The 70,993-nt window shown below is 42.7% G+C and overlaps 4 protein-coding genes across 5 annotated transcripts in view; 3 read left to right on the top strand and 1 right to left on the bottom strand.

Moving 5' to 3' along the window:
* Positions 1–2,192: 2,192 nt before the first annotated feature.
* kdelr2b (KDEL endoplasmic reticulum protein retention receptor 2b) lies at positions 2,193–16,962 on the top strand. The gene is made up of 5 exons (XM_078558843.1): positions 2,193–2,404; positions 12,342–12,442; positions 12,819–12,977; positions 14,299–14,551; positions 15,978–16,962. The coding sequence occupies exons 1-5, from the start codon at positions 2,314–2,316 to the stop codon at positions 16,010–16,012; spliced, it is 639 nt and encodes a 212-aa protein (XP_078414969.1). The 5' UTR covers positions 2,193–2,313; the 3' UTR covers positions 16,013–16,962.
* A 5,866-nt stretch (positions 16,963–22,828) lies between these two features.
* daglb (diacylglycerol lipase, beta) lies at positions 22,829–49,035 on the top strand. Of its 2 annotated transcripts, XM_078558845.1 has the most exons (16): positions 22,938–23,079; positions 24,718–25,121; positions 25,393–25,544; positions 26,868–27,042; positions 27,340–27,589; positions 29,615–29,740; positions 30,863–30,996; positions 32,901–33,027; positions 34,325–34,408; positions 36,284–36,361; positions 37,452–37,532; positions 39,212–39,339; positions 42,807–42,875; positions 42,973–43,045; positions 46,317–46,570; positions 47,569–49,035. In XM_078558845.1, the coding sequence occupies exons 3-16, from the start codon at positions 25,475–25,477 to the stop codon at positions 47,750–47,752; spliced, it is 1,833 nt and encodes a 610-aa protein (XP_078414971.1). In that variant the 5' UTR covers positions 22,938–23,079; positions 24,718–25,121; positions 25,393–25,474; the 3' UTR covers positions 47,753–49,035. The 2 variants fall into 2 exon arrangements, with proteins under 2 accessions (XP_078414970.1, XP_078414971.1); XM_078558844.1 differs by lacking the exon at positions 24,718–25,121 and having other exon boundaries at positions 22,829–23,079.
* A 6,038-nt stretch (positions 49,036–55,073) lies between these two features.
* Positions 55,074–65,618, bottom strand: rac1a (Rac family small GTPase 1a). Its single transcript, XM_078558846.1, has 6 exons — positions 65,441–65,618; positions 63,272–63,343; positions 62,748–62,865; positions 59,333–59,395; positions 58,465–58,624; positions 55,074–56,922 (listed from the first exon to the last, which is right to left on the bottom strand). Exons 1-6 carry the CDS (start codon positions 65,473–65,475, stop codon positions 56,792–56,794), a joined length of 579 nt encoding a protein of 192 aa, XP_078414972.1. The 5' UTR covers positions 65,476–65,618; the 3' UTR covers positions 55,074–56,791.
* A 4,769-nt stretch (positions 65,619–70,387) lies between these two features.
* Positions 70,388–70,993, top strand: part of smim10l3 (small integral membrane protein 10 like 3) — a 4,740-nt gene continuing 4,134 nt past the window's right edge. The window contains exon 1 of the mRNA XM_078558853.1: positions 70,388–70,608. Coding sequence (XP_078414979.1) covers positions 70,429–70,608 — 180 coding nt within the window. The 5' untranslated portion in view covers positions 70,388–70,428. The remainder of the gene's footprint in view (positions 70,609–70,993) is intronic.

Here is a 70,993-nt window from a genome sequence, read left to right on the forward strand (position 1 = left end):
ACTAGTTCTGGTCTGTCTCACAAGGGGAAAACATCCTTTCAACATCCACCCTGTCAAGTATTTCTGCCTGCCAGACTGCATACATTTCAAATGCACTTGGCCACTAAAGATGATATTTCTTAATAGACCTTTTTGTTTGCAGCATTATTGTCTTTTGTCTTCCAGTTTGTATTTGGCTAAAACAACCTACATTTTGGACCCCAGCTATTTTAAATTACATAAAAAGGTGGAAACTCCCTATTTTGTCAGACACCTACAACTGGATTTAAATTCACCTGCTTATAGGATTGGATTTCCCCACCTCACTGGCCCATACCCCAATTTTAAGTAACCAAGACATAGGATACCCTAAATCTGAGGAATTGTCCCTGACTGCAGTAAGTTATTGAAAACAATCAATGATTCACATATGACTTCCCCATTCCCTTAAGTAAACTAGGATAAATTAAATCCTGTCCTGTGGGATTATTGATCTTAAGTCCTTGGTCCACATCATGTCGTATGTGACTTCTAATTTAATCCAAACCGAGATCCTATAAAACATAATTCTTTTCAGGCATGAAAACAGTTGAAAAATATCTACTTAACTCATTAAGCCATCTTTTCATCCTTGATGATAATCTATTCTGATGTCTCTTTTACTTAATACTAAATACAATTTCCCTCTAGTGGAATTCCCAACACGTTGAGATGGGAAAAAGTAATGAATGGTTTAATACTCTACTTGACTTTAGTAATGAATGGTTTAATACTCTACTTGACTTTAGTAATGAATGGTTTAATTACTCTACTTGACTTTTTTTCACTTGGCTGCCCCTGCCAGACCAGGAAGAGAAAGATATGCCCAATAACAATTGTTCTACTCTCCTTTTCTAATTAGTTTATAAAGCTCCATGTCCTTTTCAGCATGTTGTCCTGGAGGTTTAAAACAGATATTGGGTATCAGCAAGGCTCTTCACCTTGGTTTCCACTGTGTCCTCTTAATGAATTAATTCCTTTCTCTCAATTCACCTTTTCCAAATAGAACAGCAACACCTCACCGTTTACTGCCTAATCTATCCCTCTAAAACAGTTTATAATCTTTTATTTACATTTCTCTTATTATATAGAAGATACAGCAGAGAAACAGGCTCAACACATCCATGCTGACATTTATGCTCCATTTGAGCTTCCTCCTGTCCTTTATCAGCCTAACCCTCTATTCCCTTCTCTAGTATGTGTTTATCTAGCTTCCCCTTAAATGCATCTATAATATTTACCTTTAATACTCCCTGTGCCTGCAAGTTATTCCATGTGGTAGTGTGTTTATATTAATCTCGAGCCATATTCTATGATACCTAAAAGATACAAATTATCAATCATAGCATATATCTCTAATTCCAGTGGTTTGTTCTTAATACCTTTTGTACTTCCTCTTGATGGTTTGTTAGGACTCTTCTTGATACTGGCTCTGTTGCATAAACTACTTTCCCAAGTTACTTAAATTAGTTGAAGTGTTAAATTAAAAACAAGAAACCATTCAATAAGATCATGGCTACCTCAACTCCACCTTCCCATACTACCCCCATATTCCCCGATTCCCTTATGCCCAACTATCTATCATTCTCTGTTTAATAAACATACTCAAGCACAGGGCATTCACAGCTCTCTGAGGTAGAAAATTTCAAAGATTCACAACCCTTTGAGTGAAGAAATCTCTCCTTATCTCAGTCCTTAATGGCCCATCCAATTCCCCAACAACCAGAAGAAAACATTAAATAAGAGTTTAAAGGTTGATCAGGTAAGCTGGGAGGGGGCTCCAGCATGGACCAGTTGGACAGAATGACGTGTTTCTGTGTTGTAATATTCAACGATATCAACCGTATTAATTTTTATTAAGAGGGAGCATAGCGAATTGTGAGGCACCAGTCGGTTCAAGCGCCAGCCTGGTCCTTTAAGGGCGGGCGGGGCGTGTCTTCCTCGGGAGGGGGGAGGGGGTAAGGAGGGGGCGCGGTTTTTCAGAGGGCGGGATGCGAAAGGGGCGTGGCTTTGTCGGGAGCAGGGTGAGGAAGGGCGTGCCTTTCTCAGAGGGCAGGTGAAGAGTGTCGTGATTTTGTCAGGGAGGGCGGGGGGTGAGGAGCTGGAGGCGATGATGTTGACACGTATCCCATGATGCGGCGCGCTGCTGGCCACGTCCCCGGGCCACGTCGCTGCCGCCGCCATTTTGAGGGGGACGGCCGCCGGAAGGAGGAGCTTTTCCAGCTCAGCTGTCGGACGGGCTTGGGTTCGGATTCTTTCTCTGTCTCTCGCATTCACTCTTTTGGCTCACCCACCATGAATATCTTTCGGCTGGCCGGCGATTTCTCGCATTTAGTGGCCGTCATTATCTTGCTGCTGAAGATATGGAAGACCCGGTCGTGCGCTGGTAGGTTGCGGACTTGGACTTTCTGTTGCTATGGGGAGTAGGGGAAGAAGAGGGTCGCAAGGCCCCAGGAGTAGAGGGTGAGGGAGTTCTTTTGTTTTTTTAATTAAATAGAATGTCATTTTAGTATTCACCTCTACTAGTCGCTGTGCTAACAAGTTACTCTGCGTTAATGAGTTTTTATTAATTTGAAACTATATTTTTGTGATATCGATAAGATCCGAATGATCAATCACAGCATATATCTCTAATTCAAGCGGTTTGTTCTGAATACTTCTTGATATGTAGAAAGAGTGTGGGTGATGTGGCCCGGGGTGGGTGGTCTTGTGTGGTGCCCGGTGTCACCCCCCCCCCCCCCCCCCCCCCCACCCTCTTAGGTGATGCTGAAGGCCGGTACCGTTACTCCTCTTCCCCCTACCCACCCACCCATTCTGCTACCGCAAAGAGCCGGGAGAAGCAGCTCAACTGCTCATGGAGTCCGATTACCTGACAGAGGTCAAGGACCCCACCCCCAGTCACTCATTCACACTCTGCCACATTGCTGCCGCTCCATTTTTGCAGCAGGCGCCATCAGTTTTTATATAAACTACTGAGAGTGAATTATTGAAACTGTTTTATTTGGCGAGGTGCAATTGCTTTGCAAAGAGGGTTCATTAGAAGTTAGCTTCTCTGCAAGTTTGCATTTCCGTCCTGCTTTCGTGGCGCGCTTGGAAATTGCAGCTCCGGTTTGTGTTTAAATAAGGACTGTCAGCGTTCAACGATTGCTTGAAATGCTTTCAATCCTCGGTGTTTTATTTCTGCTCTCTCTCCATTTTGTGACTATTAGTTTGCTGTCCTGCTCTGACGTGGCAAACGTTTGTAGGTGTGGTGAGGGAGGGAGCTGCTTTCTCGGTCTTCCACTTTGCAAGGAAAAGATGTGTGCACATCCTATGAGAGATTTTTAACTTTGTGCATGTGGCTAAGTGTTTAGCACGGCAAGCCTTTAGGTTGATGTGGGCATTCTGCGATGGAAGCTACGCGGCATTTTGTAAATCCTAGTCTTTGTTGCTTTCCCTTCTTTGATACTCGTAACGCATGCGTATAAATTGTATCCGATTCGCTAATATTCAGGATGCTTAGGTTTAAAAAATGTGGAGACTTTTTCAATGGTTGAGTTTTCTGCTGCACCACTCAACTGGCTGAATTGATGAACTGAAGAGTTTGGTTTCTGGCTCTGCAAGTGAATATGAGAACAGCTGGAGTTTAATTAGGAAAACTACAACTGCCAACATAATAAGCTTCTCACTGCTTATGCAGCTGGGACAACCTGACCAATTGGAGTACTGTAATGGTTTGCAGGATTATCTGCGGCTAAGTGGATAAAACCTCTTCTCAGTGACGGGTTATCCCTCCATGTTCCATCAATGAGGCGGACTGTCTGACACCATTGTTTATACATTAGATATCAGACTTTACCTGGCTCAGCTATGATTGCTGAGTGTACTACAGAGAATTACACATAAGAAATAGGAACAGGGGTAGACCATTTGGACCCTTGAGCCTGCTCCACCATTCAATAAGATCATGGCTGACCTTGTTTCGAATTCCACGTTCCTATCTATTCCTGATAACCTTTGATTCCCTTGCCTAACAAGAATCTATCTACCTCTATCTTAAAAATATTCAATGACCCCACCTCCTCCACCCTCTGATGTAGAGTTCCAAAGTCGCACAACCCGTAGACGCGAGGAGAAATCTTTTTCTCTGTCCTAAAAGGGTGGCCCCTAATTTTAAAACAGTGCCCCCTTGACTGGACTCACCCATAAGAGGAAACATCCTTTCCGCGTCCACTTTGTCAGGACCATTCATGATCTTGTATAGTTCAATCAAATCACCCCTCGCTGTTCTAAACTCCAGTGGAAACCAGCCCAGTCTGTCCAACCTTTCCTCAAGACAACCATAATTGATTCTATTCTAATTTTCCATTGATGGACAAATCACATTGGCCACCTGAGCCCTGAAGAACCCCTGGCTATATTCTCTGCTTTTCCTTGCATCCTCCTGAAGGCTTGGGAGTTGCATATGACTTCAGGGATTGCAGATTGAACTGTTTTTTTGCCAGTTCGAGCTTAAATAAAAACTGCTTGCCTCTAGATCCGTGAATGTTTTTACGTAACATAGTTTCATAAATTCTCCATTGGTTGTGATGTTGAATCAGCTTTCAGTAAGGTGAAAAGAACTTTTGTAGAGCAGTCTGTATTGGGTCACTGGTCTCCCACCTATCTTTACATCGATCTTGAAGCTGGAGTGCCTGTCCTAGATAAAATCCCAAGATTCTGACTTATCTACTATCTCTGTGAGGTATTAGGATGAAAGTAATTTAGTTTTTTTGAATTTGTACAATGTACACAACCTGATATAAAGGATGCATTTGGACAAAAATCAGCCTGCTCCTTTTTGATTGTATTGTAGATCTCCATTGCACCTTATAACCATCCTATGGCAATCTAAAGAACTTGAATTACATTGTTTTCTTATCACTTCCCAAAGCTGTTTTCTGTGAGAAGCAGATACGTTTGTGCAGATAAAGGTTAAGGGTTGCAACTCTGATCTGGCAGCCACTGTCTGCTTCAAACTCAGTGAAGTGCTTTTTATTTTACCCGAAAATTTGATTTTTTTTTTTGTTTTGGTATGTAGAGACATTAAAGGTATTAAATATTTGCAGTTCTGGAATGTTGGTGTCCACCTAAAAGGTGCCAGATTGTCACCTGACTACAAACATTTTTAGCATCAGTGGCCTTTATGGAACAAAGCTTTGTACAAGAGAGTTCTCAACTGAAGTACCTCAAGTTCTGCAAGCAAGACGTTTGCTTGGGAAAGAATGTCCCGTCTACCTGAATAAGAAAGTTATGGCTCTCCTTGCAGTGGCTTATGTATTTAAAGCTAAAAATTGGCTGTGAAATTTTAAAGTAGCTGCCACATCCTAGACATAATTTAGAGAAACGGTTAGGTTTAGTTGCAATCATGTATCTCCAGTTTTAAATTCATGTGTTCTGTTTACAAATTGTATACCCATACATTTCAGTTGACTCAAAGCACTAATTTGTTTTCTGACAGGAAACACAAAGGGGATATTGCTTTATAGGTTAATGCCCCTAATCCAAGGACTACTGAGTCAGAGTGATATTGTTGATTATCATGGCCAGTTTGAACTACAGACTCGTTCAATACACCCTGAAATTCAACACCATTTGATGCGACTCTCCCAGATGCTGGACCTTGTACTTATTCCTCAGAGTTGTCACTAACCTACTCCTTGTGTCTCATTTTAAACATGCCAATATTGAGTTGATGAGGGGGAGCCAGTGGATATGGTTTATTTGGACTTTCAGAAGGCTTTTGACAAAGTCCCACATAAGAGATTAGCATGTAAAATTAAAGCATATGGGATTGGGGGTAGTGTATTGAGATGGATAGAAAACTGGTTGGCGGACAGGAAACAAAGAGTTTCCGAATGGCAGGCAGTAACTAGTGGGGTACCGCAGGGATCGGTGCTGGAACCCCAGCTATTAACAATATATATTAATGAATCAGATGAAGGAGCTAAATGTAATATCTCCAAATTTGCAGATGACACAAAGCTGAATGGGAGGGTGAGCTATGGGGAGGATGCAGAGATGCTTCAGGGTGATTTGGACAAGCAAATGCATGGCAGATGCAATATAATGTGGATAAATGTGAGGTTATCCACTTTGGTAGCAAAAACAGGAAGGGAGAATATTATCTGAATGGCTATAAATTGAGAGAGCGGAATGTGCCGCGAGACCTGGGTGTCCTCGTACACCAGTCACTGAAGCATGCAGGTGCAGCAGGCGGTAAAGAAGGCAAATGGTATGTTGGCCTTCATAACAAGAGGATTCGAGTGCAGGAGCAGGGATGTCTTGCTGCAGTTATACAGGGCCTTGGTGCGACCACACTTGGAATATTGTGTGCAGTTTTGGTCTCCTTATCTGAGGAAGGATGTTCTTGCTATAGAGGGAGTGCAGCGAAGGTTTACCAGACTGATTCCTGGGATGGTGGGACTGACATACGAGGAGAGTTTGAGTTGGTTAGGATTATATTATCTGGAGTTCAGAAGAATGAGGGGGGATCTCATAGAAACATATAAAATTCTAACAGGATTAGACAGGGTAGATGCAGGAAGGATGTTCCCGATGGTGGGGGAGTCCAGAACCAGGGGTTACAGTCTGAGGATACGGGGTAGAACATTTAGGACTGAGATGAGGAGAAATTTCTTCACCCAGAGAGTGGTGAGCCTGTGGAATTCACTACCACAGAAAATAGTTGAGGCCAAAACATTGTATGTTTTCAAGAAGGAGTTGATATAGCTCTTGGGGGCGAAAGGGATCAAAGTGTATGGGGAGAAAGCGGGAGCAGGCTATTGAGTTGGATGATCAGCCATGGTAATGAATGGTGGAGCAGGCTCAAAGGGCCGAATGGTCTTCTCCTCCTATTTTCTATGTTTCTATATTGTGTTCTTTGCTCACACACCACCAGTAGTTAATAACCATGTGGATTTTACAATTGGCAAATGTGATGTGATTCCACTACTGTAAACTACTCAGGAAATCAGGATTAGTCTGTTTGGGTCTGTAACAGAGTTGGTACAACATGTGCAACTGTTTTATTAAAAGATTTACGTTGCCTGCACTTATTTAATTTTAACGATTTGACTTCTGCCCTTGTCAAACTGTCCTGCAGCTTCTTTATAAATCCTTGCTCCAGTGCTGTTTCCTTTATATCTGGTGATGCAGTTTGTGTTAAACATACAATTGGAAGGTTCATTGTCAAATTCCACGTAGGCTCTTTGAGAAGAGGGTGGGGTAGCTTCCTGCTATGCAAATTTAAACAGGTTTAGATGACTGGTATCAGAACAATGAAGATAGGGGATTTAACTCCAAGGTCTAATATGGCGTTGAGATTTCTAAGGAAATTGTTTAAGTGCCATCTTTAGCATTGCTGTAGAGCATTTCTTGACCCAATTGTACAACCATCAACACCTGGTTTCAGGCTCAAAATGCAGATCTGAGATGGTAATCTAACATTGTTTTTTTCATATGGATTTCAAAAGGCAAAGTTCAACAGGGGTGGGATGGGGGGGAAATATTGTTCCTCAATTGGTTATCTATATCTTTGACAGTTATCCAAGCTGATTTATGTGCATGCATTGTTAAAGTGTATCATCAGTAATGTGATTTGTCCTGTATTTCATACTGACAATATAACAGGAATTTGTTCATCAAATTTTTGTGAAGTGGTTGAGTAGCTGCAACTACTTTCCAGGAAGCACTTTTCGTGTCAATAGGATTAGAGAAAATTATGGGTGTACTTTGTTACTTTGGACTGCTGTTTGTGTTGTCTGACCTCTGACAACTCTGCAGAATGTTGAGAATTTACAGTGCCCTGAACTGCTTGTGAACCACCTTTTAACAAGCATTTCTAGTCCTTGCCATAACTGTTTACCGATAATCATTAAGCTATCTACAATTTCTATTGCAGTGGCAGCACTCTTAGCTGAGTTGGAAAGTTGTGGGTTCAAGCCCCATTTCAGGGACCTGAGCGCACTTTCTAGGTTAACATTAAAAGGAGTGTTGAAGGAATGCTGAACTGTTGGATATGCCATCTTTCCGATTGGATGTTAACATCGAGGGCCTATCTGCCCTCATGGGTAGATATAAAAGATCCTATTTTAATGAGCTGGGAGTTTTCCAGTGTCCTGGCCAATATTTGGCCTCAACCAGCATCAATACAACTGCACCTCAAAAATTATCATGTCGCAGCTGAAATGCTTTGGGGTGACCAGAAGGAGAAATGCGTCATAAAAATGCTTTTTCTCCCTCCTTTCTTTCCTTGGGATTGGTAGGTGTCAGTTCCTGTGATTCCTTAATCTGAGGGTTAGATGTAGCAGCTGATTGAAACAGGGCGGTTAAATGCTGGTTAACGATTCCCTCAAATATTTGTTTGCACCTTTTCTGTCATTGACATCAGTTTCCAGAGGAGGAATAGAATTCATAGAATACATTAATGAAGGGGAGGAAACATTAATAAAAGCTGACTTTCTGTTCAGTGTACAAGTGAGATGGGTGGCTAAGTAATTATACAAAGCAAAGGGTTAACTGCTAGCTTCTGGGACTTCCACTTTGGTGAATCAGTCTACAGTATCCCTGAACAATTTTAAGTTTTTCTGTGTTTTGGTGCCTGCCCATATCATCAAATCTGTACAACACATGCCCTTGTTACATTGCAATGAGAGCGATTTGAAAGGAACAGAAGAAAGGGGTAGAGAAAGAATCACTAAATATCTACAACTGGGGAGTAAGCCACAAAAGGATCCTTGTTAATTAATCGGAATTCCAGTTTTTAAGTATTTAAATCTTGTGCCTGCATTGCAGAATGTGGAACTGAAGCATTGCAGTTTCTGTTTTTTCCACTTTTCCTAAGTAGGTATTTTCAACATATTTAGCATTCCCCCACACCCCCAGTTTTAAAAGACCATTTACCATGGTGCATATTTTTCTATGAAATGGCTTGCAGCTGTTGAAGTGAAGGCAGCCGTATTGTAAATCCTGTGCTAAAGCTACGTATTGTAAAATGTAACTTTATTACGACTGGTTTCGCTATCCATGTCTGGGGTTGGTTATTTTAATGCCATTTTCTACTAAAGTAGTTGAGATGTCTGCTCTAGCTCTGGAAGCTAGCCAGGTGAGCATCTTTCTCTCCTACGTGCATTGAAGCTTAAATACTAAAATACAGCCAGAGAGCTCGTCTAACCCAACATTTACAGGACTGTAATACAGATCCAGGTGATCCCAGATATGATTCCCAAATTGAATGTTTTAATTAATTTGTCCCTCTCCTTTTAAAAGCAGACTAGTTTCAAAATGTCCATAGCAGCTGTTGCACTGCATCAGATTGAACTAAATCCTGGGTGAATCTGAATAAATGTACATTGCAGAAAGGCTTATACTTTGACCCATGATAGTTGTATCTGGATTTATTGAAGGACACAAGTTGTTGTCTTGTGTTTTATTGCTATTGCTTTCAATCATACAGGTTTCCAACTACACGTGATTGCTTGTAAAATACAGATGTTGAGCATTGCATTTCAGTTGAAGAAAGATACAGAGCGCATCATTCTATTAACTGCTTACTAACCTCATTTCGCAAATACCAATGGTTAAAACAAGAGACACAAGGAAGACTAAGAAATAAGTCAAGACACTGAAAGCTATAGTTCAGTAAACGGTGCCAAATTTCACAATACAAATCGGCTCTCTGCAGAGACAGCCCTAGTTTGGAAGGGCAAACATGCATTAATGATAGCACAAGTTGTTTTAAATAATAGAAGTTAAGTGACGCTTGCTTAAACAGCATTCAAAATTATTAGAACTTGTAGTAGAAGCAAACATACAGCCTGAAAAATCAGTAACAATACCTGTCACCTATCCAAAAAGTAAACTGTCAAAATAAAATCTGCTGCGAGCATGTTCACTAGCTCCCAGATGGATTTAAACATTCAAGATGGATTTAAACATTCAAAACCAACCTAAATTTGATATATACTGTTGACCCTGACAGGCCAGTTATGTTTTGAAGTGAATGGGCAATGCAGATCACTCCTGTAGCATGATTGTACTGGTCAAAAGCACGTTCTTGTAGCATGGCAGTTATGAAAGCAGTTTTATTGGCTAAAGCCTGAAAAATAATTTGCTAAATTATTGAGTACCTCAGATGATCATTAAATGAAAATAATTGAGTGAGTCTCTACATACTACTGCTGTGGTGAGACCTGAGTTCTGAGTATGTGTACATGTTAATTCCCTGATTTGGGGTGAGGAGAGAGAAATATTCCAGTTTGCGTTTCCACATTCCCTTCAGTTTGCAATGCTTTTTGTTTCTACCAAATAAATTTGGAAGTCCAATTACTGTAAACTGAAGTTGTAAGCCCTGTGGGGTTGTTAAGCAATGCAAACATCATTGAGGTGATGCTAGCAGTGCCAGGTAGCACTATTGTATTTGTAACTTGATGGGTTTGCACAGCCAGCTAATGATTATAGTTTCACAGTGGTTTAGTTTGAATGAAAGCCATTGGGAACATTCTAGTTCAGTTTCAATATAAATCTGATCAAATCAGAAACTTTATGCAAAAGTGTTCTTCTGATTGGTGTAAATAGACAAAGTAAATATAAAATAGAGAAATATACTTATTAAAAATAAAACTTGAAATGCTTGTGAGAACATGATTAGGCCAGTGAGCAAATGCTCCTGACTCTAGTAGTTAAAGCTTTGAGTTTGGTTAACCTGGGAGTATTTTTTCATTGGTCTACATTATGTTCAAATTAGTTATTTTTCACTGTCCTTTTCATTGTACTCTATCTCAAAATCTCTTGTACTCTGAACTGCATTCTGTTACAGAATGGCAAACTCTGGACATACACACAAATCAAAGTCTGTAATCTCTGCTCCTGGTTTAAAACAAACAAGTCAAATCAATGCCTTTTCCATGCAGTAAGCAGACTTTGATTTTTGTGCACACCTGGACTGTTCCCAGGCTGCTACCAATCTCCCTGTAGCTGGCTGCAGAGAGACCACAATCACCCACTGATACATAGCGAAGTGGTGTTTCAACCTACTTGGCACTTGACATCAGTGTTGCATGACAGTCCACCTTTGACATTTTAATGTTTTGGATAACCCCATGACCAATCTAAAAATGGAATGCCTTCCCAAACACTTCTCCCTTTGGGGAGAAAAAGGCCACTGTTCTTAAACAAAAATGCAAAAAAAAAAGAATTTTTTTCTCCTCTCCAGAAGAGGCTAGGAATGTTTCCATAGACCAAACAGATGAAATTCAGTGTAAAGAAATGCAGTGATTCACAGGAGCAAAAATCAGTAAGGGACTATTACATAAAATAACAAGAAAATGTGAATGGAAAATGAAAGGGACCTTGCTTCAATTTATTAGCAGTTGGATCAATCGCAATAATGCTCGGCAGTAAGCAAAGCAAATTGGATGTTGGGATGTATTAAAATGTCAATATTGAGCTGAAAGAGTGGGCTAATTTTGCCACTGAGTGAGTGCACTTGGGAATGCTATATACAGTTCTGATTGCCTGGATACAGGAAGTATGTTGCAGCAGTGAAAGGTTATGGGGAGTAAGCAGAATGATTGAGAAAATGGAGGGATTGGATTCTGGTTTATGTAAATTAGCATCTTTTCACTGAAAAGAGCAGATTGCAAGGTGATGGATTATTTTTAAGAATTCTAAAGTGGCGAGATTGTGTAGATCATAAGCTGTTTAATTTTGCTCAGCACAGTGGAACCAGGCCTGCTCTTGAATGGGAGTAAGTTCAAAACTAATCTGCAGAAACAATATTTCAGTAGATGTGTGGAACTGGCTCCCTAGGAAGACAGTGGGAACAGATATCTATTTAATTGAATGAAATACTTTGACCAAAATTACTATTTTGGGATACAACATTAGTTAATTTGAAGCATAATATAGTGATGTGTAACATGTTTGGGAGGGACAGGTAACATTGTACCTTGAGCTAAAGCTCTCCATTCATGTCGGAGTCTGTTATAAACTAATTAATAGAGATTGATTATCATGTTAGAAGGTGACCTATATGGACTTTAGTTTGTCTTCTAGCAATTTCTATGTTCCCAATATTTAGTGTATCATAGGATATTTTGGACAGCGTGTCACAAGGTTAACTGTCAAGTTGATTCAGTAGGAATCTCCATTTATACCAAATTGTGATTGAGAAAGCAATCCTTAAAGAGTATTTAATCATCTAAATTATCTAAAAAATCTAATATTTGTCAAGAGGAAAAATCAGAATTACCATTTGAAACTGAGTGCATTTTTGCATAACATGATTTTTTTTTCTTCCTTAGGTATCTCTGGGAAGAGTCAGATTCTGTTTGCATTGGTCTTTGTCACACGATACCTGGATCTGTTCACGATTTTCATTTCTCTCTACAACAGTTCCATGAAGGTGAGTTTAAGGCAGTGGAGCAAATGCTGTTTCAAATATTTATTTCCAACTGCACAATACTTAAAATTATCTCTCTGCAATATTGACAATTGGAGCTCTTTACGTAGATTAACATCATACTTCTCTTCCCATTTCTGGCCACCACAACCCCAGAAAGTATGTTGTGTATACTGTACATTTCCTAATTTGGGCATTTGAACATGCCACGTGCAATTTCAATCTTATTTGTGCTTGTTATACACTCTTAATTCCCATTCAAATTTTGATGCCTAATATATTGATGCCTAACACATACTTTCATCACTTAAATTTGTTTGTTGACCAGGATTTTTGTATATATTGTTAGCATTGAGCCTTGGTTTTATTTTTTCCACAGATTATCTACATTTCTTGTGCCGTTGCCACGGTGTACTTGATCTACTTTAAGTTTAAGGCCACCTATGATGGAAATCATGACACGTTCCGTGCGGAATTTCTGGTTGTCCCTGTAGGTGGATTGTCTTTCCTTGTCAATCATGACTTCTCTCCAATGGAGGTAAATCCTTTTTAACTTGAATTCAGGTTAAAATACTTATGTTTTTCATCCAAAATCAATTGAAATAAGGTGTTTGAAATTTTCTCTTTACTGTCTTCTGTTTCAACTGTCTGCACATATCTGTCCCAACTGAGGACATGGATTGGAAGAATCTGTTAGGGGATTCTATAGCAGTGACCTCAAGATGTACAACAGCAGCTTAAAGAAACAGTTTTTTGTTTCTCATCCTCATTAGTAAACTCTGAGCCTCTGTTTGGCATATCCCTATGGTGGTAGCCCATAGTGTGATGTAGAGGAACTAGCATTGTTCCTTTTTTAAAAAAAAGTTCCCCACTGTCCGCCTTTCTTGAGGGGCCACCTAATAGCTGATTTAAGACTGCTGATTTAAATCTGTTGGTGTACTGTCCTAATGCTTAATCAGCAAGTGGTGTGGGTGCAAACTGCGAGAAGGAAGGGACAGTAAAGAACCTTTTGGGAATGAATCCAATCGTAATCTCCCAGTCTTGTCTGTGACTTCAGTCCTGCACCAACACGATTGACTGTTAACTGCCCTATTATTGGCCTAGCAAGTAACTCAGTTGCAAAAAGTAAGACCACCACCAGCTTTACAAGGGTAACTAGGGATGGGCAGTTAATGCCAGCCTTGCAGCGACACCAGCCTGAAGGACCAAGTTGGGCCTTTAAAGTCTACCTTTTGTTGCCAGCTCACAATGAGCAATTCCACAGCTTATGGGATTTTAACTGACCTCTGGCCTGCATGGGGATTGGGTGAAAGAGACTTGTTGCAGATGCTACAGGAGTTTCTGTGCATTGCAGAATGGAACATTTAGAACAGAACTCTTTTTTTTTGAATTAACTTAGTGTTGTATTCTTTGTTTTTTAATGCTGGAATTTTACTCTCATGGGATTCAGACTTTGCTAGCAAAACCAGAATTTATTGCCCACCCCTAATTGCCCTTGAAGATGGTGGTGAGCTGCCACCTTGAACTGTTGTAGCCCAGGTGGGTTGGTACATGCACTGTACTGTTAGTGAGGGAGTTCCAGCAATAGACCCAACAATTGTATTTCAAAGTCATGATGGTGTGTGACTTGGAGGGGAACTTGCAGGTAGTGGTGTTACCAGGCATTTGCTGCCCTTGTCCAAGATGGGAGAAGTCGCAGGTTTGGGAGATACTGTGGACGGAGCCTTGAGTTGCAATGCGAGGTTGGAATGAGTCAAAGCAGTTGGATGACAAAGGTGTAAAAAGTTGGGTTTGAGGGCAGGGTGGATGTTGTAGCCTGAATAAAGTTTTTAAAGAAAACATTTCAAACGCTCTTCCAGATCCTGTGGACATTCTCGATTTACTTGGAGTCAGTTGCAATTCTCCCCCAGCTCTTCATGATCAGCAAGACAGGTGAAGCAGAAACCATCACGACTCATTACCTCTTCTTTCTTGGCTTGTATCGTGGCCTGTACCTTATCAACTGGATCTGGCGCTATTACTTTGAGGGTTTCTTTGACCTCATTGCTATTGTGGCCGGCTTGGTTCAGACTATTCTCTACTGTGACTTTTTCTATTTGTATGTCACAAAAGGTGAGGAATCAAAGATTTGCATTTTACTTTTGCATTAGATACTGTGAAGAAACTTTTAAATGTTTTAAAGAAAATTACTTGAGAACTCCAGTGATGTACTTGTGTGAAAGGGTGATGGCAAAAGCGTGGCAAAGTTTTTTTGACATACATTGTGTTTTATAACTTTTTATCCACTGTCCTTGAGCTATTCAAACTGCCAGACATGCCTCTTAATAATCTATTCACTATTATCTCCCAAAGGCAGTCTTTAGTCATCAAGGATTACAAGGGATGAGCATTGTATAAATCATATACTTTTTTAAAAATTGTGCCAGGTAATGGTTTACAAATTTGATGCGTGAAATCACCCTTAACATGTGGATTTTGCAATTATGCAGAACCATAATAACCAGAAAGCAGTGACAAATTGCAGACAAATGGGTGTGTAGGGTAGTATGTGAGAAGCAGAATAACATATACTCTTGTATAATTTTATTTATTCTTAGAGTTTAGGGGCAGGGGTTTTAAAAAGTTTCCTTAATGTTGCATGTTGTGACAGGAATATGCTGGTCCTGGGCGAGTGAAATGTACAAGCCCAAATTTCATCAGAAGCTAGTTCAAGTCCTACTGCAGGATTTGAGCAGTTAACCTGGGCTGACATTCCAGTGCAGCAATGAAGAAGTCTTGCCTGGTCAGAGGTTGCATCGTTCAGATGAGATGTTAACCAGGGACTGGCTTGGTGATGGTTCAGGCTGATGTTAGAGGACCCATAGCACTATTCAAAAGGGGAAGTTCTCATACCCCTGGTCACTATTCCTCCCTCAGTCAACACTATCAAAACGCAATCAATTAGCTGTGTCGTTGTGTGATTTATAGTTGTTGCATTTGATTAAGAAGGAGTACAGTAGCATACTGCATCAGGTCATAAAGTGTACATATTGCTGAATTAATAATTTAGAGACCTAGTTCATTTCCTACCACATTAGCTGGGAATTAAAATTCAATTAATTAAATAAATCTGGAAAAAAGGCGAGTAACAGTAATAACTACGAGATTGGTGTAAAAACCCCTCTGGTTTGTAAATGTCCCTGTAAGGAAGGAAATCTGCCATGCTTGCCTGATCTGGACTATATGACTCCAGATATGCAGTAATGTGGTTGACTGCTAACTGCCCTCTGAAATGGCCTAGCAAGCCACTCAGTTCTTGCCTCAAAAACACCTATAAAGTGCAATAAATGTGGCCTTGCCACAGTGGACCCCCCAACAGCCTGTGAATGAATAAATGAAGCTAGTCCACATTGAAGTGATTCAGGTAAAGTGATTTTGCACATTTGAGGTGTCACACAAGTGTAAGGGGTTTTTTTAAAAAAAAAATGCCCATAAAGTTCTTGTGAATGTTATGTTGGGTCTTCTGACTTTTTTCTGTCTCCAAATTTTGTTTCTTTAGTTCTCAAAGGAAAGAAGCTGAGTTTACCAGCTTAAGTGCCAAAGATCACCTGAACTTCTGTCGTTGGTCGCATCCAGACAGAGGAAGCATTACCACACAACAGAAAACTTACCAAGAGCGTAAGATGCCTGAGACAGAGAGCAAGGGGACACACTTAAGAATTGCATTTAAACTTGTCAACAGCTGTTCTGTAGTCTGATGGACCACAAATATCAGTTTTCTGTTTTATGCATCTTGCCTTTTTTATTACAGTGTAAAAATATATTTTCTACAAAGGAATATATACTGAAAGGATGAATTACTTGGCAGTGGTTTTAAGAGAAAAAACTTGGAAGCTTAGATTGGAAATGCTGAATGTGTTTCTCTTTAGCTGTTTACAAGGATTAAGTGCAAATTGTTTAAATAAAATCTGAAAATTACTGACCAGTTTAATTACTTAAAACACAGTATCTGACGCGCAAAGTTGGTCTGTAGTTTTTCAACCACTTGCTCTATTTATTTGAATTTGCCAAATTTTTTGAACATAATTCATTCTTTCCTCCAACACCCCCATTAAAACACTAGAATTGTCTTGAGGCTGATGTGATGAAATATGCCTTGTTGTCTGGCTGACGAGGTTTCCTTTATTCAATCAGTGGTTAAACCACCTTCAGATGGAATGCATGTATTCTGTCCTTTGGCATATGTTCTTGTGAACATAGAACATGAAGAATAAAGATCACAGAAACCTTACTAGGTGTGCATATTACTGACTGAAAAGTGATTTGGACTGTGTAACGTTAGATATTCAAGGGACCATATGACTTTGAGCTTAATTTTGGGATTTTTTTTTTTATTGAACAAATCACTTTTAGAATCGTTGGCCTGGGCTACCACTCTTAATTCTTTGGAAACATTAGGAGGTTTATCTTGTGTTTTTTTTTTACACTAAGCTGTTGCATGATATCTTGTGATACTGCCCCAAATAAACATTTTATGGAAAATGCTTCTGTTTATTGTGTTCCAGCCTGTCACTGTACACTTTTAATTTTAATGTTTCGATAGCAAGGTGCTACTGGATAATATTTGGTTTGAATAAGCAGTGGTTTTCAACTCAACCCTGTGTACGTGGGGAGGCTGCAAGTATTGGGGAGTCCCTTTAAATATTGGGTGAGTGGTCCTGATTTTGTACCCACTCCTACCCTCAACTGTTATCTACCCAAAGGAAAGCATTGCAGAATAGTGTGAGCATATTCTATTATATTAATAAACCGATATAACACTGAAATCTAATGATCTTAGATCTGTAATATCCAGAGACCCCAATTTCAAAACATGAACTTGACCATTTTTATCATTTGACTATATTCTTGCTCCTGGAAAAGCCAATTAATTTTCTTGTCCTATTTCCTTGTGCCCATTTTAGGATTTGTTATGCAGTGTTCATTTTGGCGTTTGACTAATCTAGGCCAGTTACTTTTCTAGTACAACCTGCGATTGGAGAAAACAAGGTCATATATATTGGTGTTCTCATGTACAATGCACTGCTAGTTTTCTGTCTGTACATCAGATTTGGGGAGATTGTTTGTTTTGTCAGATCATGTGCCAGGTGTCAGATGTGAAAAGACAGCAGCTTGTATAAATAATAGTGCCTTTAAAGTAATAAAATACAATGTTTCAGAGGCATTATAAAACAGTGACACCAAACCATAGGATATGGGGAGCAGTTGACCAAAAGTGTGGTCAGAGGTAGGTTTCAAGAAATGCATTAAAGGAGGAAAGTGAGGTCGCAAGGTGAAAAGCTGTCGGAAAGGACGCTGAAGGCACGATCACCAATGGTGGATCAATTCAAATCGGGGATGATGAATAGGCTGGAATTGGAGGAGCACAGATCTTGGAAGGTTGGGGAAGTTAGAAATAAAGGGCCTGGACATGGAGGGATTTGAAAACAAGGATGACGATTTTAAAATTGATGTGTTGCTTAACAGAGAGTCAATGTAGATCAACAAGTGCAGGGGTGATGGGTGAATGGAATTTGATGCGAGTTAGGACACAGGCAGGTTTTGGATGACCTCAAATTTGAGGGTAAAATGTGAGAAACCTGCAAGGAGTGTGTTAGAATAGTTGAGTCTGGAGGTTTTACTCAGCAAATGTGCTGAGGCAGGGAGAGTTGGGCAGTGTTGTGGAGGTGACAATAGGCGGTCTTTAGTGACACCATGGTTATGTGGTGATAGCTCATCTCTGGGTCAAATATGCCAAGGTTGTGAACAGCCTGGTTCAAACTTAGTAACACAGTAACACCAGCTGATTCAGTTACCTCTTGATGCAAGTAAATCAACTTTACAATTCTTGTATTATCTTGGTGAACTATATCTGATGGGGAATTTTGAATTTGGAAAAGCCCAAAAGGAATAAAACATGGAATATGCTGGTCTGTTCTCCACAAATGTCCCAAAAGATGGAAGCTGCAAGATTTTTCCTGCTCTAGCACATGATTTCTTTGTAAAGTACATACTTTCCTCTAGTCAACAAACTTCATTATCATATGCAAAATCACATGCAAAATAATCTTTTTAATAGATTTATCTAAACAGCTTTATAAATAGTGTTAAGTAACCGCCTAAGTTTTACAAGAATAAAATACTGCAGATGCTGGAAATCTGAAATAAAAACAGAAAATGCTTGGAAATATTCAGCAGGTCTGGCTAAAACAGTTAATGTTCCTGGTTGATGTCTCTTTGTTCTGCCTATTTTCTCGAGAATGTATTTATTTGATGAATGGCGGATTTTTTTGTCAATGGGATAGTTACTAACTCTCAAGCCTTATGATTTCCAAGTATCTTGTATTCATCTCACACAAAATTTAATATCGTTTTCTCAGCCCACAAATGTTTTCAGCCCTCTGGTCCAAAGAGTTGGATGTTCCAGGTTTTGGGGCAATGCTGTACCTGATGTAATGCTTTTGATTATCCAGTAGGGGGCAACGCCTATTGAAGGGAGGTTCAACTATGTGACAGCTCCAGGCTTGGGTTCAAATAGTTTCTGCAATAGTTAGTTTCTCAAGTAGTTAAAAATTTTAACGATAACGGATTTGGGGTTGCGTCTCTGTAATTCAACTCTAGCAGCTTGCACTAATTTTTTTGCAGTGTAAATTATAGATTTGGTCATTGGATACTCGCTCAGGTTGAGGTACAAACAGTACATTTTACTCAAGTATTAATGCTTTCGCTTTTTCCTCCTCCTGGAGGCTTGTAATCTGTCTCCAACGCCTCCACTTTTTTTTCTGCCATAACAACCTGAGGGAATACCTTAAAAGCCACTGCTCTCTAAGAAAACATTATTCAATAGTATTCGGGATGGATGCTCACTCGTTTTGGACACAAATATCAATCTGGAACTCTGAGGGCATATGTGCCTCTCTCAAACTCCTATTTCCCATTTTCAGAAGGCATTCCTAAGACATTGCTGTTTCTGTTCTCTTTCATACCTGCAATTCTAGGAATTTATCATGAATGCTATGCATGCCTAGTGCCTCTCCAATAGGAGGGTGACCAAGGTGAGTCCACTTGCCTTCACTGAACTGATTCAAGGTTTTGTATCTGTAGCAGCACCTGCTGACTTCCTTACAGGCTGTCCGGAGTAGCTGTCTGTAAGTGAGATGGCACGCAGTTTAGATCTCTGTCCAAGGATGTGCTTACAATACTTTTTATTATTTGGTTCTACTGGGCTAACCACAATGTATTACACTACAGCCTTTAACTAATTGCAGAATGATTTACGATGAAGTAACCCACAGTGCAGATTCCGCTTCATCTTGCTCAATAGGTTTTGGTGTAATTTTGCAGCCCCTGATGTGTCCACAGGCTTTAAATATTGCAAAAGGCCATTTGGCCCGACATGTTCTTGCCAGCTCTCAGCAAAAGCAATTCACTTAATTCCATCTCACTGACTTTTCTCCATAGATCTGCAAATGCTTTCTCTTTAGTCTGTTGAAGAATTCGATTGAATCTGCGTCAGCCAAACTGTTAGGCAGGGTGTTCTGGAGCCTAACCACTCAGCTAAGATTTTCCTCATGTTGCCATTGCTTCTTTTGTCAATCACCTTCAAATGATATCCTCTGCTTCTTGATATTTCCACTAATAGAACCATTTTCTCCTCTGTGCAAATCCCTTGTGAGCTACTACAGTCTATGTTGGCCCAGCGACAGTGAAGGAAGGTTGAACTATTTCCATGTCAGGGTGCTGTGTGACTTGGAGGGAGAATTTGGAGCTGGCGGTGTTCCAACACTCACTGTCCAAGCTAATGTGGGGATATGATCAAGGAATATGGGGAAAAATGGCTGGAGGTGGATGATTAGCCATGATCAAATGGGCTTGATGGGCCAAATTTCCTATGTTCTTATGTGTAAAGAACAGCCATTTGGACCAGGTACTGGAAGAGAGCTGTGCAATGGTATTCATAAATGAACACCTTCAACAGAGGAATAAAATAAATAGGAAAGGATTCATTTTGAAACAAGTTTGGTTGAAACTGTACTTGATGGAGTCCATAGCCCAGAACAATACAAAAGCCATAACAACAGGAGCACCTGGTATCAACAGCAATCACACATCCCAGTCAACAAATGAGGTGTCAGCCTTAGTTCAGTGGTAGCACACAGGCCTCACTCCAGACACTTAAAGAAAGAAAGACTTGCAATTATATTTTTTTCATGATCACTGGACATCTCAAAGTGCTTTACAGCCAATGACGTATTTTTGAAGTGTTAGCCACTGTTGTAATGCATGAAATGCAGCAGCCAATTTGCACACAGCAAGCTCCCACAAAGACAATATGATAATAACCAGATAATCTGTTTTTGTGATGTTGATTGAGGGATAAATATTGGCCAAAACGTCAAGCATAATTCCCCTGCTCTTCTCCAAAATAGTGCCATAGCATCTTTTATATCCACACAGACAGATGGAGCTTCAGTTTAAAACGCCTCATCTGAAAGACAATATCTCCAACTGTGCAGAACTCCTTCAGTACTGCACTGGAGTGTGCCTTTGCAGGAGAATATAAAACAAATCACTGTGTTTCCTGTCAACCCAAGATGGCTGCAAAGATGGCCACCAATACCCATCTAGGCATGCACACTTGTCCACACGTGCAGAAAACCATTAATGGGTTTTGCCTTTCCAAACTTGGGTTGTGACAGGGGCTATTTTTAAATTATAAAATACCATTGCAAATTGATGTGGCATGATCTATGAAATGAGTGGAGAACTGGAGTCATACAGATAAGAAATCAGAATATCCCACAGACATTCCCACAGAGATGAGCTTTAGTATAGACTAATGCAAGTCCAGCTTGGAAAACACCTCACAACATTGCACACCTTATACTGAAGGTTTTTTATTAGTCTGTTTCAGTTCTCCAGATGCCTGATGTAATTTTCCAACACCAAAATAAGCAAAAGGGAAAAGGGAAAGAATACAGAAAGAATAAACTATAAACTGAAAATTCTGGATAGAACGAGCAGGTCCTGCAGCATTTGTGCAGAAGCTCGGGTTAACGGGTCACAGCGCTAGAACTGAAAGCTAAATCCTAGATTCTTCACCAAAGATATAATTGCTGTTTTTTTTTTCCTTTAACCTGGCCACTGCCTACTCTGCCACTCCCAATGTTGTCACAGAGTTAACAGTACAGCTGCACATGCACCGAATTGGCAGAAAACTCAGCCAAACAAAATTTATCACTGAGCTACATATGGAAATGTTAGATGAGATTACCAAAATCTTGGCCGAGGAGGTAGATTTTAAGAATTGTCTTAAAGGAGGAAAGTGAGGTAGACAGATGGAGAGCTTGTTGGAAATAATTCCAGAACTTAGGGCCCAGGCAATTGATGGCACAGTTTCCAATGGTGGAGTGATTAAAATCAGGGATATTCAAGAGCCCAGAATAAGATGAGCGCAGGTATCTCAGAGGGCTATGGAGCTGGAGGAGATTACTGAGATAGTGAGGGGCAAAGTCATGGATGGATTCAAAAGCAAGGATGAGAATTTTAAAATTAAGATGTTGCTTGAACAGGAGCCAATGTAGGTCAGTGAGCATAGGGGTGATAGTTGAAAGGAACATGATGCGAGTTAGGACACAAGCAGCAGAGCTTTTTGGTTGACCTCAGGTTTACAGAGGGTAAGCATGTAGGAGACCAGACAGGAGTACTTTGGAGTATTCAAATGTAGAGATAACAAAGGCATGGATGAGGGTTTCAACAGCAAATGAGCTGAGGTGGGGTGAAGTTGATGATATTATGGAAGTGGAAATAGGCAGTCTTAGTGATGACATGGACATGTCATTGAAAGCTCATTTTGGATCAAATAGGACACCAAGGTTGTGAACAGTCTGGCTTAGGCTCAAACAGTTGCCAGGGAGAGGGATGGAGTTGGTAGCCAGGGAACAGCGTTTGGAGCGGAGATTGAAAACAATGGCTTCAGCCTTCCCAATATTTAATTGGCAGAAATTTCTGCCCATCCAGGACTGGATGTCGGATAAGCAGTCTGACAGTTTAAACTGTTTAACGACATGGAGGAATGGGGCGATGTGGTGCTGAGGTGAAGAACTGGATGTGAAAGCTGATGATGTGGCGGAAGGGCAGCAACGTAGGGGGGGGTAGGGGAGAGGAGGGGGAAGAGAAGCCGAGATTCTCTGCTACGATTAAATAGATCCGATTCGTTATTTAAAGAAGAATCCTCCCCAGTATTTTTGCGTTTGCAGTAACATCATTGTTTCAATGTGACGCAGGGAGTGTCATCATTCTAACGGGAGATATGGGGGTCGGACTAAGCGTCGGAAGGCGGAACATTCCAGCGGTGTGTGGTTGTGGGAGGGTGTTTATTGTGGGTGGGCCGGTAAATGGCGGCGCCTCTTCCCTCTTTCTCCCGTCGGGCTCGGGCTCGGCCTTCCGCGGCTCTGCCTGCTACCCGCTGGGCCGCCGTGTGCTGAACCGGACCCTGGAGGAGTCGGGGCGGAGGAAGCCGGACAGATGCCGGGGTTGGTGGCCTTTGGGAGGCGCTGGGCCCTGGGCAGCGATGACCTGGTGTTCCCGGGGGCCTTCGAGCTGATGCTGCGTGTTTTGTGGTGAGTAGAGTCCGGGGCCCCGGGTCCCCGGTCCGGCGGCTCCTTCAGGCGGGTGGGGGGGGGGGAAAGCAGCCCCGGCAATGTCTCGCTCGGAGGTTGAAGGCCATTTCTCATAATGCATTGTGTGATCGTAGTCTCATAGTCTTGAGGAATTCAATGTATCACCATGGACTTTGCTGGCAGATCGTCCCTTTCAGTTTGTGTTGTTATGTGGGCAACATTTATTGCCCATTCTGGGACTGCTAAGGGAGGATAATAGGTTACGTTGATGGACCAGCCTTTGTGGCGATTTGAACTCTCGACCTCCGTGTTGTTAGTCAAGTGACCTGATTGTCCTGTTTCACAGCTAACTAATTGAAGGCCATCATAACTAATAATGCAGAGCACCCTCGCCTTTGAATCAGAGGGTTGTGGGTTCATGTCCCACTCCCGGAAACCAAGAACTGTGATTGTACTCGAAAGAGTTGCAATCTGTGACTGTTGATAACTCGAAAGAGTATAACTAATAATGCATCCAGAGAAACAACAGCAACTTGGACTTATATAACACCTGAATGGTAAAGTGCCCCAGGGTGTTTCACGGGAATGTTATAATGCAAAATTTGCTGCTGAGTCACATAAGATATTTGAACAGATGACCAAAAGCTTGGTCAAAGAGGTAGGTTTTAAGGGGTATTTTAAATGAGGAAGAGGTAAAGCAGTGTAGAGGTTTAGGGAGGGAATTCCACTCCTTAGGGCTGCCAGAGGTGTGTCAATGGAAGCCAGAAGTAAGTGGGTATCCTAAACTACAATTTAGCAATTTCTAATTCAAAAACTCAGCTCTTCATTTCAGAGGTTGCAAGCCTCTATGATCAGCAAAATTGTAATATTTATGGATGCTTATGCTAAAATTCCGTTAAAAATTGGAAACAAGACTTGCGACCAATGTCTTTTTATAAATAATCTTGCCTTTTTCAGAAGGATCTTGGTATAATTGGGTGGCTAGCTTTCCATACCATGTTCCCTTTTTTTTTGCATGAGTTGCATGCATGATTAGCTCATAACTTCCACAACTCATTCAGAGAAGTGACTTACCATCTGGATTTTGCAACATGCAAGCCAGATCTGAAATGCCCTAAAGCTTTTGTGTGTTGACAGCATAGAGAGAAGGACTGGATTATCTGTCCCCTATTTATGGATCCCTGTATCTCGATGTCTTCTTACAGGCTGACAGTGTTGTGAGTGAGTTGAATGTGATTGGCAATAATAAAACGAGTTAATAAAATGACATTTCCTACACCTGAACTTGTATTCAAAGCACACCCTGCATTTCAGAGAACGTGTCTTTTCAATGATATGTTAAAAGATCTCGTGGCACCATTTTGAAGAAGAAGAGGTGGTCTCCCTGGTGTCCTGGTCAATACTTATCCCTTAGACAATGTCACTATAAACCAATTATCACATTTCTATTTGTGGGATCTTGCTTTGTGCAAATTTGCTGCTAAGTTCCCCACATTGCAACATTGACCACGCTTTCCAAAAAAAGTACTTCATCAGGTTTACAGTGCTTTGGGATGACCTAAGGGCATGAAATTTTCAACATCAATGCAGGTCTTTATTTTATATTAAAGGCGATAACTGAGATCCCTGTCTTATTAGATGGTACATAGATCCTGCTTTCATAGAAGAGACGTATCAGGGAATGCGAGAAGTGCCTTTGGGTGTTGAGCCTCCAACAACAGCACTGACATCATATAAAAACAGTTATAATTTGCAAAGCAATAGTGCTTCCACAAAGTCTGAAGATGGGTCAACAAGCAACAATCCAAAGAGGGCGAGAGTAAAGTTTGACACTGAAGATGAACATTAAGGAAAGAACACAAAGCAAAAAAAAAACTCCCAGCAGGAAAAACAAAGATGGGAATCCAAGATAAGGACAGCTTATAAGAAATTGAGGGAAGGAAACTTGAACTTGGAGACGGTGCAGAACAAGGGGGAAGTAATAAGAATTTCAAGATTAAACTGATTTGACCGAAGTGGCTATAGTACAATTACTATAGGAAGTGAGCTGTTTTTGAGCATAAAAACTTTGTAGTGATTTCTGATGATTTATTTTTATTCAGTCCACCCGATAAGTAACTTCTGTGAAAGAATGTCCATGTTGAATTATATGCACTTGATTTTGTATCTTTATTTCCTTGAAATCATCACTTTGTTCCCACCTTGTTGCAATGGGCAGGTTTAAAGCAGACTTAATGACAATGACTAAGAATGTGCCTATTATACAGACATGTTGGAAAGCTGGCTAACCCTATATCCCTCTTTGTTTTGCAGGTGGATTGGAATCCTGGTTTTGTACTTGACTCATAGAGACCAGTTTGATTGTAAAGGAGGGGGGTTTCTCCCAAGCTATCTCATGGTCTTGATTGTTCTTTTGGCTGTGATTATCTTAGCCCTTTCTGTAATCGTTGGTGTCAGTATGCAAGGTGAATATTATTCCTTTTCACAAAATAATTGTGCATTTACTGGTTGTTGCATGAGGCTAAAACTGTAAGATATGAGTTATGTTGTATGCAATAACTTTTGGGTGATGAATTTGTGGAATAAGCTATCATGGAAGGAAATGAAAGGAATGTATAAATGAGTTCAAGGAAATTAGGTCAGGTTCTGCACAGAGGTTTAAGTGACCAGCTGAGAACACAGGAGGTTTGATCAAAAATAAGTGACCTTATCCGCTCCCAAAAATGTTTGCAAGAAATGAGGAGGCAGATTTCCTCCTATGTTTGTGCCTTGGTTGATCAGCAGGGCACCACATTGTCCTGTGTTACTCCACTGTTGATGACATGGTGAGCAAAGGCCCTCCCTGGTATAGTATTAAGAAACATAGACCAAAAGTCTGTGTTGAGTTCGCAGATCTTAACCATGGAGCAACAGAGGCTCTGAAGCATCCCTGCTCTGTGCACCTTGCTGCCACTCCCCCGCCCCAAAATTTTTTCCCTCCTTTTGGTGACTGTACCTTCACTGTTGAGGCCATACCCTCAGGAATCTCCTCTCTCAACTTCTCCACTCCCCCTTTTGAGACCTCCTCAAAACCCACCCACCTCTGACCACCCTTCTGGCTGCTGTTGTATGTCTCACATTACAACAATGACTACACTTCAAAAGTACTTCATTGGCTATGAAGCGCTTTGGGGTGTCTAGAGATTGTGAAAAGTATTTTCTAAATGTAAGTCTTTCTTTATCCTACTTGTATTACGTTCCTGGCCTTGACATCCTTTTTTTAAATATTACATTTTAGGGTGTCTTTAATGTTAAAGACACTATGTAAATGAGGATGGCCGTTATTGGATTGGAGGAGAGTGAAATCTAGCCAGATTTCTTGCTCCTGTTTGCTATGCAGTGGGAGGAAGTTTTCCCAGTGGGCAAGTGTGTGTGGTGGGGTGATTTTTCCATAGTTAATTGAGGAGTTTCAACTTCTTGTTAGCTCTGCATCTGAGTCAGAAGGTTTAGTGTTCAAACTAGGCTGACACTTCCCAATGCAGTATTGAGGGAGTGCTGCACAGTCAGATGTCATCTTTTGGATGAGCCATTACACTAAAGCCCCACCTCCCCTCTTGGGTGGATGTAAAAGATATAAATTAGATGTCTCTATGCTCAGCGAGGAAATTCAAGCTCCAGAATCCTAGACGCAGCTAATCATAACGATACCACTACCAACTTTATCGTCCCATAGGTGCACGACCCCCAGAATGAAAGAAATACAGAAAATTACTGCACTCGTTTCACTCTTGATTTCTCTTTGTTCGCAGGAACTATCACCAATCCAGGCCCAAGACGATGTATCCCAACTCTGATCTATATCCGTACCACTCTTTATTTACCTGAACTGGCCTGGGCTGTCTTGGGTGCTGTCTGGGTCAATGACAAAAGCCAGGGCTGTGCTCCCTCCGTAGTTTACACAATTACTATAGCTGTCATTGCTAGGTAAGAAAGTATTTACAACCTATTAATTGTAACATTTAGCAAATGCTTCAGCCTTGGTTTAACAATTCATCTGAAAGACTACACTGGGAGCATCAGCCTAGATTATGTATTCAAGCCTCTGGATTGAGACTTCAACCCGTGATCTTTTGACACAGGCAAGAGTGATACCCCCTGAGCTATGGCTGAGTGCCAGAAATGTATAGTTTAAGGAATGAGTTTGGAATCTATATAATTTTTTTTAACAAAGATCAAGTTTGAGGGTTTCACACTAATCCTGGAAAAATATCCTTTTCACAGCTGGGTTTTCTTATTCTTCACGATGGTTGCCGTCTTCATTTTCTTCGACCCACTGGGCAGACGCAAACGATCAAGCTTTGAAACAAGTGGGGTGCATAACCTGGAGAGCAGTGACGCAATCCAGGCCACATCTGTGGCAGCGCGGGTATGGGAGCGCAGATTGAAGCTGTTGTGTTGCTGTATTATGAAGGATGCAGATAACCGGGCTGCCTTTACAAACATCGGGGAAGTCTTTAGTGCCTTTTTTATGGTAAGTTTTTTTTTTTAAATCTCATTTTTTAATGCAAAGCTTGTCAAACCTGTACGGTTTAATGCTGCAGACCATTTCACTTAAGCTTGATATTGGGGGGGGGATGGAAAAAAAGTTTAAAAGCCACGGGTGTTCTGGCAAATTGAAGTAATTCATTTGCTAAATACTCAGGTTTGCTGACCACTGCAGTTTATTGATAGCTTTTGATTTTTTTATTAATTAAACTATGCAGAATAACTTGTATTCATCTTCTATTGTTTCTTTTGGACCAGCAAACATTTTTGTCAATTTTTAAAAGCTTCCTGAAACATTTTCTATCAACTGATGGAACTTTAGATTTGCACTGTCAACTTTGTACCTGTAGACGTGTGGTAGAGTTGACCATAATCCCTATTAATGACATTTCAAGAGGGAATTGGACTGTTTTCTGAATGGGTTAGAGATCATATTATACAGAAGCCTTTATGGACCACACTTGGTCCTTGTGATCCCTTGGACTGGTTTTGATCGCCTGAGAGGGTCAGAGAGGAAGATCTGAGACTTTTTTCCCCCTTGTTGACCCTTTTCTTGGCCTCTCCAAGGAGATTACAAGACTATGGGGAGAGTGGTGGTGGGAGGTGGGGCAGCAAGTATTAGTGATGATGCTTTGTGGCGTACGTATGGACATTCAAACATAGGAATTAGGAGCAGGAGTAGACCACTCAGCCCTTTAAACCTGCTCCGCTATTCAATGAGATCACTGATCTGATTATAACCTCAACTCCACATTTCTGCCTATCCCCGATAACCTTTCACCTCCTTGCTTATCAAGAATCTATCTACCTCGGCCTTAAAATATTCAAAGACTCTGCTTCTACTGCCTTTTGATGAAGAGAGTTCCAAAGACACTTGACCCATGGAGAGAAGAAAAATTCTCCTCATCTCGGTCTCAGATGGATGACCACTTATTTTTAACAGTGGCCCCTAGTACTAGATTTCACCTGCAAGAGGAGACATCCTCACCACATTGACCCTGTCAAGGCCCCTAAGGAAAAGGCAGGAAAGTGGAGTTGAGGATTATTGGATCAGCCATGATCTCATTGAATGGTGGAGCGGACTCGATGGGCCGAACGGCCTACTTTTGCTCCTATGCCTTTTGGTCTTTTGTGTTTCAATCAAGACGCCTCTTGTCCTTTTAAACTCCAGCAGATACAAGCCTAGCCTGTCCAACCTTACCTCATAAGACAATCTGCCCAATGCAGATAATAGTTTAGTAAACCTTCTCTGAACTGCTTCCAATGCATTTACATCTTTCCTTAAATAAGGAGACCAATACTGTACACAGTGCTCCAGATGTGGTCTCACCAATGCCCTGAATAACTGAAGCAAAGCATGGGACAGACTTAACGCACCAGCTGGTGTTTTCCTGTCTTTCAACTTTGTATGCCCGTATGAATATTCATGTGGGCCTTACCCAACTAACTCAAAATTCCTGGTGCTGTGTGAGTTGCCCACGTCAAACCCATTTTTTTTTTTTAAATTGTATTTTCTGGGCATGAGTAACACTAGCAGAGCCTAATTTGATAGCAAGCTGTCCTGAGATGGTGTCAGTAGGATAGCAGTTCTAGACTTGTGAGGCAACATTCAGCAGGAGCTATGAGTCATCCATGTAGAATGGCCTAGAACTTTGTGGGAAAACCATCTCCAGGTCATTCTTGATGAGGGCATGCTGACAGAAGTGCTGAGGACAGGTGGTTTTAGCTGGTTTGTGACCTGGAGGATGGAGAGGAACTGGAAGGATTTGGTGTGTTAAAGACCTACTAATACACCAGGTCATTAGAGCTGTTTTTTTAAAAATCCAACATTTGTTTGCCTTGTTTGTTTATTGCTTCCTTGTTTTTATTTTGACATTTAATTTTAATGTTTCATTTCAATTGGGGAGATGCACGAAGGTATTCTGATAAGTGCTCACTTGAAGTTTTAGATCTTCGGGAAAAATATTTCTATTCATATTTTTCTCCTGTTTTTTTTCCCCTCTATGGGCAGGACACAGACCTGGTGCCTGGCGATATTGCTGCAGGACTGACTCTCCTGCACCAGGAGCAGGATAAGAGGGAGCAGAGCAAGGATCTGGAGGAGGTGGCTTGTTCTGCCCCCCAACCACAATCTGTTGTAGGTTCACATTTGAGAATTTTAAATCTCATTAAACTGACAGTGACTTTTCATTTCCCAATAAGGAAACTCAAACTTATTTATCTTTTTTTTTTCCCCACAAATGCTGCAATGGAATTATCAGACACATAAAAAATGTGACTTTTTTTTCCCTTATGTTTAATACATGAGATTACTGATTTCTGCAGTGTCGGAGTGGAAGGAGAAATGGTTCTCTGGATCTCACAAAGGGTTAATCCTGATCACCAGCAGTAGAATAGAACCATATTCACAACACAGAAACAGACCTTTCAGCCAACTGCCCATGTTGCTGTTTATGCTCTACACAAGCCTCCTCCCATTCCTCCAAACCCCACTCTTATCAGCTTGTCCTTTTGGTGATTTCTCCCTCATCTGCTTATCTAACATTCTCTTAAATGCACCCGTGCTATTCAGCTCAACTATTCCTTGTAGTAATATGCTCCACTCTCTAACCACTCATTGTGAAAGTAATATCCCCTTTAAGATATCTTTGATGGGGTGTTGTCCCGAAGCAACACTTCCTTTGCAATTTTGGGAGGGGACGAAGCTCTTTGCTCACTATAGACCAAGCTTTCAAACTTTCATGCTGGCATAATGCTGACAGTACTGTAAGGCACCAACACTTGGACTATGGTTAGGGCCCAATGTTGACAGTCAGTAATTGTGGACATGTATTGCCAATGTTGCCTGCACTGTTTCAATTGTCAGCCATGTAACACACATTTAACCATCCATGCATTAATTGCCAGAAACACTGGCTTACTGACCATTCTGCCACTTTGGACATGGTCGTCAGCAGTGCCCCCACACAAGAGGTGTCTTTGTCATCATGTCTTTGCCAGGCTGAAAGCACCAGTGTAGAAGTAGCTGCAAGAGTCATTGTGCAGAAGCCAGGTTGCTCGTAAACCGCACTCATTAGATACACTGTTGGGTCATTCCCTGTGAGTTTGCTGATCAGCATTACCCAGGACAGAAGCAACTGTTGTGAACTTGTTCCCAAATCCACCACAGCCTCACAGAATTGACCTGAGAGACTAATTTCTGTTCTGTATGTCTTTTTAAGTTGTTTGTGTGTCTTAGCATTATCTATTGTTTTTCCAGGCTGAAGAACTGGATATAGAATTGGAGAATTCTGCTCACTACATGCAGTTTGCTGTTGCAGCCTATGGATGGCCACTGTACATCTTCAGTCACCCACTAAGTGGTATATGCAGGCTGAGCCATAACTGTACGTGGTAAGTCCTGTTTGTTGACAGTACCCCTAACCCCTTTAGTATGGTCATGAGGATGTCGCATGCATCTTGTGTTAAGTATGACTATGATGATGGCAGTAAGTCCAACATGGATGTTATCCCATAGGTTTTCAGACTGGGTACCCCTAGGTTATTACACTTCTGCATTTGTAGATTATTGAATGCATTATTTCCAGTGCTTTCTGCTGATTAAAATTGTTTTCTGCAATAAAAGGACTATTTTTCTTTGGGTGACTGACGTTTTTATACAATCATAGAATGGTTACAGCACTGAAGGAGGCCTTTTGACCTATTGTGTCATGCCAGCCCTCTGCAAGAGCAACTCGGCCAGCCCTACACTTCCAGCTTTTCCTCATAGCCCTGCAAATCTTTTCTCTTCAGATATTTATCCAATTCCCTTTTGAAAGCCATGATTGAATCTGCTTCCACCGCACTCTAAGGCAGTGCATTCCAGATTCTGACCACTCACTAAAAATTGTTTTCCTCATGTCGCCCTTAGGTCCTTTCGTCAATTGCTTTATATCGGTGTCCTCTGGTTCTCGATCCTTCCACCAAATGGGAACAGTTTCTCTCTATCTACTGTGTCCAGACCCCTCATGATTTTGAATGCTTCTATCAAATTTCCCCTCAACTTTCTCCCCTCTAAGGAGAACAACCCCAGTTTCGCCAATCTATCCTTGAAACTGAAATCCCTTATCCCTGGAACCTTCTTGTAAATATTTTCTGCATCCTCCAATTCCTTCACATCCTTCTTAAAGTGTGATGCCCAGAATTGGACGCAATACTCCTGTTGAGGCTGAATCCATTTTCTTAAATAAAGATTCACCATAACTTCTGTGCTTTTGTATTCTATACATCTATTTATGAAGCCCAGGACCCCGTATACCTTACTAACTGCTTTCTCATTCTGCCCTGCCACCTTCAGCATTTTGTGCACCTATAACCCAGGTCCCTCTGCTTCTGCACCCTCTTAGAATTGTAACCTTTAATTCAATAGTCTTTCATGTGGTAGTGTGGGGGCCAATTACAGACCAAAAGTGAGATGTGTAGACAGAGGGCATGGCTGAGGTATGACATGAGAACTTTGCATCTGCCTTCATGACTGAAGAGAATGTTGCCTAAGGCTACCTGAGTGCAAGTCTTTTTTTCAAAACTTCCCCTAGTACCATATGTATCATGAAATACCCATCACTGAATTGTGAATTCAGCCCTGCAGAGGAATCCAGTTAGACCTGATAAGACTGAAACTGTTGAAAAATACTGGATATCAAAAAGCCTAATTGCAAACACTGTAATGTGTGTGTACTGGTGACATCATGGTGGGGAATTAAGGGAAATGGTGTAAGCCAAAATCATATCAGTTGCTAAATTACAAACTCACCCCTCAAGTTTGCAGGACCAAAGAACTTACACACAGGTCACAGCTCCATGTTGAATTCAGTTGTAATTTCAACTTAAAACAAGTTGCTCCTTCTGCTGTGCAATGGCCACTGGACAGAGACTTGGTGCATTAGTCAGATATGGTCACTACCGATGAACATTAGCAACAGAAGGAGGCCAATTAGCCCCTTGAATCTGTTCCGCCTTTCATGATGATTGACCTGTACCTACCTGTCCTTGCCCTATTTCACTAATACCTTTGCTTAACAAAAATCTATCAATATCAGTTTTGAGGTTTTCAGTCAACACCCTCTCTCCCAATTCCACTCAACCTCAACAACTTTTGATGGGGTAAGGACAGAGCGGGAACTGAGAGTTCCAGGTTTCCTTCCCATTTTGTGTGAAGAGTTGTGTCACTATCCATTATCTGGTTGGCAACCCCAAATCCTTTAAAGCTTGTGAAATGAGACCTGCTAGCTTAATGTCAAAATTATTTCTCTCTCCAGTTGCAGAAGCCAATTTCCTGAGCAAGACATGATTGGCGGGGATCACTTGGGCTGCCATTTCAACTCCATTTTGCAAACTACAGGGCTGCAGTACCGTGACTTCATCCATGTCAGTTTCCATAACAAGGTAACAACTGACATGAGTGGGTTAGAAAACGCATCTTGATTCATAGCTCAGCTTGACTCAAAAGAACTGAGGGAGCGCCGCCCTGTCGGAGGGGCAGCGCTGAGGGAGCGCCGCCCTGTCGGAGGGGCAGCGCTGAGGGAGCGCCGCCCTGTCGGAGGGGCCGCGCTGAGGGAGCGCCGCCCTATCGGAGGGGCAGCGCTGAGGGAGCGCCGCCCTGTCGGAGGGGCCACGCTGAGGGAGCGCCGCCCTGTCGGAGGGGCAGCGCTGAGGGAGCGCCGCCCTGTCGGAGGGGCAGCGCTGAGGGAGTGCCGCCCTGTCGGAGGGGCCGTGCTGAGGGAGTGCCGCCCTGTCGGAGGGGCAGCGCTGAGGGAGCGCCGCTCTGTCGGAGGGGCAGCGCTGAGGGAGCGCCGCCCTGTCGGAGGGGCCGCGCTGAGGGAGCGCCGCCCTGTCGGAGGGGCAGCGCTGAGGGAGCGCCGCCCTGTCGGAGGGGCCGTGCTGAGGGAGTGCCGCCCTGTCGGAGGCGTTGTCATTCGGATGAGACTGAGGGCTCCATCCACCTATTTCAGTTGATATTAAATGTCCAATTTTTATTTTGTTAGAAGAGCAAAGGATTTTTCCAGTGTCTTCTGTTGAAAAGCTGATTTATCTGGGAATTTATTTCATTGCTATTTGTGGGAGCTTGCTGTGTACAAATTGGCCATGTTTCCTATGCTGTATTGGTTGACTACACTACCAAAGTAACCTGTTGAATGTAAAACTCAGTGGGACCTTCAGAGGACACGATGGGCACTGCAAAAATGCTAATTTGTTCATCCGTCCTTCGTTGTGGTTTATAAATATCTTTTATTTCTTTGTGAGACCAATCTACTACAAAACAATATTGCCGCTGAGAAACTATTACATTGAATGTTTTTCAAAGGCAGCAGTGTATGCAATTGGCAAATTATCTGTGGGATACTAAGGAAATATTTAACATTTGATTGCCCAACTATCTGATATGTCTTTATTTCAAAAGCGTAAATGTTGAAATATGTAACAGTTTTGTTGCATGTGAAAGAGTGAGATGTCTGTCCACAATGCTGTCAGTCATCCTGTGAGAGAGGTGGGTTGGCGTATTCATTGCCAGTTTTTTCTGTTCTCCATCTTGTAGGGTTATTTAAATCTCTGATTAATCATGTGTTCTGCATATGTTCAGTGTGAAAAACACGGCTCAGTAATTGTGAGCTATTTTCAGAAGCTAATTCTGAAAGATTGTGGGCTGTATTAATTTGCCTTATTTTCTCCCCACTTGGTGCAGATTTATGAAATTCCGTTTTATGTGGCACTGGATCACAAAAAAGAGGCTGTGGTGGTGGCCGTGAGAGGAACACTTTCACTTGAGGTTCGTCTTCCCTCAACTTTATAATACACCCAGCAGATGATACAAAACTTGGAAGTATTGTGAACTGTGAGAAAGATAGAGCAGAACTTCGAAAGGCCATAGACAGATGAGTGGAATGGGCAGACAAGTGGATCCATCCCTGCCCCCGAGGCTCCCAGCTCCGGGGTTGGTCTCTCTGGCTCCGTCCCCGCCTCCTGTCTCCGGGATCAGCCGCTCCGGCTCTGTCCCCACTTCCTGTCTCCGGGATCAGCCGCTCCGGCTCCGTCCCCGCCTCCTGCCTCCCGGCTCCAGGGCCAGCTGCTCCGGCTATGGCTCCGTCCCCACCCCTCGGCTCCAGGGTCGGCGGCTCCGGCTCTGTCCCTGCCTCCTGGCTCCGGGATCAGCCGCTCCGGCTCCGTCTCCGGCTCCGTCCCTGCCTCCTGGCTCCGGGGTCAGCCGCTACGGCTCCGCTCCCGGCTCTGTCCCCACCTCCTGCCTCCCGGTTCCGGGGGCTGACCACTGCCTCTTGGCTTTGGGGGTCAGCAGCGGTGGCTCCGTCCCAGCCCCCTGGCTCTGGGGCCGGCCACTCCAGCTCTGTTTCCATCTCCGGGGACTGCTGCTTGGCTCCATCCCCGCCTCTTGCCCCAGCTCCTGGGCCGGCCACTCTGGCCCTGGCTCCGTCCCTGGCTACCAGTTCCAGTGACGCATCTGCCCTTGCACAAACCCAATGCTGCTCATGTGCCATGGTGAGCATCAAGATTGAGTGGCTCGCAGGCCTGTACATGATGAGTTTGCTAGCCTGGCAATTTAAACATTTAATGCCCTGGATCTGTTGGAAAGGATTCTGATAGTACTGGTGTCGTAACTGATTGGTGCCACTGGATGTCTCTGTGCAGCAATGAAACAGGTTGTATGCTGCTGCTCTGTAGCTCCACAGCTGAATGATGCTGGAAATTGAGAACTTGATCACCCCTGCTTCCCCTTTCTAATTTTTAATTCTGACTGCTTTGTTCTCTGTCCTTTTTTTCTCACCACAATGTTTCCTAGTTGAAAGGATGTGGCATGCTTTAAGCTCTATGCAGAATCTCCAACTAAGGATGATCTCACCCGGTTGGGGGAGTGGGGGGGAGGGGGAGAAGCTTCAGATCAGGAATAGTTTTGCTATTTTACTTGATCAGCAATGTAGTCTGTGGCACATCAGGACTTTCTGTCAAAAAAAAACACCGAGCCAAAGGTGAAGACATTAGGCCAGGTGACTGAAAGCTTGATCAAAGTGGTTGGTTTTAAGGAGCGTCTTTGGGAAGGAGGTTTGGAGAGGTGGGAGGTTTAGGGAGGGAATTGCAGAGCTTGGGGCCCAGGCCGCTAAAGACAGGCTGCCAGTGGTGGAGCAGTGGAAATTGGTGAAGTGCAAGAGGCCAGAATTATAGGAGCACAGAGATTTGAAGGCTGAGGGACCGGAGGCAATTGCAAAGGTGGGGAGGGACGAGACCATGGAGAGATTTGAAAACAAGGACGAAAATCTTAAAATTGATTAAAATGCTCGAGAAGTTTAGACGAAACAGTAACTGAAATAATGCCACAAAAGAAAATATTAATCACTTAGGGAAAGAGTTTTGGTCTGTAGTAGGTGCCAAGAAAATAATTCTGTTAACCCTCGCATGCACTCAGGATCAAACCTGGCACTTTCCTGATCTGATTAGCATGCGTCCAAGTTGGGCAATAGACTTACCAACTGAAACATTGGAGGAGCATAAGCAGATTGAAATGTTCTCTCTTATTATTATTGAATGGCGTGACTACCTGGATGGTAGAAGGCGAACTAGATAAACTTTGGTCTTTTTCCTTACAGTAATTCCTGTATCCTATCTGTGTTTTTTTGTATTTTTTAACCTACAGGATGCTTTGACAGATATGAGCGCAGAGCGTGAGACATTATTTGTAGATTCTGTGACAGGAGAATCTTTGGCACACAAGGTAAGTATCCAGCTCTTCTTTCAGACTTGCAAACTAATCAGAATAGCCAAGGTATAGGATCACATGAAAACTGTGCAAGATACACTTTTGTTTCAGCATTTCGGCTGCGACCTTTATGTAGCTGTGAAGCAGTTCCCTTTAAAGTTGTAATGTGGAGCTGGACTCTCGTATCCTTTAGCTCAGACTTCAGATCAGCACCAAAGCTGAAACTAAACTGTAAATGTGTCCTTGCTGACTTGTTAAATATCAGTCTGGAGTTCTAAATCAGAGCTTAGAGTGATAGAATATGCAGCACAGAAGGAAGCCATTCAGGCTACTGTGCCTGAACTGGTTCTCTGAATGAGCTATCAGTTTAGACTCATTTTCCTGTTCTTTCCCCTTATACTTGTATTCCTTTTTTTTAAAAACAATCTCCTCTTGTGTATAAATAGTTTTTAAATGATTCCTATCACTTGCCCAACTTAGGGTAGCTCCACCCCTGGCTCCCAGGCTGCAAAAATAAGTTATCATGATTATTTCTCTTTCTTTTAAAAGAGAACCCCCCAGTGTCCCTGCTGGAGATACTATTTGTCACTGTACGATCCAGCAGGTGGCTTGTTCTTCGTAAATGAGACTAGACTCTTACCAGGCTCTTCCACCCGTGATTGGGACAGCAGAGCCCAGCCTAAGAGTGTGCGCACGTGTGTGTTTGTGTGTGTGTGTGTGTGTGTGTGTGTGTGTGTGTGTGTATGTAGTCATATATACACATACAGCAGTGATCAGGAGCCAGGAACCCTTGCTGGACATGGCACTATTGAACCTTGCGCCCTCTTAACCTGCAGAACCCCTTTCCAGCCGGGCAGCGGAGTACTTATCAATCAAATTATTTGGAAGGGTTAAGAGGAGAGTGATTGCTGTTTTCCACAGAGCCTGAATGTAATGGGGACCCCTTTCCATTCAAGATAAATGAGATGTGTGAGTGGATCAGAAGTGAAAGACTGCACCTTGCCAAGTGTCCAACTGTGAACCTGTGCAGACATTGAGCGGCTGATCCAGCTGTGTTGTAAATTAAATGACCATTAACTAACCCATTAAAACCATTTCTTTCAAGGGGATCCTCCAGGCAGCCAGTTACATTCACAAGAAACTAATCGATGAAGGGATTTTAATCCAAGCTTTCACAATTGTCCCTGTGAGTTTATAACTATTCGTATTTTTGAACATCTGCGCCTGTTTGATATGTTTTGAAAAACTGAAAAAGTTTAATGGGAGCTACATTGGGGAAGCTGCAGTTTACTTTGTGTTTTTTTTATGGTGAGTGAGCTGAGAAAATCAAAGCAAAGACTGTTGGAGTATAATTACTTATCTTTAATGTTAATCAGGGAAATCCAGTACTTCTGTGTTGTGACAAAACCCTTTTGTTAAAAATGTTTCTCCTGGTTCAGTATGCACTGAACTGTTCTGCCTGTCCTCACATATATAATGATGGATTTTAACGGAGTAACTGAGTAGCCTACTGAGGCAACAGCCTAAGCAAACAGGGTAGTATTGGGGTCTGGATGCGAATACTTAATGATATCATGCTTATTACAGAGGTTAAGCACCAACTTTGTAGCTGTTTATATAAAGCTGATTACAGACTTTGCTTTGGATACCAGGTTACTTTGATATTTTAATTGCTTTACAATACTTATCTCCTCTTATTGTGCTGGAATCAGGCAGTAGAGAAGGAGGCCATTTGGCCCAACGTGCCTGTGCCGGCACTTTGAAAGAGGTGTCCAATTAGTCACACTCCCCATGTCCTTTGCCCATAGCCCTGCAAATTTTTTTTTCAATTATTTATCCAAATCCCTTTTTATTGTTGAATCTACTTCCACCGCCTTTTCAGGTGGCACATTCCAGATCATAACTCACTGAGAAAAACAAAAAATGTCACTCCACCAATTCTGTTGCTGTTTCTGTTAGACCTGAGCCTTCTGGTTACCAACCTTTCTGCTAGTGGAAGCAGAATAAATAAGGAGAAACTATCAAAACCACCTCAGGATTTTGAACACCTCTAGTATATCTCTTCTTAACCCCTCTGCTCTGGGAGAACAAGCCCACCTTCTTTAGTATCACATAACTGAAGCTCTTTTATCCCTGGTAGTTGCCCTAGATAATATATCATTAGATTTTTGTTGAGATTTGTTTCTGTAATTGGTTTTACATAAGTCTTTCAACCAGCTCCTATTCCAGAGAGCTTTCTGGAGACTTGTACTCTCTTAAATGAATAATCTTGAATTCTGTATTTTGCTGTACTGAAGGGTTTGTTTATGACGCCTGTCCTGATCATTCTAAAGGTCAGTTTTGAAATCTAAAGGATAAGAATTATCTTCATGTTCACCATCTGACTTCATTCTGGTCATGTGAACAGTGCAAAACAACTAAAGATACAAGCTCAGCAATAGTTTCCCCATATAGTCTAGGCTGTCATGGGTGCAAAGCTGAGCCATACAGACCAGCAAGATCCCAGCACCAGCCCCTGGCCTGTGCTGAGTTACTGGATCTGAGCCATAGTGGCACTGGAATTGACCAAGTCCCAGCTCCTGATTGCGACCCTGCTGGATGCACGATGGTTACATCAGAGTTGAGCTCCGCAGATCTCCACAAATGAAAATTGTCCACTTTAGCAAGGCGGCCGGGGGCAATTGGAGCATTGGGAACTGTATGGCGAAGAGTTTGGAAATCTTTACAGTCCCACTTTCTCCGTGCAGTTGGCAAGCTAAGCAAGAAAACTGAATGTGTTCTGCCAGTTACCAGCTACGGAACTGCCTGATTTTAGTTGCTTAAAATGATCATGTGCTGTTGGAGTAAGCTTGTTTTCCCCTTTAGGAATATAAATTGGTTGTAACTGGCCACAGCCTAGGGGCGGGAGCAGCCTCGATCCTTGCAGTGTTGCTTCACGAATCCTACCCAGAGCTCCGATGCTATGCATTTTCTCCTCCAGGAGGTCTGCTAAGGTGAGGAGTAGAATGACTGTACACAGCCTTTTTGCTAATGATAAGGTTGTTTTAGGAATGGTCAATTTGAATTGTTTACGCTAAAGGTGGACCTTTCTTCAATTTTTTTAAGTATTCAAATTTTGTGCACTAAAACGATGTTCTCATTTGAGGGGAACGCTTGGTCTATTTGTGGTACTGTAACTGTGTGGTTGCATTCTTTGTCAATGTCCCAGTGTTTTTACTCTTGCAGCACAATTTAAAATTGAATGGCCCCTTGAATTGGCCTGCTTCAGGCGGAAGTGGCTGTGTGCCCATGCCATACTGAGGGATGTTGGATGGTTTGAGAAGGCTGACGCAGAGCTGAGAATTGAGATCTGGATCACTGCTCATAGAGGCACTGGCTGATCCAGTATAAAACAGCAACATGTACTACCACTGATCGGTTGCCAACTCTGGACTTGTTCATTATTGGAGATTTTATCATGTGTCCTCCTAGCTCCAGTTCCAAATGACCACCATTGGCTGCCCAGAATATCCATCTTTGTGGAGCCCTGCCCCACATGTCCACCATTGGTTGTCCAGTATGTTCGTCCTCATGGAACTCCTTTCTTGCACTCCTGCAGTTGGTCACCTGGCATGTCCATCCACATGGACCAAGGCTTCCTCTGCCAATCGAAAAGCAAGCAGACTCCTTTATCCTATTGGATAATTCTTGGTTGTCACCAAACAGCCTTTTTACACGCAATCTCCAACATTTCTATAAGTGTTTCGAAGAATTCGAGGGAGAAACACTCTTTTTGTAATTCCCTTGTGATTTTTCTCCCAGATTTTGCTTGTAGCATTGTCCTGGAGACTAACCTTTAATTCCTGGAGATTCAAGGCAATCCCAGAGAGTTGGTAATCCCTAATTGGAGCAGCAGGTGAACACCACACACCTGAGGAAGCTTTTTACAATAGGGAGCTGCCTTCAAGGTTACTGTTGCTGTAGTGCGGTATAAGAGCTGCTGGCTTCGATCCCTGATCTGTGCTGAGGTGACTGGTCTTGACCCTTGCTTTATCTGCTGTGATTTCTGTCTCCTCCTGCACCTTATGGATGAATAGTCTTCTTATGTCCACTGTCTGGACTTGGGTGTGAAGAGTGCCAACTTAGACCAATCAGCTGACAGCCAAATGTGGGTGTGACTCAATAATGAGACCCCCATAATTCCTGCCAGTTCTATTTGTGTGTCTATAATTGATTTAATTTCTTTCTTATTCCATGTACAGTAGGAAAAACACAATTAATTTGGGAGGAGTTGTCAGTGACCAGTGCTCTTTTAAGATGCAGCATTTTCAAATGGGCCGCACAATTGCTTATCTTCTGCCCCAGTTCCTATAAATGCTGCATTAAGTATGCTCCTCCTCTGTTCCTCTCCTCCAAGAATTAAAGAGTGTTTTGATCATGTTCTTTCACAGTAAAAGGTCCTTTCTCTCTATCGGCAGTTTTGTTGTTTGCTATTTGAGAGTTTGTAAGTTGCCAATTTTATCAGTGTCCCTTAGCAACAGCTAGCATTTGTATGGTGCCTTTTAATGCAGTAAATCAAACATCCCAAGGCCCTTCAGGGGCAGTTGTCCAACAAAGTTTGATACTGAGCCATATGAAATAATAGCTCTGGAAAGCGGTAGGTTTTAGGGAGCATCTTGAAGGAGGAGAGAGATAGAGAGGTTTTGGAAGAAATTCTAGAACTTAGGGTGCCAGTGTGGAGGAATAAATATTGGGCATGTGCAAGAGGCCAGAATCCAAGGAGCATAAATATCTCAGAGGATTATGGGACTGGAGGGGATTACAAAGATAGAGAGGAATGAGGCCATGGAGGGATTTGAAAATAGGGATGAGAATTTTAAAAATAGAAGCTTTGTTGCACTGGGATCCTAGCTTTATTTCAGTTGCTGACTCTTGCTTTAGATCCACCTGTGGTGCTGTGGTCTTTGTTCTCCCGTGCCTTTCTCTCCCAATTTACCATGGCCCAGCATTCAGTCTGGATTTCTCATACTCTGTGGGGTATTTTCAGTTAGATGGTTGCATGACCTGTGGTTTCCTATCACAACATTTTGGAATATGGATATTGCCTTTATCTGTGCACACTGAGCTAGACTTGCTGCAAGGGCTGCATTTTCAGGACACATCCATAAAATAGGAGCATTCCAGGTCAGAGAGGCTGCTCCAGTAGATCTGGCAAGCATTAGACCAAATTTTAAGTCCCTCCTTGTTTGACCACTGTATAAAAATTGTCTGAGAATGCACTCATATATATATATATATATATATATATATATATATATATACAGCAACAATATTATGTTAACACTGTAAAAAGAGATGGCCATTCCATTCCATTGCCCTCAGTTAGTCCATGTTATTGAAAGATGGTATAGTTTGTGACACACGAATGCTTTAAATCTTGATCATGCATTTCCACTTCTGTAGCACTGCACTCGAAGAATCAGTGCTTCCCTTGTACAATCTTGCTCATCTATTAAGCTTATTTTCACTCTTTCCGTTAATTTGGAGTGCCTGAAGCCTATTATTGGGTAATTCTTTTGCTGAGTAAAGTTGATCATTAGACAATTGTCCTGATCATAGCAAAGATGGGTTGCTGTTTTTATACAGCATAAGAATGGCCTAAATGGCCTCCTACCGTGCCATAATTTTTAAAAATTATTTGTTCATGGGATGTGGACATCGCTGACTAAACCAGTCCATCCCTAATTGTCCTTAAGAATGTGATGATGAGCTGCCTTCTTGAACCGCTGATGATTCTGACTGTAAGACTGGCAGGGCAGGGAGATGGAATAAAGCAAGGCAACAATATTTAAGCTGTAAAGGTGCTTTGTGCCTGGTGAGTTACCCCATTTGATGACTTACCATACTCCCTAATGCCCCAGTCTGGATACAGTCGAGTCCCTGCTATCTATACCTGGATGGAGGAAGCTGTCCGCTAATCAGAATGATTTACGAGATTTTTTGTTTGGGTGATGAGGAACAATTCAATAAGAGAGATTATCACCCTCCCTGCATGGCACTTTGGCTGAGAACAGAAGGGGTTAACTCTATGATTCAAATTCTATTGTTTGGTTAGAAAGGAGCTATTTTCTCTATTGCATTATTTAAACCTCTGTTATCACTTGGTCACTGCTGACTTTTCCAGAGCTATAACTGTTTGTAGCTTGCACTGTGCCAGACTTTGTCCTGCCTGCCCATAATGATGCCTGCTTCAGCATGCAGCACATGGAAGAACTGACTGTACAGTTTTTGCTGCTGGTAACTTTTTGCTTCATTGTGCTAGTTTAGTGACTGTACCTTTATTTTCATCCAAAATTGCTTCTTCCTGAAATCAAGCCCCATTTTTAACAAGGGCATCTTCCCCAGATTCCATTGTCTTCAGTCTAACTGTAACTTATATTAGTGTCTCCATTCTAATCAAGAAAACTATTTTCTTTTTTAGTAAGCCTCTGGCTGATTATAGCAAAGGATTTATCATATCTGTTGTTTTGGGCAAGGATCTCATTCCAAGGTGAGTGTACAACACCTGTTAACTGCGAGCCTACTCTTATTCTGACTGGTTGCTAACACTGTATTCTTAATGTTCGTTTTAACCTCCATGTTTCCAGGCTGAGCCTTGGCAATATAGAAGACCTGAAAAGAAGAATATTAAGAATAGTTGCCCACAGCAACCGGCCTAAGGTATCAAAATATTTTGCAGTGCTGTTTGGATGGAAATGCTGATGACCTTTTGGCAAGCATTTTGCCCTCTTGAGAAACACAGTCCTTTTATTTTGGCCTGGGTCCATGAGTATAAGATAGTCAGTAATAAATCCAAGAAAGCATTCAGTAGGACCATTTTTGCTCAGAGTGGTTGGAATAAACAGAGCTGGCGGTGGGGTTCATTTCTAGAGGGCTACAATTGAAAAGCAGAGAAGTTATGTTAAACTTGTATTGAACGATGGTTAGACCACAGTTGATATACTGCACAGTTCTGGTCTCCATATTGAAAGAAGGAGATGACCACTGACAAATGTAAAAGAAATGATTTATAAAGGTGAAACCAGAATTCAGAGGTTGTATCTAGCAGGAAAGATGGAAAGGGGACTGGGACTCTTCTCTAGAAAAGAGAAGGTTGAGGGGTGACCTGATAGAGGTCTTTAAGATTATGAAGGGTTTGATAGGGTAGACATAGAGAATATGTTTCCACTTAGGTAAGGGAGACCAAACCAGCGGCCCCTCAATATGAGATAGTAATATGTAAAATAGGAAATTCAGGAGAAACTTCTTTTCCCAGACAGTGGTGAGAATGTGGAACTCACCACCATAGGGAGTGGTTTAGGCAAATAGCATTGATTCATTTAAGGAGAAGCAAGATAAACATATGAGGGAGAAAGGAATAGAAGAATATGCTGATAGAGGGGTGGGTGGAGGACCAGTTGGGATGCATAGCCTGTTTTTGTGCTGCAAATGCTATGTAATAATTATATTAACTTAATTGATCAGTGCAAGCAACTGTTGAATAATTTGAACACTTGTGTGGTTTGGGGTCTACACATTCACATTCAGTGTGACAAAGTTACTTATAATTTATAACCCTGACTATCTTTTCTTTGATATTGATCATTTCACTTGACAAGGACATGGAGGTGACTCTATAATTAAAGTGCAGACTCCAGTGCGGCCCAGCCCATGACTGGCTGTCAGAGACTGATGAAGCTGAAGTCTTGCTACAGAAGAAAGGGTCATTGAAATGTGCAATCTGTCCCAGACATCCTATGCTCTTCCCCATCATTTGTACAGCAATGCAAGTTATTTAGAAATACCGGAGTTGACGGGGTTAATCATTGACCATAGCATGTATAGCTCAGGAGGAGGTAATTCGGCCCATCATGTCTGTTGGCTCTTGAGCTATCCAAATAGTTGCATTCCCCTTGCTCTTTCCCCATAGTCCTGCAATTTTTTTCTGTATAAGGTGCAAATTTTGGCTGCAGTGGATATGTACTTATAGCGAGGGATGGGGGGGCGCACCTGAATGGGGCTAATGGTGCTGTTTAAAGACATAATGATTCTGAAAATACAAATCCATGCTTCCCCCCTATCTCAAAGTATTGAATTACATAAGAAATAGGAGTTGGAGTAGGCCATTTTTGAAACTGTTGTCTTTAATAAGATCATGGCTAATCTTCTACCTCAACTCCACTTTGCTGCAATATCCCCATATCCCTTAATTCCTTTAGCATCCAAAATACTATCAAGCTTTGTCTTTAATATACTCAATGACTGAGAATCCACAGCTCTTTAGGATAGCGAACTCTAAAGATTTACAACCCTTTGGAGTAAAGAAATTTCTCCACATCTCAGTCCTATATGGCCAACCTCTTATTCTGAGGCTGTGACCCCGGTTTCTAGACTCTTCGGCCAGGGGAACATTTTCTCAGCACAAACTCTGTGATGCCCATAAGAATTCTATGTTTCAATTAGATTACTTCTCATTCTTTGACATTTTCAGACAATCTATAACTACAGGGATTTAACTGAGTATGTATGGATATAATAGCTGATCTAGTAGATCTAATAGTTGTACAGACTGGCCAAGATTTTACGGCTATAAATCTTTTGCCTAATATCCCCTCTTCTCTTGAATGCATGAATTTGTTGAGAGCTGTAATTGCAAGGGTGCTGGTTAAACTCCTGGACTATGCATGCACCTTGCCATTGAATGTTGGCAGTTGAGGACCTTGGGGAAGGGCATCACCATTGAGTTTCATTCCTGCATGCAGAGATTACTCTGTGGTGATCAGACGTAGGGACACCAGCTGATTACCCTCCAATCCCCTCTACAAAAGAGTTGAGATTAGCTACAGCATGTGTACAGGTTCCCCGGCTGGAATCGGGTAGCTCAGTACAGACTGCTTTGAACTGCGACTGCCATAGTCTCTTTGGCTAAGAACCATCATGTGCAGTGCCTTCACCCACTGAGCCATTGAAGCATGCAGTGTATTTTCACATATTCCCCCCATCTCATTTCCAAATTCCAGGGAAAATGCAGGCTTGTGTTTTCCTTGGTGCACTTTCAATGGAAGAATACCCACATGAACTGCAATTGAATCACCTATTAACAGTGCAACTTTAAACTTCCCAATTTAATTTTAAAAATGAAAGTTAGTGCAAAGCAAAATGTACTTGTTTAAAAAAAAAACATTTAGTTGGATACTTGGGACTGGCAAACATGGAACATTAGGTACAGAAGGAGGCCATTCAGACCCTGGGGCGGGGGGTCTATTTCACCATTCAATTAGATCAAGGTTGATCTGCATCTTTACTCCATCTCCTGCCTTTGCTCTGTATCCCTTAATACTCTTACCACAACAAAAAACTATCAGTTTCAGCTTTTAAGTTTTCAGTTGACCCCCAGCTTTTTGGGGGTGGTGGGGAGAGTTCCAGATTTCCACTACCCATTTTGTGAAGAAGGGCTTCCTAACATCGCTTCTGACATGGAACAAAAGCAAATAGATGGAGTTAAGATACAGTTCAGCCACGATATCATTGAATAGTGGTACAGCCCCAAGGGATTGAATGGCCGTCTCCAATGCCTAATATTGCATGTTTGGAAGTCTCAAGAATCCATCACGTTTTTTTAATATATAAATACATTTTGTTGTTGCAGTGTCTTTGGGTTTAGTCATTTTTTTAATTGGATGTTTTAATTTAGCTCTAATTTTAAGGTTATGCCCCTCCTGTTCTGGTTTTCCCACCAGAGGAAATAGTTTCTCCCTTTTTATCCAATCAAAATAATTGAATCACTTTCAACACCTCATTAGATCACTGCTTAATCTTCTATATTTAGGGGAATAAAAGCCTAGTCTATGCAACCTGTTCTCAGCATTTATCCCTTCTAGCTCATCTTGCTGCATTAAATCTTTGGTCACAGGATCTGTATCTCCACCCATCTGTTGTTCTTTCTGTCCAGTATCAGATTCTGCTGCGGGGATGTTGGTATGAGGTATTTGGAGGGGATCCAGACAATTTCCCCAGTGAGCTGGATGACAGGCTACAAGAGCAACTGGCTCAGCCCCTTCTCGCAGAACAGAATCTCTTGGGGCAGAGGTCTGCTTCCTACACCAGCATCCCTGAGGGATCACCTTCGAGTTCGCCTTTTCAAGGTCCTCAACTCTTCCTTCCGGGGAAGATCATTTACATTGTGGAAGAACGCAGCACAGGGAGGTGATTATACCATTCTACTTAAAAGCATTTCAAAGTCACTTTCTGTATAAACAGTAAATTTGGATGAGTTTTTACTCTAAGGTTGTTGTGAACCTTAAGGGACTAGAAGAATAAGCACTCCAGGCGTGTTCAGAGAAAAATGCAAATATATAATGTCTGAACTGAACTGCTGGCAATGTGATTGCATGCACTACAAGTCTTGTAGCTTGTAACAAGGAAATTGGAAACCACCTGTGCTAGTCTATGGCATAGAATGGTATAGAATAGGAGGAGGCCATTTGGCTCATTCAGTCTGCGCTGGCTCTTTGGAAGAGTAATTTAATTAGTCCCATTCACTGGCTCTTTCCTCTAAGTATTTTGAAGGCTACTACTGCGTCTGTGTCCACCACCCTATCAAGAAATTGTATGACTCACTTTGGTACTTATAGAATTATACTGTACTGAAGGAGGCAATTTGGCCCATTGTTCCTGTGCCAGCCCTTTGAAAGAGTTATCCAACTTGACTCACCCCCTGCTCTTTCTCCATGGTCCTGCAAATTAACGTTCATACTTCAGTATAATACTGAGGCTGTGCTGAACTTTTGGAAGTGCCATCTTTCGGATGAGATGTTGAGGTCTTGTCTGCCCCCTCAGGTGGATGTAAAAGATCCCACAGCCAGTATTCAGAAAACAGTTCTTTCCAACATTTATCCTCTACCAACATTATTAAAATAGTTAATCCAGTCATTTTAACACATTGCTGTTTGTAGGAGTTTGCTGTGTGCAACTTGGCTTCTGCATTTCCCTACATAACTGCATGCAGTAAGTACACTTCAAAAAGTACTTAGTGGGCTGAAAAGTGTTTGGGGCACTGTAAGGTTGTAAATGATATAAATGCAATTTTTAAAAATCATTTTAATTTTGCTAGGGGAGGGTCGGTGACCCTGTATTGCACTTAATGGTTGTACAATTATTTCTTTCGAATCTCTCTCTCTCACTCTTTCTCTCCTCCCATCTAGTTTCTGCTTTTCTCAAGCAAAGTACCATGCATTATGGTCTGATGCGTCATCCTTCAGCAACATTCTCATCAGCCCCAGGATGATAACAGATCACATGCCAGATCTTTTATTCAACGTCCTCAAAGACCTGACTCGAGAGACACCTTTCATCCTCTGTCCCACGTCACAGAATGGGGCACACTAGCCATTGGCCCCCAGTGCAAAGCTGGGAACCATTATGTCATATGGAACCTCTTGATGTGATGTCACCCATTGCCTGTTTGACACTGTGCTTCCTGGAAAAGGGCCGTAGACTGAGGATTATAACGGGCCGTGTTTGTAATCAACATGCAGGTGGCTACAATGGTGGGAGTTCGACTGTTTTGAGTTTCTGTGGCTCATAGCTTGCTGTGTGGGGCTATGCTGCTTGTATTTAGACTTCTTTTTCCTCTCCTTGGTCTTCTGTTTCCTTTTTTTTTATTTTTGAAGATATAAACTGACACCTGAAAGGAGAAAGAACAGGTACACTTGAGACAATGTGACTACTCCAATCAATTGATGAGAATCCCTGAAGATTGTAATGTCAATGTGCGGACATGAGGTTCAGGATTTCTCCCAATAAGGATCCATTGGGTTTTCCAGTGTAAATTATTTAATGTGCTTTCCTTTGTCCTATGTCATGGATTGTCATTTATTTGATATTATGTAGAATTGATTGAACTGTGTAATTCTGCAAGAGTAATCTCATATTGTACTAGCAGAGCAGCTAGAAATGCATGTTTCTTGCTCATTCAGCAGCACAGGTTTTGATCAAGGATTGATTGGTACCACAGAGGCCATGCAATTTTAGTGGACATGCGACCTGGGCATCTGATTAGGCAGTAGCATACAAACTCTCTTCAACTTGAGTAAATATACACATGCTACTAAACAGGGGCTGGGGTTGAGCTCTACAGTCCCAGCCCTCCATTCCTGATGAATCAGTCAAACCAGTTTGTAACTCAGATTAGATAATTCTTCACAGTTTTAGCCCATTTGTTAATTTCATCTCACTAATGCAGTTGTGCACATTTTATCCCTTTTTGGGTTTCTCTTTGCAGCTGGACTCACTTCAAGAACAACACTGTCAGACTGCTGTTTTTATTTTTTTTGAGACCTGCATATAAACTAAAACTGAGTCCTGGCCCGTTTGCGAGCTGGGGAGGGTGGTTCAGTTTTGAATATTATTTGACAACATCCCTGTGAAGCACCTTGGAATATTTTATGACATTAAAGGCACCATATAAATGCAAGTTGTTGTTTGAATGCAGATGGTGGGCTTTTTCACACTGGCCTGCTGGACTATCACATTGCAGGAAGATCCTGTTTTTCTTCAGGTATTTTGTTTAAAAAGAGAGATAAAGACCACGTTGAATTTAAACCCTCAGTTTACAAAGTAACCATCTCCCCAAAAAATGTATGACTCCGCCAATAAATATCCCAATGTTGGATGGCTTGTTAGTATTTCAGTTCCTACCTGCAGAGACTAGACTACATTGCCACTCAAGAAGTGTATATTCATCCCAAAGCTTTCCCATGAGAACCTAATCGATGCAGCAACCAGCCCCTTGATCCTGTTCAGCCATTATGGCTGAACTCCATCTTCCCCATCTTTCTGCATTCCCTTATTACCCAAAACCTATTGAGCTAATGGATAAACAGGAACAAGATTCTTGCTGAGAGAAGAGCAGCAGGATGGTGACCATGTATTTGATGATTGTATCTTGGAACAGAGTTATACATTTATGGAGGTCTGAAATATGTCACCCAAATGCTCAATATACTTGCTCCATGGGCAAAAAATATTTAAAACAAAGCCATTCTTTGGACCATAAAGCAATGTCTACCTGCCTACTGACTGGAATTTTTCAGTTTGTTTTCTTTGGCCAGTGCCAACACCATTGAAAGTTGGATGGGTTTGACCCCATTGGTAGCCCTTGTTTACAATGTTTATTTTATACTGGCAGAGCTGTGTCCAGGTTGTAATGGGTTTCTTCAATCATGATTTTTTAAAAACAATTTTGTTGATTATTGAGCAGATTAAGGCATCAAAACTTCCCCCAATAATTTGCTGATTGCTTAGCTTGATAACTACATCAGGAAGAAAGGAACAGATGGAAAAGCTGGTGGAGTAAGATGAACTAAAGTGGGAGGAGGCTCCTGTGGAGTGGAAACATTGGCATTGACCATTGTAAGTTTGATGCACCAACTTGAGTCTTTCCTCCAAGTTTGTCATTCACTTATAAGTCTACAGGATAGTGATCCTGTCACTGATCATGAAACACGAAGTTAAGTCTCGTTCACTTGATGTGTGTGCTTACAGGGATTTAGCGGTGTAACCAAGCCCATTAGGCAGGTTTTGTCAACAGGAGGTCTACCTAACTCTGGGTGGGTGGCAGAAGAAGACCAAAGCCCTTCTACAATCCCTTATTGAAGATGAGACAAAGTGTATGTTGCAACATTCTGGCACTCCAATCAAGTCCATGGTCTTTAGCATTTTGCTTTGCTAAGCTTACTCCAGGAGGTACAAAAGCAATAATGTTGTAACTACCCTTTGACAGATGAGTATTTTTAGGGAAAGTGTGGACACCAAGGATCCTGCTGTAGTTTTGAATTCAAACAAAATAAAAAGAAAAACCTTGTGCTGCAGGGAGTGATAGTGTGGGGTTGCATAATGTTAAATCCCAGAACAAATGCCCTTGCAGTGCTGCCAAAACTTCTACGGCAGATCAGTCAGAGATTCCCCCACTCCCCCTTTTGTATGCAGCAGTCAAATCTAGGGAGTAATTCTTGATAAATGGTGAAGACTAACCCATGTGATCACTTTTTCAAGTGCTGTCACATGGAGCCTAATTGAAATACCAGGAAGTCACTCAAAATAAGTGAAACAACTCTTCACCCGATTCCTGAATTCCTTCTGATGTATAATAAAATGTGTTCTAACATCTACTTAGTTATTTGTTGCTCTGCCACTTGCTTGACTTGGGTGTTTAGTCAGATATTTATTCCCTGTGGTCTAGAGTCTGGATGATGGTTAATGTGGGTGATACTGCTTCTTAGAACTCTATACAGTTAAACCAATTTACCATTTCTGACCTATACAGTATCAGATAAGATTAGAAACCACATTCGTTCTGAGAAACGAGCAGAAGCTTCATGGTCACCCTTTTTCCCCCAAACGCACCCTCCATTCCAATATCAAAGCAAATATATTTGAAAAAGACTTGCAGTTTACAATGAGCTGAAACTATGGCAACTATATGAAAATGGCAGATAATGTGAAGGGTTTCTACAAGTATATTAAGAGTTAAAAGATAGTAAGGGACACAATTGGTCCCCTTGAAGATCAGAGTGGCCATCTATGTGTGGAGCCTCACGAGATGGGGGAGATCTTAAACAGTTTTTTTTGCATCAGTATTTACTCAGGAAACTGGCATAGTGTATAAGGAAGGAAGGGAAACAAGCAGTAGTTTCATGGAACATATAGAGATTAAAGAGGAGGAGGTGCTTGCTGCCTTACAGCGAATAATGGTAGATAAATCCCTCGGGCTTGACATGATATTCCCTCGGACCTTGAGGGAGACTAGTGTAGAAATTGCAGGGGCACTGGCAGAAATATTTAAAATGTCCTTAGCCACGGGTCAGGTGCCAGAGGATTGGAGGGTAGCTCATGTTGTTCCGTTGTTTAAAAAAGGCTCCAAAAGTAAACCAGGTAATTACAGGCCAGTGAGCCTGACGCCAGTAGTAGGTAAATTATTGGAAGGTGTTCTGAGAGATCGGATATATAATTATTTGGACAGCCAAGGGCTGATTAAGGATAGTCAGCATAGCTTTGTGCGTGGTAGGTCGTGTTTAACGAACCTTGTAGAGTTTTTCAAGGAGGTTACCAAGAAAGTAGATGAAGGAAAGGCTGTGGATGTTGTCTACATGGACTTTAGTAAGGCCTTTGACAAGGTCCCACATGGGAGGTTAGTTCAGAAGGTTCAGACACTTGGTATCCATGGAGAGGTTGTAAACTGGATTCGAAATTGGCTGTGTGGGAGAAGACAGAGAGTGGTAGTGGATGATTGCTTCTCAGACTGGAGGTCTGTGACTAGTGGTGTGCCTCAGGGATCTGTACTGGGACCATTGTGTTTGTTGTCTATATCAATGATTTGGATGATAACGTGGTGAATTGGATCAGCAAGTTTGCTGATGACACTAAGATTGGAGGCGTTGTGGACAGCGAGGAAGGCTTTCAAAGCTTGCAGAGAGATCTGGACCAACTGGAAAAATGGGCCAGAAAATGGCAGATGGAATTTAATGCGGAAAAGTGTGAGGTGTTACATTTTGGAAGGTCAAACCAAGGTAGGACATATACAGTAAATGGTAAGGCACTGAGGAATGCGGAGGAACAAAGGGATCTGGGAGTTCAGATACATGATTCCCTGAAAGTGGCGTCACAGGTAGGCAAGGTTGTAAAGAAAGCTTTTGGCATACTGGCCTTCATAAATCAAAGTATTGAGTATAGGAGTTGGGATGTTATGTTGAGGTTGTATAAGACATTGGTGAGGCCAACTTTGGAGTATTGTGTGCAGTTCTGGTCGCCTAACTACAGGAAGGATTACAGTAAGATTGAGAGAGTGCAGCGAAGATTTACTAGGATGTTGCCAGGTCTTAAGGAGTTGAGTTACAGGGAAAGATTAAACAGGTTAGAACTTTATTCCTTGGAGCGTAGAAGAATGAGGGGAGATTTGATAGAAGTTTACAAAATTGTGAGGGGTATAGACAGAGTAAATGCGAGTAGGCTCTTTCCACTTAGATTAGGAGAAATAAACATGAGAGGACATGGCTTTAGGGTGAAAGGGGAAAGGTTTAGGGGAACTTCTTCACTCAGAGAGTGGTGAGAGTGTGGAACGAGCTACCATCTGACGTGGTAAATGCGGGCTCACTCTTAAGTTTTAAGAATAAATTGGATAGATACATGGATGGGAGAGGTCTGGAGGGTTATGGACTAGGTGCAGGTCAATGGGACTAGTGGAATAATATTTTGGTACAGACTAGAAGGGCTGAATGGCCTGTTTTCTGTGCTGTAGCGTTCTATGGTTCTAAAGACACCTGTACAAGGTTTAGGAATATTGTGTATAGGCCTTATTTGTGAAACTTTAATGAGCTAGTCAAAATATCCACAACCAAAGGTTGACACTGTCTTCCTGTGGCAATGTCTCTGCAGTCCATTAGATTCTGACTCTCTGGAGGCAGGCAAGCCAAGAAGGAACCATCAAGAATGGCTAGCTTGTTCCTTTTGATTGGGCCATTTACACTAGTCCATAACCAGGGAGTAGTTGTGGGAATTGCTGTAGAAACCTGTGTAATGGCACCGAGTAGGTTCTGGGCTTTTTAGCATACAAGAATGGGAAGCCATACATGATGCAGCCTGTCTCTGATGTTATGCTTAGTTGCAGGACAAATTCAACTTTTACATAAGGCTCCTCTGGTATATGAAAGATAGTGCACTTAATTGTAGGATGAAATCCCTACAAGGTAGGGATCAATCATACGTTGCTATATTGTCACGTTGTCAATTTTTTACTCAATTTCCTCAGCTAATGTTTGCTGACTGGGTGTACCCTGCTGGTGGTGGTCAGTGCTGCTTTCACAGGACCTTACCTTTTTCGGTTTTATATTTCTCATTCTATCTGTGCTAGTCATGACAATTCAATACCAAAAGGGCCTTGGGTGCAAAACATAGCAAAAAAGGGGAAACTTTCCTGTGCCCGTCAGTGCATGCAAACACAATCCGATGTTAAGAATCATAAGGACACCAGGAAGCCACTCAGCCCATCATGGCTGCGTTAACTCTTTGAAAGAGCAGTTGTGCTCTATATAAGTTCCTCATCCTCAAATACCTGTACAACTCATTTATAAAATTATCTAAGGAATCAGCTCCAACCACTATTTCACATATTCCAGATCACGACAACTCTCACTCATCATTTTGCATTCTCTGGTGTTAATATGTTTAAAATGACTATTTAATTAATATTACTCAAATATTTTGAGTTAGAATCCCAGCAAAGGAAAGGAGTCATGACAAGTTCTGTTTTCATAAACAATTCTCAGGATGTGGGGCATTTAGTGAAGTTACATTCAAACAGTTCATATTTATTTATTCCTTCCTTTAAAAATGTTTAAAATTATTATAAGATCTGCTCTGCAAGATTCTAGCTAATGCATAAAACTATTTTTAAACTTTTCTATGCAAGCTGGGTTACTTTATTTACACTATGAAAGCTATTGGGTTCAAAGATTTCTCCCTTTCCCACAAAGCATTGACTTTCAGGAATATATTTTTAGTAGTCTAATTCTTTACTTAAATGAGCAGTGTGTGTAGCCAGGACAGAGTGCCAGTAGCTCCACTCAGCCAACCCTGACCTCCATAATGGGACTGAGAGGGTACAGAATGATCAAATGGTTTGGAAAACCACAGTTCAGCAATCTGAAGCGCCTTCCGTCTCCAACTGAACAGTACACAAGCAACCCTTTACCTTTCCCTCAGGCACTGCACTATAGTGTGTTGACATGTTTTGATAAGGTGCTAAATAAACAAAATGTGCTAAATAAACAAAATGTGCTAGTCAAAGCTTTGAAGAGAGCCAGTGATCAATTATCAGATTATACTATTGTCTGGATTACTTGCAAAAGCATTTAAGGCAATTGGATAGCCTGAGAACATTTAGAAATCAGAACCAAACTCAGGACAGGTGTTCAGTCTTTTTTTTTTCTCTTCTAAACAGTGGCTTTGAGCCATTGACAGATTGAGAGAACTTGAAGAACAGCACAACATCAAACACTGTGGGAGGTGTCAGCTGTGGCTCAGTTCATAGCACCCTCGCCTTTGAATCAGAGGGTTGTGGGTTCATGTCCCACTCCTGGAAACCAAGAACTGTGATTGTACTCAAAAGAGTTGCAATCTGTGACTGTTGATAACTCAAAAGAGTATCAAACACTGTGTACTGCTGGGATGGTACAGCCATTAAGTATAACCACTCTACTACCACACCCTCTGAAACCTACCTCAGTAGCTATTGCTTTCGAGTGTAACATGTTTACAATTATTTAATCTTATCAATTAGCTCTTCAAAGAAGGGAGTGAGTCACCCATGTTACACCACTCATAACTGCAGCAACTGTATATTTGCAGATTTCACATCCTCAATTAAAGTTTTGGGAACAGGAGCAATATTTACCTTTTCAAAAAAAGCTTGTATGGCACATAAGGGCCATTTATAATCCCCTGTACTTGCTACCCTGATTTGAGCTCTGACCAGAGATTCAAAGGACATCCCCCAATTTTACAGTGCTTTGGTCCACTAATACTCAAGACTGTATACTCTTGTACAAAATCCTAGTATAAAAGCAAACCAGGAGGAAAAAATACACCCTAGATTTTAAAACATTCCAGTAAACAGAAGCACCAACGGACAGTACAATCACATGCAGATCTCTAACCGTATTAACTGTTTATTTAAATCATACAGTAAACATATAGAATAATTATGAATGCAAGCAAGCGGTTCCTCTTTCTCCAACATTTTAACACGTTCTTTTTTTTTTAAAAAAGCAGATTCATGTGTTTCTTCATTAAGAGTCCTCTCCCTGTTGGATTTTGCTGTTCCAAAATAGATGAGCAACATGCATAGAACATAACCTTTAGAAAAATTAAGTAGAAAATACATTGGGATTATGTACATTTTAGATAAGGCGTCTATGGTAGAATTAAACAGAGCACGAGGATAGGTGAGGAGTTAATGGCTCCGTGCAGGATTTGGTCTGTTTGGTTTTAAGGCTTCCCAAAATTGAAATCAACAGACAGGGTATATAGGGTCTGTAATCATGCTGCTTAAAACAGGAAGCACAGAGGGATAAGAACTGAGGTAATAAAACTGCTCTTTTACTGAAGGGAGTTAGTCAAGCATTTTCCACATCAAGTATTTATAACTAAAGTTAGCAACATCAATACCACTAACTATGTTCCAGATTATGAAATAACACTTTTGTGTTCAAAACTTAGGAAATGACACGTCCAATATTGCTGTTAAAATTCACAACTCAAATGAAAATCATCTCTTTAGTCACGTAGAGTTAAGTATAACCATTTCAGAAACATACAAAGTATGTTACATATAAATCCCTTAAAGATATAGGTCAGTAATGTTTGTTAGGACCGAGTTAATGCCTTCAATGAACCACCTCCTCTTTACTCCAAGTTCATAAGTCTGCTCTCACCACATCAACATTCACTTTCATCCGTTGTTGCGTTTGTACTTAAAACACGTAACATTTCGGGAAAACCAGCAGAGAGGTCCTTCAAATTCAAGCACCTGTTTCACCCACTCTCTCTATACCCAGTCAGAGAATACTGAACTTCCCAGTTCGATGCCAACTGTTAACTGCACCTCCATCAAACTGCAGCACACCCTAGTTTTACTGGTAATTTGCTTAGACTTCCAATGCATCTGTTTTAAGTTTAAATATGTAGCAGCAGACATGATTAATTCACTGTACTTAACGCTGACATCAATAAAGCATCTCTGCCATCTTTGAGCTAGTACGATAGTGTGATAAGCGCATAGAGTAATATAGTTAAAAAAACAGGACCAACTAAAGCACCTTTAGCCTTTGAACTGTACAATCCTTTCACATCTTCAGGACCATTCCAAATCATATAACCATTCCAACACCACAGGTCAAAAGCAGCTCCTGTCCCCTAGCAGTTTAAACCGTTGACAGTTTATTTGCAGCTACTCTGGAAGAGTTAGGAGTAGGTCAGCACTAATTGGATGGTTAAGAGTTCTAGAAAAGTTGTAAACGGTACCAAATGATAGAAAGATACAGTTCCTTCTACGCGTTTAGTGTTTGTAGTGCAACAGATGCATTTCTTTAGTTACACTGGATAATTTGGCAATTTAAATACAATTGAGGAGTGTAAACAGGCAATGGGATGGGGAATGTAGGTAGGAAGGGGACAGAAAATCAATAGAACCTATAATTGATACTCTTCTGTTACATAATACAGTATCTGAAAAATTAAACAGTAGATGCATTCCATAGCGCTGCACAGAGGGATTCTAAAGGAGAGAGGAAAGTAATCACAACAGGGAAAAATATTGGCATATTGAATCGATGCTCTGTGGACCTGGTAAAACTAAAAGAAAAGACTGATTTACAAAATGAAACATTTTCTCTTTTTCTTCTTTACAGGAATAGGACAGAGAACTGCTCGGATTGCTTCATCGAACACGGTCTTAAGACCTCGCTGAGTTAGTGCTGAACATTCCAAATACTTCACTGAACCTGTGGGGCAAACGGTAGACAAAGATCAGCAGGATCGCAGCATTAAAATGAAAAGCTTCTCTAAACGAGTCAATGGCATTTGTATCTGTACAAATCATAAATATTGTATCTTCTGATAACTAAAACACTGTTGCAATCACTGGATGGTGGCGATCATTAACTTTGGCTCAATCTCTCTCCTCCCCCAAATGATTGGTACTGAGGCCAGAAGTAGTGCAGATTCAACAGTAGCTTTCTAAACAGAATTGGATAAGCACTTGAAAATGAGAAATTTGCAGGGGAAAGATTAGGGGGAGTGGGACTAATTGGACAGTTCTTTCAAAGAGCTAGCAAGAGCATGATGAGTTGAATGGTATCTGCTGTGATTCCAAGTGTACATGCATTTTGTATTCCCTACTGTGCCAACTTCAGCCAAGACCACCACCCTCTTTACTGCTGTGTTGCACACAGCTTATAGAATACAACATGTTCCACAGCTGATTAATATCTAGTGTTTGTGTAATTACAGAAATTCCTGTGACACATTTAAAAGCCAAATGAACTACAGCAGCCAACTAAAAATCATTCTGAAATAAATGTTACACTCCACAGAAAGATCATGGGGCAAACACATACTTTCTAGATGAAATATTAGCTTAAAGACAAAAGTTAGCTAGTTTAAATTCTAGTGAAAGCGAGGTGAAGTGACCTCAAGTCAGTGAAATTTTTCGAAACAAGATTTGTTAATCTTCAGTGATTACTTCAGCTTGTAATAGACTTCAACCTAACATGCCTTCCAGTTACAGCTCCACGATCCTCAAATCACTATTCACTGATAAATTCCAACATATTAGATTCAAGGCGGATCCAAAGTCTGACAGGAAGTTGCTTGGAAACGTACTTTGAGAAGGCTGGTATCCAAATTTATTAACAATCTAAAAGCAATAAACCATAGCCTAAGCTCTAGTTAACTAGAGATTAACTCAAACTTAGCTGGTGGTGAAGAAACAGAAGGAGTTTATTTAATTGGACAAAATTTAACAGCTGCTGACTGAATGAAAAATAAAACTGCTCTGGCCTGATTTAACTTTAACACCAACACCCATATTGAATGTAAAAATAGTGTTGTCTGTAGGAAAGAGAACTCCATTAGAAGGGTCCCTCTTAATGTCTGAAACCACCTTTAGCCCTCCGAGATCTCTGCATTCCCTCAAATCTGGTATCTCGCGCAACCCCAATTTCCAACACACAGCCTTTAGCAACAGACTAACCTGGGGTCTGGAATTTCCTCCCCAGAAGAGAGGCAATGGCGCAGTAGCATTGTCGCTGGACTAGTCCAGAGACCCAGAGTAATGCTCTGGGGTCTCGGGTTCGAATCCTGCTACAGCAGATGGTGGAATTTGAATTCAATAAAAATCTGGATTTAAAAGTCTAATGATGACGGGGCCATGGTGTCACATTTTGCAACAACCTAACATTTTAAAAGCAGTTTTAGAACCTGCTGGTAGCATATTGAGAGATGTGACAGTGCAAGTTAACAGGGTCATGGGAGGAAATTCATACCAATCTCTTTTGCCATAGCAAGGCCCTGGGGGTAGGTGATAGGAGTCAGTTTCTTTTCCCTCAGCTTTTCAATTGTGTCCTTGTCATCCCGCAGATCAAGCTTGGTGCCCACCAGGATGATGGGTGTATTCGGACAATGATGCCTCACTTCTGGGTACCACTAGGGGAATAAACACACAGCGTTTATTGAAAAACAGGAGCAGAAATAAGTCATACTGCCCCTCAAACCTCCTCTGCCATTCAGTGATGTCCAGACTGATCTTTCACCTCTATTCCGCTTTTCTACTCTATCCCCATATCCTGTAAATATCCTCAATGACCGAGCATCCGATATCCTGAGGTAGCGAAGTCCAAGGATTCACAACTGTCAGTGAATATTTAACGTACAATTTGTCACCGTCACAGCCCCTTTTAAACAGGGTTCCAACACTGCCTTGTACCCTCAGGCATCCAGAAGATGATGAGGCACAAGGTATGTGAAACAAGCGCTCAGTGAAGAGAAGCTTGGCAACACACATCAGACTGCCCATGATTCACAGTCCAGTCCTGGCACATCACAGCAAAGGTGTCAGACAGGATATGACCTATTGTTAGGCCGTCCAAACTAATTTAGATCTTTGTGGCCAATGAAGGGGAACTTGTCCCCATCAGCCAGGGTTGAAATCGAACTCAGATCTCAAGAATTGAAAAGTCTGCCTCTAACTGACGGCAGCAGCCAGTCCTCCCCCCCCCCGCCATTTTTTAAGCCGGCACTTTCCAAACCCCAGTACAAACCCCACATTTTAACCAAGGCAGCAACAACTGAACAGCTTCAGCTGAAATTGACTGCAATGAAACCACTGCTATCCTGTACTGAACCGTTGCTTACCTTGGCCCGGACATTTTCAAAGGATGCTGGGCTCACCAGCGAGAAGCAGATTAGAAACACGTCCTGCAGAAGAACAAGAAACAACTATTATCATTTCGGTAGAGACCAGTAACTTTTTTTTTAAAAAAAGGATCTGAAAATCCAGGTATTTACTAAAAAAAAAATGAAGCCACAAGATTATTGGCTTAAATCTAAAGAATATTGCTACATAAAAATCAAAGAACATGAATATTAATTAATACACACCATGTTAAATCGTCAGTTATGTTAAAAATAATAAAAGTATAATGAATTCACTTACTTGTAATCTAAACCAAGTCTAAATCATAGTTTCTTCTACACCCATTAGATTTACACCCCTAATAAACTCATTCAGATATTTATCAAAATTTTTTTTACAGATTTCAGAATTATTACAGCACAGAAAGAGGCCATTTGGCCCATCGTGTCTGCACAGGCTCTATGAATTGTCACCTAGCGCTGTTCCCCTGCCCCTTCCCCGTAACTCTACACACTCTTCCTTTTGATGGAGTCCCTTTAGAAACTCAGTCAGCAACTTGGTTTGCAAATTTCGTGGAAAGTAATTTAAATAGCACAGCCTGCATTCACACAACTGCAGATTGTAAATTGGAAGCTTAACTGCTTGGTCTGAGTACTGCTTCGAAGATCTGTTTAAGGGTTGCGATTTCTTGGGCCTTCTGCTTACCTCCAGCAAGGTTTTCCCTTCGAATCTCCTCCAACTGTCCTAAGTTGCAAACTCCCCTTTCAACATAGGTATCACCAGCATCTTACGTGTAACCACCTTGGGTCAGAACTCTCCCAGTTCTAATGTTCTTTAACTCTGGAGTTTTGCATCTAAATATTTCTTGCTTGCGCTCTCTCAGCTTGGTTATACCAGAAGTCCAGCTCACTGTTAGGAGGCCTTCAGTTAACATGAGGTTTAAACTCTTTTAGCCAACACAGAAAATTTCAACTGAACTGTTTGAGAGAGATGTTTTCTCTTCTGCAGACACCTTGTTCACCAACCTAAAACCTTGAACACAATCACACTGCTATAATTAACTTATGTTGATTCCTTTTTCTTCTATTATTTATCTCCCAGGCAACCCAGTTACACAATCATTTAACAGAAGCCAAATGCTTTGCCAGAAATCATATCCTTTGGAATCCTAGTTCTTTAAGGGACCATCATACCAACAAATTTCAGGCTTTTCCCCACAAAAACATATGGGCCGCCACACAACAACACCACTAGTAACTATTCACTCTCCTTCACCCCTATAGAGACAGCCCTCTATAGCTCACACAAGTGGCTGTTCAAGTGCCAGCCAAGAGAGGCTTCAGGCTATTGGTCCAAGGAGGGTTCAGGAGTGCACACAGGACAGAAGAAACATCTGAATCCAATCTGGAACTTGCTTCAAACAAAACCACACACTTTCTGGTAACCGCAGCAATCATTCCAGAAAGAAAGACTTGCATTTATATAGTGCCTTTCACAGCCTCAGGACGTCAAAGAGAAACAGCCCATGAGGTATTTTTGAAGTGTAGTCACTGTTGTTATACAGAAATGTGGCAGCCAAGTTGCATGCATCAAAATCCCACAAATGGCAATGAAATCTGATCTTGTGATTTTGGTAAGAGATGAGTATTGGCCTCCAGGACACTGAACTCCCAAGCTCTTTTTCAAACAGTATTGTTGGACATTTTACATAGAATATATACGATAAAGAAATTGGTCATTTGGCCCAATGAATCGATATTTATACTCACTTGAGCCTGAATTTCACATTCTGAGAGGGCAGATGGGGCTTTGGCTTAACATCTCATCCAGAAGATGACATGTTGCCACTCCCTCGGTACTGCCCCTACAACAGGGCAACGCTCCCTCGGTACTGCCCCTCCGACAGGGCAACGCTCCCTCAGTACTGGACACAGTGCCAGCCTGGATTATGTGCACACGTCTCTGGAGTGGGACTTGAACCCATGACTTTCCGACTCAAGGGGCAACAGTATTACTGACTGGAACCCTGTTATTCCCCCACCACCCCTCCCAAGCCTGGGCATGCTGGGTTCGATTGGAGAGCTGTCACCACTATGACTGAGGTCACCTCACTTATCAGAGACGCGGGATATAATTCAGTGAGTATGTGTGCCCACTGAGCCATCCATCCTACGCTCCTGAAACAAAAACAAAAATAGCTGGAAAAACTCAACAGGTCTGACAGCATCTGCGGAGAGGAACACAGTTAATGTTTCGAGTCCGCATGACTCTTCATCAGAACTCCTGAAATATGGTGGGGTTGACGTTGCTACTTTAAACACTGTCAAACCTAATGAAAGACACAAGCACTGAGCAAGATTATACTTGCCCTAAAAACAAACAATGCAGCAACTATGTTTGCTTACAAAGGATTGGAGCAGGAAATACAAGTTACAACACAGCAATGGCTGAGCAACGAAGCCAATTAAACCTCGAGGCTATGTGTCAACCACAAAGGATTGAAGTAAAGCTTGACCCATATTCACACTGCAGCCATCCTTGACCCATATATAATTAGCATTCATATATCGCTTTTAACATAAGAAATGGCACTTCACAGCAGTACTATCGGCTAAAATCTGACTGAGCCACATGAGATATTAGGGTAGAAATGCCTGGTCAAAGAGGTAGGTTTTAAGGAGTGTCTTAAAAGAAGAGGGGTCGAGAGGCGGAGAGGCATTGGATGGAATTCCATAGAGCTCAGACAAATGTAGGCATGGCCACAAATGCTGGAACAATTAAAATTGGGATGCACAAGAGTTGGAGATATCATGGAGGGTTTTAGAGCTCGAGGAGGTAACAGAGATTGTAAGGCGCGAGACCATGGAGGGATTTGAAAACAAGAAATTTAAAAGTGAGATGCTGTTCGACCAGGAGCCAACACAGATCAGCGAACAGGGTGATGGGTGAATGGGATTTGGTGCAAGACACAGGCAGCAAAGTTTCAGGCCCTACATATCAGTCAGGGGAGAAAAAAATAAGCAGTACTTACAAATGCAGATCATTATGCCACAGCAAGGAGGAAATGAAGTTCTCATGGGAAATTCCACATTACTGAACATGTTTACTTCCAGTCTTTAAGGTTCAGGTTAACGCCTCCTGTCGCTACATTCTCAGTCATTAGTGACTGTGCAGAATGTAAACAATGTTTGTTAGATAACGAAGCCAATAGCGGTCCTCAGATCCACTTCACCACTACCCTGACACCCACTCTCCTCTGTCTCCCAAACCCTGATACATGCCCACTCCACCCCTACCCTCACCTCACTGCTGCACCAAACCACACCCATGTCCTCCTATCCCCATTTCTGGCCCTGAACTCTCAAGGCAATGTTCCAGTAACTATCACTTGTGACTGTTACACACAGTACTCACTGTCTGAGGGTAGGAAAGTGGACGCAGACGATCATAATCTTCTTGACCAGCAGTGTCCCAAAGCCCCAGGTTCACGGGCTTCCCATCAACCATCACGTTGGCAGAATAGTTGTCAAAGCTGCAGATAGAGCAGAGATTTTAAACCTGCAAAAAAGATGCCCAGGAGCATCTTCATCAGCACCAACCCCTGTTCATACACTCCAATGGTACTTAACCCCCTCGCACTCCCCACCACACCACCCACCCCTCCCCACACTGCACCCACCCCCAACACTGTGCCCACCTCCTGCTCAATTTCACCCCAAATACCCAAACACACCTCCTCCATTCCGCTTTCCCCACAACGTCTGCCCCTCAGCACCATTATTTTACATAGCTGCATCTATAACCCTCACATCAATACACTCTCCCTTTCAAATGGTATTCCGTGAAGAATGTTCAGTTGCAATGGGAAAGGGTTACATTGCTGCACAAAACCCCTGCCATGCCCAGACCCTGGTGAATAAAATGGTCCAATGACTCACACAGTAGGGATGTATTCTCCTGGGAAGGCATTGGTCGTGTAACTGATGAGCAAGCAGGTCTTACCCACTGCGCTGTAAGGAAAGAGAAGATTGGAATTAGACAGCACTGTTCCCCATTCCCAACTTCTCTGCTCCGATAGTGTTTGCGTAAACAGAGAAAGAACAGCATCCGCTCATGGCTTCATCAATTATAAACCATACGCTACTCAATTTAACAACAGAGACCGCACCGGTTCAAAGCACTTTAGCTGTAAGAACTTTGAAAATAGACACGTTACAAAAGGTAGATTATGTTGCAACAGTGAGCACAAAACCTTAGCGTTAACCTCACTCTAGAAACCGCAAGAATTAATCCTGATGCTGTCATAGAGACAGGCAGCAGGGCCCATTTTAAGAACTGAAGCCATCTAGTAGCAGCAGTTGCTAAGGCTCAGGAGGGGGGTTGGGGTTGGAGAAAGGGAAGCAATCAAAAGGTCTTTTATCTACAAAGAGCAGGTAAGATATGAAAGTGTGCTGGCGGTGGTGGGGGTATGCAATTCCAGAGTTTAGGACCAATAGTAAGGAAAAGAAGTGGGGGATTTTTACTAACAGTCCAAACAATAAGAAACTGGCTGTTTATACAGGGATATAACCAGTAATAGTACCAAAACCTTGAGACCTCCTCAAAGAGTGGACAATACCTGATTTTTACTGTGCTTACCTATAACTGGGGCAGAGACCCAACACTCTGGCATCTAACCACAGAGGTTATAGAACCATATACAGTATATTATTTTAAGTGCATATTGTTATGAAGTATATGAAAGTCATGACTTGATGGATTTTTCAGTTAAATATATACCATATACACATGTAATTATATACCAGGAAGAGCAGTTAAAACAAACAGTTAAACTATTTAGACAATTTGGCTGAACCCTAAAGGCACTTGATTCAAGAACAGTCTAACCAACGACAGAGTTATGTGCAGTGCACCAGAACAAACACTCAATCATTCAGAAAAAGATCCTGTAGGTTTATTTTGGGAAATTATCAAACCGGTTTATTTCTCAGAAGCCAACACCAAGATCAGTGCACAGCAACAAGTGTCAACATGGTTTATGATTTGTTTTCACTCTAAGAGAAACCATGCAATCTGACTTCCTTGCCCCAGTGAAGCAACCAACCACGAACTGTGTGCATTGCTTTCGACTGATTCTTGTGTCAATTTACAAAGGTCAGTTGGCGACAGCGGGCCATGAGTGGTGGTTAGAGAGACACTGAATATCCCAGGAATGATCAGTGCATCTGAAAGAGCAACCAAAAAACAATTCTTGAGGGAGTCAGGAGCAGGATCAACACAAGCTGATATATTAGTAGGGAGTGAGCTAGTGAGCTAACTTATAAGGAGGGAGGCAGAACAAGAAATAAGAGTGGGATTAGGTTTTCCAACCCTTCAAGCCTGCCCAGCCATTCAATATCATGGGTGATCCTCAACTTCAACTCCACCTCCCTGCACTATCTCCATATCCCTTGATTTCCTCAGAGCCCAAAAATCCATCGACCTCTGTCATGAATGCACTCAGCAACTGTGCATCCACAGCTCTCTGGGGTAGAAAATTCCAAAGATGCACAACCCTGAGTGAAGATATTTCTCATCTCAGTTCAAAATAATCAACCCCTTACGTTCAGACCCCTTGTTCTTGATTCACCAGCCATGGAAATCCACTTTATTAAAAGGCATTAAATTCTGAGGATTTGACAAGGCAGCTGTTGAGACCACACGGCCCTACCCACCCCGATTCCTCTAAACTCCAGGGAATAGTGGCCTAGTTTCCCCACAGGACAAACCCTTCATCCCAGGATCAGGGTGGGGAAAGGGGGCGGGGGATTATTTTTCTCTTCCAAAGTGCAGAACCGGATATTTCTCCACATTAAATTCCAGCTGCCGCTTTCGCGCCAGATTTATAACCCTGGGCGGCTTCTTTATGCCCCTGAGTTACTGGCTCGCCGAGTGATCCCAGCGGCCATGAGAGCAGCCGGGACCGGCTCCGAGACAGCTGGCGGGGGGGGGCGGTGGGCGGGGTGGAGCGGGAGGCCGGAGCCCGGGGGGGAGGGCGGCGGGAGTCGGAGTCAGGGACTCGCAGCTCAGACCCTGATCCGGGGAGAAGCCAAGGCGCCGACACTTACCCATCGCCGACCACCACACACTTTATCGCCTGCATCGGTACCGCACTCCGTCTCGCTCGGCCTCGCCGACTGACCGGAAACCCGCCCGGACCCACCCCACTTCCGGATCCGGTCGCTGATGCCTGAAGTAGAAATCGCAGCTCCTGGAGTCACTGCCCCCCCGCGGCTCCTGGAGTCACTGACCCCCCCCGCGGCTCCTGGAGTCACTGACCCCCCCCGCGGCTCCGAGATTCACTGCCCCCCCGCGGCTCCTGGAGTCACTGCCCCACCCCCTCCCCGGCTCCTGGAGACACTGCCCCCAACGGCTCCTGGAGTCACTGCCCCCCCGCGGCTCCTGGAATCACTGCCCCCCCGCGGCTCCTGGAGTCAGTACCCCACCCCCTCCCCGGCTCCTGGAGACACTGCCCCCAACGGCTCCTGGAGTCACTGCCCCACCCCCTCCCCGGCTCCTGGAGACACTGCCCCCAACGGCTCCTGGAGTCACTGCCCCCCCGCGGCTCCTGGAGTCACTACCCCACCCCCTCCCCGGCTCCTGGAGACACTGCCCCCAACGGCTCCTGGAGTCACTGCCCCCCCGCGGCTCCTGAGACACTGCCCCCAACGGCTCCTGGAGTCACTGCCTCCCCGCGGCTCCGAGATTCACTGCCCCCAACGGCTCCTGGAGTCACTGCCCCCCCGCGGCTGCTGGAGTCACTGCCCCCACCGCGGCTCCTGGAGTCACTGCCCCCACCGCGGCTCCTGGAGTCACTGCCCCCCCGCGGCTCCTGGAGTCACTGCCCCCACCGCGGCTCCTGGAGTCACTGGCCCCCCGCGGCTCCTGGAGTCATTGTCCCCAACGGCTGCTGGAGTCACTGCCCCCACCGCGGCTCCTGGAGTCACTGCCCCCACCGCGGCTCCTGGAGTCACTGCCCCCCCGCGGCTCCTGGAGTCACTGCCCCCCCGCGGCTCCTGGAGTCATTGTCCCCAATGGCTGCTGGAGTCACTGCCCCCACCGCGGCTCCTGGAGTCACTGCCCCCCCGCGGCTCCTGGAGTCACTGCCCCGATCACTCCTGGAGTCACTGCCCCCGCGCGGCTCCTGGAATCACTGCCCCCAACGGCTCCTGGAGACACTGCCCCCCGCGACTCCGAGAGTCACTGCCCCCCTGCGGCTTCTGGAGTCACTGCAGCGCCACCCAGACTCGCTTGCAGCGCCATCCCGTGGCTTTCAGAGTCAATGGCACCCAATGCACCTGCTCAGGGTTACAACATCGCCACCCTGTGGCGTCTAGAGTTACTGTAACAAGCACCCGAAACACTGCAGTGTCACTCCGAGTCACAGCAGCATCCATGATATCCAGAGCAACGTCACCCTTTCATACAGGGAGTCGCTGCACTGCCATTTTGTGGCCTAGAGTCAGAGAATGGAGAAGCTGGGGCTGTTCTTAAAGAAGACGAGAGAAGATTAAGAGGAGATTTGATAGAGGTGTTCAAAAACATGAGGGGTTTGGACAGAGTAGACAGAGGGAAACTTCCTGTTGGTGGAAGGATTGAGAACCAGGGGACAATTTAAAGTGATTGACAAAAGAAAATGAGCCAACTTGAGGAAAATCTTTTTCTATGCAGTAAGTGGTTAAGATCTGGAATGCACTGCCTGAGCGTGTGATGAAGGTACATTAAATCATCGCTTTCAAAAGGGAATTGTATAAACACCTGAAGGGAGCACAAAAATACAAGGAATAAGAGCAGGAGTAGACCAAATGGCCTGTCGAGCCTGCTCCGCCATTCAATACAATCATGGCTGATTTTGGGCTTCAGCTCCACTTTCCCACCAGCTCATCATATCCTTTGATTCCCTGTGAGACCAAAAATCTGAGCACTAGCAGGGCTACCGGGAAAAGGCAGGGAGTGGGACTAGCTAAATTGCTCTTTCAGAGAGCCAACATGGACTCAAAGGGCCTTCTCTGCTGTAATCATTCTATGATTCCACCTGCAACCAGAGTCCTTGCAGCACCGCCAGCAATGAATAGTCACTGCCGTACCACCCAGAGCCAGTGCAGTTCCACTCCACTGTGCCCAGAGTCACAGCGCAGAATCACCTTGAGATACACAGCAGTGATCGTGGCAGAAGCCGTCAGTAGTTTGTCAGGACTGATTCCTTAATGGAGAGATTGTCCTATGAGGAGAGATTGATTAGACCAGGCCTGTATTCCCTGGAATTTAGAAAACTGAAAGATGGTCTAATTGAAACACGTAAAATTCTTAAGGGACTTGACAGGGTAAAACAAAAACAGAATTACCTGGAAAAACTCAGCAGGTCTGGCAGCATCGGCGGAGAAGAAATCAGTCAACGTTTCGAGCCTTCATGGCCCTTCGGCAGAACTGAAGCATAGTTAGAAGAAGGGAGAAATATAAATTGGGGGGGTGGGGGGGTGCGGGGGGGGAGAGGGAGAGAGAGAGACATTGAGGGTGTGGTGATTGTGGAGATGAGCAGATAATCAAAAGATGTCACAGACAAAAGGGTCAAAGAGGTGTTTTGTCTGAGAAAAGTGCTAATTAAGAATGGAGGACAGGATATTCAAAGTACAGCTCTAGTGGGGGTGGGGTGGAAAGGCTAACAAGGTTTTAGTTTTAGATTTAAAAATAATGGAAATAGGTGGGGAAAGAAGAATCTATATAAATTATTGAAAAAAAAAGCGGGGGGGGGGGTGGGGGGGGGGAAAGAAACGGGGTGGGGATGGGGGGAGGGGGAGTTTAAGATATAAAGTTGTTGAATTCAATATTCAGCCCGGAAGGCTGTAAAGTGCCTAGTCGGAAGATGAGGTGCTGTTCCTCCAGTTTGCGTTGGGCTTCACTGGAACAATGCAGCAAGCCAAGGACAGACATGTGGGCAAGAGAACAGGGTGGAGTGTTAAAATGGCAAGCGACAGGGAGGTTTGGGTCTTTCTTGCGGACAGAGTTGACAGGGTAGTTGCTGGAAGGGTATTTCCCTTGACTGCGGAATGTAGAACATGTGGTTATAGTGTCAGAATAAGGGGGTTGGTCATTTAGGACTGAGATGAGAAGTTTCTTCACTCAATGAGTTGTGAATCTTTGGAATTCTGTACCCCATAGAGCTTTGGGTCCTCTGTCATTGAGTATATTCAGGATGGAGATCAATAAATTTTTTGGGCACTAAGGGAATTAAGGGATATGAGGAATGTAGAGTTGAAGTAGATAATCGGCTGTGATCTTGGTGAATGGCGGAGCAGGGTCGAAGGGCCAAGAGATCTATTCCTGTTCCTATTTCTTATGTTCACAACAGCACCATCCTCTCATTCATGGCCCCAGGGTGACTGCAGTGCTGTCCATTGACTCCAGCTAGAAAATCTACACATGGAAACAAGGGGAGGACAGAATCAGACTGGGCTATACTCCCCTCACTGCAATAGAGAACCAGCACAATATCTGGGCTTACTCATGAAGAATAAGCAGCTGGATGAGGTACCAGACAGTGTTTATAACTGGACTCTAACAATGCTCAAACCCTTCAGGACAGGAGGAGGGGTATTATGGGCAGAAAATTAATTTGCAAATCAATGATTATACTTCAAATGTCATTTGTGTGAATGCTATGAGATCCTTTGCATAAATGTGATGCTATATAAATGTAAATCTTTATTTCTTTAAAACTGTGTTACTTTAATTTCGGAGTACAGGAGTATAATGGTTATGTCCCTGGACCAATGATCCAGAGACATGAGTTCAAATCCCAACACAGCAGCTGGGGAATTTAAATTCAGTTAAATAAACAAGCCTAAAATAAAAAGCTAACATCAGTAATAATGACTATGAAACTATCAATTGTCAAAAAATTCCCATGTGGTTCACTAATGTCCTTTAGGGAAGGAAACCTGCTGTCCTTTTCCAACCTGGCCTAACGCTAGACTCTTAACTGCCCTCTGAAATGGCCTGGCGAGCACTCAGTTGTTAGGGGTGGGCAATAATTGCTGGCCTTGCCAGCGACACCCACATCATGTGAATGAATAAAAAAAAACTCATATTCAAAGATTACAATATAAAGTTTGTTATTTTTAATGTGTCGTGCAGCATAAAAGGAAATGTCTCCTATGACATGAAGTGCATTCAAGTATTTTTTAAGTGTAATGAGGGTTTTTGCCTCTCCGTTCCTTTCAAGCAGTGAATTCCAGACCCCTACCACCCTTTGGGTGAAAGAATTCTCAACTCCCATCTAATCCTTCTGCAATTATTTTGCATCTACGTCCGCTGGTTATTGATCTCTCTGTTATTATAGAGGAATTAATGTAGAACATGTGGTAAAAGTGTCAGGGTAAGGGGGTTGGACATTTAGGACTGAGATGAGGAGTTTCTTCACTCAAAGTGGAATTAACTCTATAATGTTGGATTTCCTGCAAAATATAACCTGAGAAGTACACACACCTACATTTGCGAAACTGATAAAGCATATAAAACCATTTAACGGGTTTGGAGGAAATGAATGGCTTTGGGAGAAGGAAACCTGATGTTTTAGCTTTTAAAGAAAGTGGGAAGAGAATCTTCCCCAAAACGTTTAGCTATATCAGCAAAATGCAGTATTACTTAAATCTTCCAGGACATTGCTTCCTTCCACGTCTAATTCGTTTACGCATCCATAAGGAAATAAAATTGTACCAGAGTTTAAAAAGGGGGAGCGTTTGCTCTGGGACTATTGAGATACCAATAAAATATATTTTTAAAAATTGTTTTTCTGTAGGATTATGACGATGTTATACGCACAAGGTTATAATTTGCCATTGTTTTATAAAGTCATTGCCTTATTTGACGGTGCTGAGCTTTGAGCAGAGAGCTGGGAGTTTGTTCTTTTCCCAATGGGAAAGTTTGAGTGAAAGAAACAAACTTTGGACCAACTTTTTCTATTTGACCTTCGGCCCGGAAGTGTTGGGCCGGAAGTGAGTGGGTGAAGATGCGGGTTCCGGTTTCCGGCCATTGATGTCAGCGGCCCCGGGTGTATATGGCGGGACTGCCCCACCTGCCGCTCAGCTTCATCGGGCCCGTCGCCCGCTCCTACGCCGTCTTCTCGAAAGGCCTGAGCCGGACTCTCATCACGTTCTTCGACCTGGCCTGGCGGCTCCGCCTCAGGTTCCCCTACCTCTACCTGATCGCCTCCCTGATGCTGAATGTCCGCCTGCAGGTGGGGAGGGGGGTGGAGATAAGTTGGGGGAGTTATTAAGTGAGGGCAGTAACTGGTTGGGGAGGGGGGGGTAAGAGCAGTGAGGGGGGGGGCAAGTTGGGAGAGGGGAGTGTGGGGGTAGGAGGGCAAGTGGGGGGGGTAGAGGAGCAAGGGGGCAAGTGGGGGGTAGGGGGTTTGAAGGGGCAAGTGGGGGTTAGGAGGATTGGAGGGGGCAAGTGGGGGGTAGGGGGTTTGAAGGGGCAAGTAGGAGGGTTTGATGGGGCAAGTGGGGGTTAGGAGGATTGGAGGGGGCAAGTGGGGGTTTGAGGGGGCAAGGGGGTTTTGAGGGGGCTAGGGGGTTTGAGGGGGCAAGTGGGGGTTAGGGAGGTTTGTGGGGGCAAGTGGG

Source organism: Cetorhinus maximus, chromosome 15 (genome assembly GCF_964194155.1).
Source record: "Cetorhinus maximus chromosome 15, sCetMax3.hap1.1, whole genome shotgun sequence".
NCBI classification, from domain to species: domain Eukaryota; kingdom Metazoa; phylum Chordata; class Chondrichthyes; order Lamniformes; family Cetorhinidae; genus Cetorhinus; species Cetorhinus maximus.

Bases quoted from the DNA above. Each gene is read 5' to 3' on its own strand.
- kdelr2b (XM_078558843.1), top strand. From the start codon at position 2,314: ATGAATATCTTTCGGCTGGCCGGCGATTTCTCGCATTTAGTGGCCGTC. The intron at 2,405-12,341 runs GTAGGTTGCGGA...TTTCTTCCTTAG, and splicing joins GAAGACCCGGTCGTGCGCTG to GTATCTCTGGGAAGAGTCAG. The intron at 12,978-14,298 runs GTAAATCCTTTT...ACGCTCTTCCAG, and splicing joins ATGACTTCTCTCCAATGGAG to ATCCTGTGGACATTCTCGAT.
- daglb (XM_078558844.1), top strand. From the start codon at position 22,985: ATGCCGGGGTTGGTGGCCTTTGGGAGGCGCTGGGCCCTGGGCAGCGAT. The intron at 25,545-26,867 runs GTGAATATTATT...CTTTGTTCGCAG, and splicing joins CGTTGGTGTCAGTATGCAAG to GAACTATCACCAATCCAGGC. The intron at 37,533-39,211 runs GTGAGTTTATAA...TTTCCCCTTTAG, and splicing joins AAGCTTTCACAATTGTCCCT to GAATATAAATTGGTTGTAAC.
- rac1a (XM_078558846.1), bottom strand. From the start codon at position 65,475: ATGCAGGCGATAAAGTGTGTGGTGGTCGGCGATGG. The intron at 63,344-65,440 runs GTAAGTGTCGGC...CTTTCCTTACAG, and splicing joins TGTGTGGTGGTCGGCGATGG to CGCAGTGGGTAAGACCTGCT. The intron at 62,866-63,271 runs GTGAGTCATTGG...CTCTATCTGCAG, and splicing joins GGAGAATACATCCCTACTGT to CTTTGACAACTATTCTGCCA.